This window comes from Beta vulgaris, chromosome 3 (genome assembly GCF_026745355.1).
Source record: "Beta vulgaris subsp. vulgaris cultivar EL10 chromosome 3, EL10.2, whole genome shotgun sequence".
In the NCBI taxonomy this organism is placed as follows: Eukaryota; Viridiplantae; Streptophyta; class Magnoliopsida; order Caryophyllales; family Amaranthaceae; genus Beta; species Beta vulgaris.
Genome location: NC_079204.1, coordinates 44,451,132 through 44,512,302, shown reverse-complemented (window position 1 = coordinate 44,512,302; position 61,171 = coordinate 44,451,132). Strand labels below are relative to the sequence as shown.

The 61,171-nt window shown below is 36.0% G+C and overlaps 4 protein-coding genes and 1 long non-coding RNA gene across 5 annotated transcripts; 4 read left to right on the top strand and 1 right to left on the bottom strand.

The window, feature by feature from the left end:
- The first annotated feature begins 13,577 nt into the window (after window positions 1-13,577).
- On the top strand, window positions 13,578-15,095 carry LOC104888912 (acetylajmalan esterase-like). Its single transcript, XM_010674026.3, has 2 exons — window positions 13,578-13,845; window positions 14,148-15,095. The coding sequence occupies exons 1-2, from the start codon at window positions 13,578-13,580 to the stop codon at window positions 15,002-15,004; spliced, it is 1,125 nt and encodes a 374-aa protein (XP_010672328.2). The 3' UTR covers window positions 15,005-15,095.
- Window positions 15,096-20,827: 5,732 nt separating this feature from the next.
- On the top strand, window positions 20,828-21,490 carry LOC104888913 (uncharacterized). Its single transcript, XM_010674027.1, has one exon. The coding sequence runs from the start codon at window positions 20,828-20,830 to the stop codon at window positions 21,488-21,490; it is 663 nt and encodes a 220-aa protein (XP_010672329.1).
- A 7,333-nt stretch (window positions 21,491-28,823) lies between these two features.
- LOC109134590 (uncharacterized) lies at window positions 28,824-32,799 on the top strand. The gene is made up of 3 exons (XR_008968587.1): window positions 28,824-29,266; window positions 30,387-30,474; window positions 32,541-32,799. It is a non-coding gene; the product is annotated as an uncharacterized LOC109134590 (long non-coding RNA).
- Window positions 32,800-48,056: 15,257 nt separating this feature from the next.
- Window positions 48,057-49,576, top strand: LOC104888914 (acetylajmalan esterase-like). Its single transcript, XM_010674028.3, has 2 exons — window positions 48,057-48,324; window positions 48,628-49,576. Exons 1-2 carry the CDS (start codon window positions 48,057-48,059, stop codon window positions 49,482-49,484), a joined length of 1,125 nt encoding a protein of 374 aa, XP_010672330.2. The 3' UTR covers window positions 49,485-49,576.
- A 6,463-nt stretch (window positions 49,577-56,039) lies between these two features.
- Window positions 56,040-59,121, bottom strand: LOC104888915 (protein MAIN-LIKE 1-like). Its single transcript, XM_057393391.1, has 5 exons — window positions 58,796-59,121; window positions 57,503-58,048; window positions 56,757-57,407; window positions 56,489-56,650; window positions 56,040-56,393 (listed from the first exon to the last, which is right to left on the bottom strand). Exons 2-5 carry the CDS (start codon window positions 58,046-58,048, stop codon window positions 56,040-56,042), a joined length of 1,713 nt encoding a protein of 570 aa, XP_057249374.1. The 5' UTR covers window positions 58,796-59,121.
- Window positions 59,122-61,171: the final 2,050 nt, after the last annotated feature.

Sequence of the window (61,171 nt, the reverse complement as noted above, 5' to 3'; positions counted from 1 at the left end):
TCAACTTTCTCCTATTCATTTCTTTGTTGTATTTGATGGACATGGTGGTACTGAAGTAATCACACTTTAGTTTCCTTTTTTTTCATTTTTGTTATTTTTTTCATTTTTAGATCTATAAATTTCGACTGTTCTTGTTGATTTTACCTGTTGTAAATTTCTTGATATATTTAAGAATAAAAAAATGTCAAAAAAAGTTTTTTTTTAAATGTTTTTATGGGTCGAAAGGGCTGCGATTTTGTGCCAAAACCGCAGCCCTTTGTACAAAGAACATCTTCGTTCTTGGGCCTCAACCACAGCCCTTCATTGTGAAGGGCTGTGGTTCAAAAACGCAGCCCTTCACTTTTAGTGAGAGCTGCTATAGAAAGGCTGCTGGCCAAAAACGCAGCCCTTAGGGATGTTTTAACCGCAACCCTTCCGTTTTTTCCACTAGTACAATGACTCTAAATTCTAATGAATCTCTTATTATAAGTTACTCCCTCCGTCTCAGAATACTCTTTACACTTTTCTTTTTTATCTGTCCCAGAATATTGTTAACATTTCTATTTTGGGATACCACCCACAATTATTTTAATAATTCTACCTTTTAACTATTGACCAACACTCTCTCTCATCCAAATAAAATAATACCACTCTTATTACCTACCAACTCTAGCCATGACTTTTATTCTCTCTCCTTAAAATAAAATAATACTACTTTTACTATTACTAACTCCTATCGCATCTACTTTTTAATAAACTAACAATTGATAACCAAACAACAATTTATCATCTAATACTATGTGCCTTGATAATTGTCATGAGTATTATGCGATAGAGCGAGTACGACTTTTAGGTAGAAAGTTAAATTTTTTCCAGGCCAGTATTTATGGTTTTCTGATGATTAGTTCTCGTTTACATGTAAATAGTTAAGCAACTGGGTAAATAGTTATATTTATAAGGTTAATAGTTATGGTTTTTAATTATTAATAATTGTTTCTAGGTTATTAGTCATAGCATTCATGTTATTAGTTATAGTTATGATTCTGGATAAATTGTTATATTTGTAAGGTTAATAGTTAGGAAAAATTGTCATAATTAAGTCAACCTTTAGTCGGTCCGCTAAAAATAAGTCAATTTTTCGATTATTCCTAAATAAGTCTAATTTTAATACCAATTTGTTTTAAACAAGTCATAACCGGTTATAACTTAAAGAACAGGTAAAATGGGACACATGTCCTATAATTATTGGTTCTCTACACAATTTTTTTGAAAAAAAATGCAAAAACAAAAAATTACAAAAATTGCACCATCATTTTGAGTGGTTTTCATCGCATCATCATCATCATCAGTAATTCACCATCACATCTCGTCCTCTACCTCCTCCCTCCACATCATCACCATCATACCATGCACCACCCTCCTCAATCATCACATCATCATCCCTTCCTCTGCCACGCACTCCATCCCCTTTCCGCTTACACAACTACCAACACCAAAACATCACCACAGCACCACCAACTGCCAAAACCTCCTCAAAAGATATATCACTATATTCTCTTCTCCACTTTCAATCAACTCTAAAATCAATTAACCAAACAAAATCCCAAAATCACAAAATTATATGGAACACAAAACAAAACAAATAAGAAAATAAAGAGAGCAGGAGAAGAGCAGGTGGTGATGTTTTGGTATTACTGGGTAAACTCCCTCCATGGTTGTTGGGTCAAGTGATAAGGAGAAAAGGATTTTAGTGGGTCCAGAAAACATGGGCTTGGATTTGGGTCGCGTTTGGGGGTTGGCTTATCAGATAAATTTCGAGTTTGTTGTGGTGAATTGCAGTGGTTGCGGTGGGGGCATTAGAGGAGGACCACCACTGCCCCTCCCACTCTGTCGTTGCCACTTTCCTGTTCTACTCCCGCCAGCACTGCCAGTACTCCTTCACATTTCTCTCTCTTTTGGTTTTGGGTGGGTTTGGGTTGCTGAATTTTGGCGGTTTTCGGATGAGTCTTGGGTTGCTTGTGGGCGGGATGTGGGTGGACTTGGGTTGGAGTTTTTGAGTTTGGTTTTGGATGGGGTTTGGTGGTGGTGAGGTCATCTCGGGTGTGGTTTGGTGGTCCTAAGGTGATTTCGGGTGGGGTTTGGTGGTTGGGTATAATTTTGGAGGGGAAGAGGGAGAGGTGGTAGAATGTTAGCAATGGAAGGGAAGGGAGGAGAGAGAAAAGAAAATGAATTTAAAAATACAAAAAGAAAAACAGATTATTTTACCAATGTAACCGGTCACAAGTCATTTAACTTGTTTAAAATTGATTGGTGTTAAAGTTAGACTTATTCAGGAATAATCAAAAGATTAGCTTATTTTTAGCGGACGGCCTAAAGGTTAACTTATTCATGACAATTTTTTCTAATAGTTATGGCTTTTAGTTATTAGTAATTGTTTACACGTTATTCGTTATGCTTTTCATATTATTAGTTATAGTTATGGTTCCAGACAAATAACTATATTTGTAAGGTTAATAATTATGGTTTTTATTTATTAGTAAAATGTGTTATAATCTGGTTTCTACGATATAACTAATATAATTTAACGCTTAACCAATATATTTCACAGCTTAATTAATTCATTCAGAAGCAATTTAAGATTATCATAACTAATATGTCCAACCTCTTAACTAATTTCGCTGCTGGTTTGATGCGCCCGGGTATATTAGCATGACAAGATGGTCTCACGTTAACACTAACGTCTTAACGTGAGACCGTCTCTTAAAATTGGACTCTTGAATCTATGATCTTGGTTATGTATTTTTTTTTTTTTGGCGTGATGTAATGTTTTTTTTTTTTTGAATCTATGATTTTAGCTTTGTTTATTTCACCTTATCTTTATTGATCTAAACTTATTTGATTTGAACTTATTTTTTATGATTTGATCTAATCTAGTCTGATATGAACTTATCTTTCATAAAACGTATTAATACTAATATTATTATTACTGTGTATTTCATTACTAGTATTACTATCACTATCTTTTATTACTATGTACAATTTTTATTATTAATAATAATAAATCTTATTAGATTTTTTTTTTTGATAATAAGACATTACTATATGAATGTATAATTAAAAATAAAAATAATACATATTTGGAAAAATTGTTTTAAATAAGTCAACCTTTGCGTGGTCTTCCAATTTCAAGTCTAACTTTTGATTATTCCTAGTCAACTTAGGCTTGTAGGGCTATTTTCTTATATTGAGTTTTAACCTGTTTGTAACCTATTTAGCAGGTTACATATGCCACGTGTCGCCAAATGATTGGTTTACTATTTTTTTTTTTGTTTTATTTTCTCACTAATCTCCTCCTCCTTTTCTCTTCCCTCTTCCTTAGACCATCCCCCACCCCTCCCATCCCCTGCAGGGGAGGGGGTGGCGCGGGATTCGAAGGGGGAAAGGGATGGGGTGGTTGGGTTGTTGTTATTGTGGGTGGGGTGGGGATGGTGTTGTTGTGGGTTAATGGGTGGTTTTCAGTTTTGGGTGGGTTAATGGGTGAGTTTTCAGTTTTTGGGTGGGTTAATGCGTGAGTTAATTGATAAACTTTTTTATTTACCAATTTATCAGGTTACCGGTCATTTATCCTAACTAAAGTTAATGGTGCTACAAAGTTGACTTGACTAGGAATAATCAAAAGTTAGACTTGAAATTGGAAGACCACGCAAAGGTTGACTTAATTAAAACAATTTTTCCTACATATTTTAGGCAAAAACATATATTGTTCATGGTAAAGAAATAAAATATATTGTTCATATCTAAGGTCCGTATATAATAAGAATTTAGGTAGTAATGAAAAGAACATATAACAATAATAAAAATAAGAAAATATATATTGAAAGACATCAAAATCTATTTAAAAACCAGATTATGTTCTTTGATATATCAATAAATTGTCCTTTTTTATTATAATAAACCTATACATATATAGAATCATATGATCTTAAACAAAATTTTTAATTATTCTTTTTATATCATTGTCATGTTCTTTATAAACTTTGTTTTTAAATATAAGTTTAAATCACTTAACTTATAGGAATTTTTTTTGAATGTGATATCAACACCATTAGGTTATCCATGCTAGTCATGTTTTATATAAACTAGTAACATATACTTTATATTATTCTGTCAAAACTGTTAAAAAAATAAACATCATATATTATTGTCATGTTCATTACATTGTACAACATCAAAAAGAATATCGCAGATAAAAATTGTTAATCAAAAAAAATATAAAAAAGAATATGTATAAATGCAAAATAACATTTTTCATATTGAACAAAAATAGTTTCAAATAGTGATATCAGTGACAATCATAATAATAGCAACACATTAATAATATTAATATTAATAATTAATAAGTACAACAACGACAATAATAGTAATAGTAATCCTTTTGAGCAAATGTACTAGTATATAATAATATTAATAATAATCGTATAAATTACTATAATAATATTAGAAATAATAATAATAACAAGAACAATAATAGTAATTACAATAATAACAATAATTATAATAATAATAATAATAATAATAATAATAATAATAATAATAATAATAATAATAATAATAATAATAATAATAATAATAATATTAGCATTAGTAATTCTAAGAATCATAATAATCATCATAATAATAAGTTTTTAAATATAAGGATAATTTAAACTTATCTGATCTGATTTGAATTTATCTGATATGATATGAAATAAATAAAAATAAGGTGAACTAAACATAGCCTTTATATTATTTTTACTTTAGTGATTTTTAATAGATTCATCCATTAGGTGAGGTTTTATGCACTAGTCCTTTTCCTTTTATTATAAAACAAGGAAATATGCACGACTTACTTTTATTATAAAATAAGGAAATATATGCAACAATTAGGGAAGTAATCTCTCGGCTCGTTTGGTAGTTGGTTATAAATGGTGGTAATGAGAATGAATTTGTGTGTAAATGTGTGAAGAATATCATTGTCCATTCCTATGGTAATGCTAATTTATCCTAAAGTTGTCCACTTTCCTTCTTGAAATTTCATTCCCATCCCAATACCACCTTGTAGGTGTTAATGAGTGGTAATGAAAATTGCTTCATCTTGGAGACAAAAACACAAGTTTACGAGTGAGATTGCTTGCCCATGGAGAAAAAAAAAGGCTCATCATGGAAATTTTAAGGGTGATTCCCTGATAAATTTATACTTAAAATTCATTCTCATTACCACAATTTATTAACGAATACCAAACAGTCCGTCAAAATAGTGCTCAAATGAGGATTGCCAATTGAGCCTCCTCAATGAATCAAGTTTTAATAATTCTCAAAGTTTCAGTCGTACTCGTACATTTGGACTTATATCCTTCTCGTTGAATGAACACAAGTTGATTGCTGCTGCATATGCTCTTCTTTGCAGGCGGATAAATTTGGACTTATATCCTTTATAGGGCGAAAAGAATTGCTTCTCGTTGTGTCCACATTCTCCAAAATTTGTTGCATTTGGTGTTGGTAAAGAATGCTTTTTTTTTTCATGGTTGCTAAATACAACTCCACTTTACTAATACAACCTTACAAAATATCTAAAATACTCTTAGCTTTCAAACCCATTTCTCTCTCTAACTGCTCCTCTCTTCACTCCCCCCTCTCTCTCTCCTTCCTTCTTCCTTTTCGTATAGTCTACACGAAACAGACTAATCATGCATTACGAATTTGCGAAAAAAAATTCACAACTTGAATCATAATTTGCGAGAAAAAATTCACAACTTGAATCATAATTACGAAAAAAATTTCACAACTTACATCAGATTGAAACTCGATTGGGTCAAAATTATATATGATCCATTGAATATCAAATTAAAATTTTTAGATCTTCAACGAAGTTTTTTATATCTAACAGTTAGAGGGAAGGAGAGAATATTTTTTAGAGAGAGAAAGGGTTTTTAGAAAGAATATGATAATAAGGGTTTTTTGGGGTTTTTTAAGGCTGCGTTAGTAAAGTGAGGCTGCGTTTAGCAACCCCTTTTTTTTTTTTTTGCTAAATGCTGGACTAGGGTGTATAATATATTTAGCTTTGTAATGAATGTTGAAAACTTGAAAAGTGGAATGAAATGAAATTTGTTGGGATTTCCTTTGTCCAATTTTGTTTTTATTTTATCTTTGTTTGTCTAATACTTCAATTCTGATTTTATTTATCTATTTTTGTCCCCTTTTTATTTTATTTATGTTGTCTAGACTCTAAGTAAGCAAGTGGAGTGTGGAGATTTGGATAGAATAAAAAAGAGTACATTTCCAATACTTATTAAGTATTTAAGTTAGGGAAATTCCCAATGGTAGACTCCTATTTTTAAGAATTCTCAATGGTAGATTTAACTTCTTTTTTTTCCCATTGCTAGGCCTCAACTTTTCTAATTTAACCAAATGTAGCATTAATGAGGCTTAAAGTTTAATTTCATGTTTAATTCTAATACTTATGTTAAACTTTAATTTCATGTTAAGCTGTCTAGATCATAAAAAGAATGAATTAATGAAATGTTTGGACTTGTTAATCTAGTAGTATATACGCATGAACAATCAATGTTTGGACTTGTTACTTAAGGAAAAAAAGCAAGCTTTTAATAATATTCCTCCTAATTTTACTACACCTAGGAGTAGTACAGTATTTAGCTATTGATTATAATAAAATTAAGGGAATTCAGTTCGGTGTAGTTATACCTTACTTCCTTGCGTTTAATTGAGAAAAAGAAATTTCTATTGCAATTGAATTCCAAAAAGAAACCCTGTTGCGATTGAATGATGAGTATTTCAATAGGGAAGATGAAGAGTTTTGAAGAGGAGGGTGAATGAAACGAGAGTGTGGCAACAGTAAAAAAGAAAGAAAAGAGGCTAATTTAGGTTTAACATAGTTAACTTAGGGAGGTTAACGCCTCATTAACGTTAAAATCCGATTGTTAACGGAAAATTATCAGTAATGTCACATTTAGTAAATAAATAATAGTTGAAGCCTAGCAATGGGAAAAAAAATAAGTTGAATCTACCATTGAGAATTTTAAAAAATAGGAGCCTACCATTGGAAATTTCCCTTTAAGTTATTACATATTAGATATTTTTTTAATATATGTTAAAATTTATTTTTTTTTGGCAAATTCTTTTAACTTTTTATGTCATATATACCAAAACAGCAAACCTTAATAATACCACTTAGTTTACCTTTAAAATACCGTACAATGGACAACTTAACAAAAAACAACCGTGTGGGGTTTGAACATTGGGGATTTAAAATTTAAATAAGGTGGTTAAAAATGATAGAGATCTTAATATTTGTCGATTACTTTGACAAAAAAAAGTGATGAAATATTTTATGTTCAAAATTTATCTAAATTGACCAAAAAAAAAAGTACTCAACTACTCATTGCCGGGTTGTATTGGGTCAGAATGGTGTTGGGTCAAAATTGGATTGGGTCATAACTGGGTTGGGTCACAACTGGGTTGGTGATAGTTGGGTTGGGTCACAACTGATTTGGCTGCTAACTGGATTGGGTCACAACTGAGTTGGGTGGTAACTGGGTTGGGTGATAACTAGGTGGGTTTAACTGGGTCATTGGCAGGTAAAGTTGGGTGCAGGTTATTTTGGGACGAAAATAGGTTTGGCCTGTGTCGTTGTTCACGGGTGCAACTGGGCACGGGTCAAACTGGGTGAGTCCAATTCAGGTTGGGTTACTAATTCCACGGGTTAAACTGGGCATAGGTGAACGCTGGGTCGGAATGGGTCGGCTTTCCAACCGACCACTCTCGGCTCGAAATAATTTGGGTCTAGGTAGCATGCGGATTCACCCATAAATCGACCCAGTTTTTGACACCTCTAGTCAAAATAGTGCTCAAATGAGGATTGTCAATTGAGCCTCCTGAATATGAATCAAGTTTTAATAATTCTCAAAGTTTCATTCGTACTCGTACATTGGACATCTATGACTATATAGCAAGTACACAAGATTGTATATATGCATGTGTCATGTGTGGTTTTAAAATTGAGGTGTTATATATTTTTTGGGACGGGCACTAATTTATTCTCAAGGTAGTGGCGTAGTGCTCAATTGAGGTAGTGCTCAATTGAGGGTTGTCAATTGAGAGTTTGAGACTCCTCAATACGAATCAAGTTACATAGTTCTCAAAGTTTCTATCGTATTCATACATTTTTTTTTGGCCTTTTTTGTGAACTCGTGGTAATTTCTTTTGGGCTGTTTTCGTACAAGGTCACTCGCTCACCCAAAGGTCCAACACACAACAAGCCCCAACCCCCTTCTCCCCAACTCCGACAATATTGAAATTTTTGCTTCCACCAAGATTTAAACCTTGGTCTTCCATATGTGAAATAGGAAGCAAAACCATTGGACGTACATTTAACGTCTATGACTATATAGCAAATACACATGATCGTATATATGCAAACGTGGTTTTAAAATTGAGGCGTTATGTTATTTCACTATTTTGATAATGACATATAATTATTGTTTATATTTTATTAGTTTAATTCGGTTTTTAGTTTCCTTGTTAGAAGTAACTTGTTTATGTCTTAGTTTTAGTTCTCTAGTTTGTTTTAGTTTTATTTGTTTTATTTGTCTAGTTTTAATACGGTTAAATGTCTTTAGGGTTCACAAATTAAATGGAAAATACTTTATGAAGGTTCGATTAATTGTTTAATCAAGTTTAAAATTATTTATTATTTATTTGTGTATTCCGATTTATATTATGGTTATAACAAATGAAATAGATGAAGATTCCATAATATTTTGTTTAGTGAGATGTATGCGCAGCATTGGTGTTTTCCTAGAAATAAGGAGCCGCCAAACATTAACCTAAACTATCGCGCCAACAAAGTGAACGTTGAGGTAGTTCCTAGAATTTAGGAACCACAACAACCTAGCTATATGTGAGGCGTGTGATCATGGAGAAGTGGCTGAGATCATGGAGAAGATCGTGGAAGCCCAACTAACTCAACTGTCAACGGAAAGATTACAACGGACAAAATGGAGAAGTGGCTAAGAGTACGTGTGTTCATGGAGAAGAACATGGAGAAGATCATGGAGAAGAATTCGAGTAAATAGGTCTCTACAAATAGATGTTTGTAACGGATCTCTTAGAATAACTTTCAGAATTTTTCTGTAATATTCTTAGTGAAAGTTTGCTCGGTTTTTCTTCTTCTTAGACATTGATCTATTATAGATTGGGTTGAGAGAATCAAAATCTATAATCATTCTTGAGAGAAAAAGAGAAGAGAGAAAGAGAAAAGACTTCGAGTGAAGTCAAGGGAGAAGCCAACTGTTCAGGGGGAACAGGCTGACTGGGAACAAGTTCCTAGAGCAACAGAGTTGGTCCGAGTTTAGGTTGTACAAAAGAGAGTCCTTTGGCGTAAAAGTGATTAAAGAGAATTGATTCAAAATCCCTAGTGGTCAAGGTTTTTCTTCCTATTGGGCCTAGGAACTTTTCCTTGTAAAAATCCCATGTTCCTAGTTCTTCCTTTATTCGTGCAATTAGTTCCTTCTTACTTATTCATTCTTTTATTTCCGCAAAAAGTTTGAAAATCTCTCCAACTACAATTCACCCCCCCTCTTGTAGTTGCTTAAGTGTTCGTCCAAGACTAACACGTTATATATATAATTTAGTACTATCACTAATTTACTAATTCCATATCTGACTGCATATTTATAATTGTTTTTAGTACAAATATGTCACTTATATATCTTCCCTATTTTAATTATTGGGATGTTATTTGTCGTTTACTAGTAGAAAAAGGTTAATTTGCGTCACCCGATTTGCGTCGCACAAACACGGAAACGACGCAAAAATACCATTTGCGTCGCATGCAACAATGAATCGACGCACAAGACGAACGATGTGCGTCGTATGTAACTAACGTGCGATGCAAATCATATATGTTGCATCGCATGAAGCCCATAGTGCGACGCACATAACAAAGTAATATGCGTCGCACTTTATTGAAGTGCGTTGCATAAAGTAATCTGCGTCGGACCCCTTGGCCCATCCGACGCAGATCAGCCCAAAACCCCAACCCCTTGCGCGACTCTTAAACACTCCTCGCACTAGTTCAGGGCCTCATTCTCTCAAACCCTAAAACTCCCTCTTCCTCTCGCGTACCTCTCCTCACACTAGAATGGGGCCTCATTCTCTCAAACCCTAAAACTCCCTCTTCCTATCGCATCTCTCTCCTCACAATAGAACGACGTCTCTCTCCTCACACTAGAACATCGTCTCTCTCCTCATCCTCAAACTATCTCTCCTCACCCTCAAACTCTCTCTCTCCGGCGACTTCTGAACAACGACGAACTCTGAACAACGACGAACTCAATCGACGAACTCTTTCTTTCTCCGGCGTACAATCGACGAACTCTTTCTCTCTCACTTTTACAGGTTCATTTTTTTTTCAATTTTTCAATCTATAATTTGGATTTTTCGTTTTTTCATTGTTTAGATCTACAATTTCGTTTTTTGATTTTTTCATGTTTTCAGATCTACAATCTTTTCCATCGTTTTTTCATTTTTACATTGTTTAGATCTAATTTTTTTCATTTTTTCATTGTCTTCGAGTTTTACACATCTGAAAATATTTTCTTCTGTTTTTTTTACTTTTTAGATCTGATTTTTTATTGACTTTTTTTTTCTTACTTTCATTTGCAGATCTGTTTTTTGGTTTCTCTGGAAGTTTTCTTCGTCGGAAATGGAAGGAAATTGAAGTTACGTTCTTTTTTAGATCTCTAATTTTTTATATTATTTTGTGTTCGAGTTGTAAATTATAGAATCTTGGTGGTTTAATGTTTTGTGTTGGAGTTGTAAATTATAAAATTATTGAATTTTGTTTGTATATTTTGTTGTGTTCTATTCTACTTCGATTTCAGTTGGTAATTTTTCTCTCAATCTTCTACTGTTTGAGAATTGTCTTTGCAGTATAACCTAGTTCCAAAAATAAAATTTTTTTTATTAAAATAGTAATTTGCGTCGCACATAGCCCGAGGTGCGACGCAAATCACTAATGTGCGTCGCACCCTAGGCAATGTGCGACGCACATTACCCTCTGCATTACTCTGAATTGGGCTGGGATAGCCATCTGTGTCGCACCGTATACGAGGTGCGACGCAAATAGGTGAAAATGTGCGTCAGATCTGCATTCGACGCAGACCATTGATAGGCGATTCGCGTCGAGGGCTGTGGCGTCGGACCCATGTCCGATGCAAATAGGCGCCTCACATCCGACGCAAATCGCCTATTCTGTACTAGTGGTTTATGCTTTAATAGAGAGTCGGAGTCGGATATAAATCCGACTTCTTGTAGGGTCGGAGTCGAATTTTGCATATTTCGGTCTGAATCCGATCAACTGCCATCCTTATTAAGTATTGAGGATAAGGAACAATTAGGGACAAGATATGCTTGGAACAATGAGGATCCGAAACCTCGTGAACTTGTAGCTACTTAAATTTAGGTTGATCTTTCTCAAAAAAATAAAATAATTAGACCCTCAAGTAAATGGCATGAAGGTAGGATTGAAAATCAGGTCGGATCAAGTCAAATTCAGGTGGACCTATTCTTATAAACCGGTCAGCACCCAACACCCCCAAACCCGACCGTTTACCTAAATAGGGCAGAAATTCCAATCCGAACCCCGCCTGTTTATAAACGGGTTGACCTGAACCTCACCCGTTGAACCTGATTTTTAAAAGTTTCTTCTGAGATTCAAGAATAGGTCGGCAAATTCTCTATGGTGATAATTCTAGAAGAATACACTACAAAAAAATTTGGCTATAGAGGCACATCATTTGGCCGACTTGCCTCTAAAACCCCCTTTTACCATCACATAAACATGGTTGCCTCTAATTATATTGTTTTAAGTGTCAAGTATATTCTGGTGCCTCTAAAGATACATTTCAGCATCAGATGAATGTTGATTGCCTCTAAAATCATGTTTTTAGCATCACATGAATATTGGTTGTCTCTAAATCCATATTTTTAGCATCACATGAATATAGTTGTCTCTAAAACAATTTTTTTTAGCATCAACTATAGTTAGTTGTCTCTAAAACCGTGTATTTAGCGTCACATGACTTTAGTTATCTCTAAAGCCATTTCTTTTCAGCATCAACTGTAGTTATTTGTCTCTAGAGCCATGTATTTGGCGTCACATGAATTCAGTTGTCTCTAAAGCCATTTTTTCAGCATCAACTGTAGTTTGTTTTTTCTAAAGCCATGTATTTAACGTCACATGAATTTAGTTGTTTCTAAAGTCATTTTTTTTAGCATCAAATGTAGTTAGTTGTCTCTTAAGCCATGTATTTAGTGTCATATAATATTTCATAGCGACACACTCACAAGTTCCATAAATAAACAATAGTGTATTCTAGATATTAAAATTCCAATAATAATCTATTAGTTTTTTTAGTAAAAGTTTCATAATGTAAGGTTAAAAAAAAATATGTTAAATTCACCCACTTACATTGACAGATCTTATTGTATAGACGATTGTTACGGGTTGATATTATTAATTATATTAATTAAGTTAATTGTATAGACGATTGTTACGGGTTGATATTATTAATTATTGTATAGACGATTGTTAATTGAACGCTAAATATATTAATTAAGTTAATTATGTTTCGGAAATTCTTATTTTATTTTTGAGTTGTGGATTATTAGTTTTATTTGTCGTTCTTGTAATATATTTGCTATATTAATTATATGAATTTATTAATATATTATTTTATATATCGCTTTTAATGAGCAATTTGTTGATTTGTACTTACCCGATTAGAAAATTAAAGTCAGTCTTGCACCCCCTTTTGTCGGTTTAATGAAACAAAAACCCGACCCAATTGTTTTCTCCCTCCCCGTGGTATAGAATATATAATTAATTAGGGGTGTTTTCATTTTCAATAACTTTTATCAATAATTTTTATCAATAATCTCTATTCTATATGGGAGGAGTGGTAGGACACCAAAATATTAGAAATCCCATTTTACCCTCATTACATCTTTATTCTAACTATTTACTTTAATTACAAAAAATAAAAATTTAAAAATAAAAAAGGAAACTACCTAATTAATTTAAAAATAAAAAAAGACATTACAAAAAAAAACCATCAACAATTCAAATATCCCTAATTTATTAGATATAATTAACATTTAATTAATTTTCTACATCTCCTAAAAAAAATTAATTTTTTTACGTATTTTCGCACGCATCGCGTGCATATAAAAACTAGTATGAAGTACATTAACCAAATAGGTTGTTACAATACATTCCTATATAGAATCCTAACATACCTAAATTTCGCTATATTTTTCGAATTCTTGCATTGCAAGTAAAGTAAAACTTAAACCAAATCGGTATCTTAAGTAATTTCCTAGGAGAGCTCGGATTAAGGCAATTAAACCAGACCAACAAGGCCTTTCGTCGAGTTAGACTAGGATTTTGATTTCTCTACCCTCAAAAACTATAAATACAACCTCCCCCTCCCAACTCTAGTACCATAAATTTAGTCATACGTTATCGATCACAAAAGAAAATGGCTAGCATGAAAGCATTCGTTGTCTTTCTTATCCTTGCTCTATGTTCTTCAATTCCTCGTCGTCTTAATGCAATTCCTCTGCAAACTCCCACTATCATTGAAGCAATCTATCAATTCGGGGACTCGATTTCTGATACCGGAAATTTGATACGTGAAAATCCAGTAGGCTCTCATACAGCTTTTGCGAGACTTCCTTATGGAGAAACCTATTTCCATAAACCAACTGGTCGATGCTCCAATGGTCTTCTTATGATTGATTATATTGGTACGTGATCACCTATTTTAATTTTATAGGTTTGACATCAATAATCGAAGACTATTATTAATCTTGCATACTAATGTATATGAATCTTCATATAATGTAATTTTCCAAACTTCGAACACATTGCACGTTTGCAGAAAATATTTCTTGTTAGCTAAAAATAAATGTCAGAATATTATCTTGCGAGTAAATGTCTGGTAGTAATAGTATAAGTATTTAGTATAGTTGACAGTGTAATCTTAAATCTTGTTGATTATATATCCACATATACTAACATTATCATCTTTTTTTTCCAATTGATGCAGCTGAAAACTTCAATTTGCCACTCCTAGACGCATATCTTAATAAAGGAGGCAACTTCAATCATGGAGTTAACTTTGCCGTAGCCGGATCAACCGCTCTGACAACTTCAACATTAGCTGCTAAAAACATATTATCTCCTGTCACAAACAGTTCATTATCTGTTCAACTCGGCTGGTTTAGGTCTTTCCTTCATTCAATTTGTTCACATCCTTTTGAGTACCAACCCAAACTCGCGAACGCCCTTTTCATCATCGAAACAGGTGGTAACGACTTCAACTACGCCTTCTTCCAGCAAAAGTCATTACAAGACGTACAACAAATGGTAGATGAAGTCATTCAAGCTATAACAACCACTGTGAAAGAATTGATCAGTTTAGGTGCTACTAAATTTGTTATTCCTGGTAACTTCCCAATTGGTTGTTTGCCTATTTATCTAAGTGCCTTCCAATCCAACGACACCAAGATGTATGATGAGCTTCATTGTCTTAAAGATTTGAACGAATTCGCCATGTTTCAAAACAATCACTTGGAACGAGCTATTAAGGAGCTTCAAATGCAGTACCCGAACGTCGCAATAGTTTATGCTGATTATTACAATGCATTGAGGGGACTCCTTACAAATGCAGCTTTACTTGGGTTCAACAAGAGTGAAGTGCAAAAGGCATGTTGTGGAATTGGTAATAATCAATACAACTTTAACATGACAAGTATGTGTGGATATAAAGGAGTTCCAGTATGTGAATATCCGGATAAGAGTGTGAGTTGGGATGGAGTTCATATGACTCAACATGCATATCAACTCATGGCAAGGTGGTTGATTAAGAAGAATATTCTACCTGGAATCTCTACTACACTTTAGATAGATGATCTTGTTGTTATTTTAATTTTGCAATTGCTAGTTCTTGAATAATAATAGTATAAGTTCTTTTTTTTAATCAAAGATTAGTATAGTAGGCAGTAGATGTATGTTTTTGGTTAATTTTTGTTTCGGTAATATAATTTGTTTGACCTTAATGAAGTAGTGATTTATTAAACTTTAATAATCTTCAATGATTTCATTGCGCAAATTAAACTTTCTGGGAATGTTCAATGATTTCATTCACGCAGTTTTAGCACAATCATTTTTTCACAGGTTAGTATTATTATGCTATCATAGAATTGATTAGGATATTCTATCATACTATTCAGAAACTAAGTTCTATATTCTTCTCGATCACCTTATTTTCACCTTATTTTCTAGAAAGATTTAGGTTTTTTAACTAGAATAATACAAACTTTCGCCCATTCTCTCGCAATAATACAAACTTTTGATTATTTTTATATAATACAAACTTTTGCCAAAAATTACTCTAATAGGGCAAGATGACTTGCAACTTGAATAACAGGTAAAAAAAAAAAAATCAACTTTATTCTTTCTCCTTCCTCCCCCCACCCCTTACCTGAACCACCCCAGAGCCCCTCACCCAACAAACGACCACCAGCGATCCACCCCCCCACCGCACGACCACCAGCGATCCACCCCCCCCCACCGCACGACCATCAGCGACCACCAGTACCCCCACCGGCTACTTTCTCACCAACAGTACCCCTCACTCCTCTTTCTGTCTCCTCCTAATTTTCTCCCCCAACCACCTGAAACCACAAAATATTGGGTTTCCCCTACCACATAACCATGAAACCACCACAAAAGAGCAATCCTCATTATCCATTACTGACATCGACGACCTCAATCTGAGGTCGAGACTTTGGCAAGATAAAAATCGCAATCGGAGGCGAAAATCGCCGACCACGAGAGCGAGATCGAGTCACTGAGGAGAAAGAAACACGCATCACCATCATACCTCAAGGCGTCGGAATACATTGCTAAGCGAGCTTTCGAGGTCAATGGCCATGTTGGGCGTCCTTTTCTTCGCGCTGAGCGAATGCGAGTTGATTCGCGAAAATCATAAGCTGAAGGTGGTTTTGTGGTGGGGGAGGGGCTGGGCGGGTGGTTTCTGGTGGGGGAGGGGCTGGGCGGGTGGTTTCTGGTGGGGGAGGGTGCGGAGTGGTTTCGGTGTGGCTGAAGTGGTTTTCGGGTGGGGGAGGAGGAAGAGAGAGAAACGGGTCAGTCATGGAGGCTCAGGCCATGGGTGGGGGTAGAGTGGGGGAGTGAGAAAGAGAATGGAGGGGGTAGCAGGAAAAGAAAGAAGAAAAAAAGGAAAATTGTGTTTTTTTTCAAAATTTAAATATAATTATCAAATCAGCCAATCAAATAAAGACATGTGTCCTAGTGAGTGCCACGTCAGCTTATTTACCTCCTACAATAAGTTAACAACCGGTATTGCCCTACTGGAGGAATTATAAGTAAAAGTTTGTATTATTTACAAATAATCAAAAGTTTGTATTATTGCGAGAGAACGGACAAAAGTTTGTATTATTCTAGTTAAAAAATCCAAAGATTTATTGTCTTATTCTACTAAACTATATATTGAAACAAGGTAAGGAAGGTTTGTATATGTTTATAATAATTAGGAGTGAAAGTTATTTCGATAAAATCCAAAATTCAATCCAATTCAATCCAATTCGAATTAGTAATTCGGATTGGATTTGAACTGTGTTCGGGTTGGATTCGGATTGATTTTTTTTGAAACATTGATCGATCGGATTGGATTGAGGATAATTGGATCCAAAAATCTAATATAACCAAATAGTAATATGCCTTGTATCATTTATCAGGATTGGGTTTAACTGTATTTTTTTTTTATAAAAAAAGCCTAGTCCATACATACCCTATTAGGCGTAACACTCCAAACCTTCCCCTAGATACGATCAACTCAGCCTGACCCGATTTTTGGGCAGAATTTTTTGGCCCGCGGTTGGGCCTAACCCAATTTTTTTTTTTTTGCTTTAGGTCAGGCTTTAGGTAAGCCAAAAATGACTTTTTAGTCCGGCCAAATTTTGGCCCAAAAAGCCTGCTCATTTTGTGTCGAAATAGCGAGCTTTGGACACAATTTTGGCCCGTCCCGATCAATGGGAATTTTTTTAGGCGCGGTCTAGCCCGATCCATGATTACCTCTAACTTCCCCTAAAACCCTAATATCACTTATTCCTCATTTTCTAAATCTACAAGGCTGCTGTCGTGCTTAATTTATTTCATCGAAAAACTAAGTTTTAAAAAATTGGATTTTCGGATTGGATCCAATCTAGAGTATGAGAATTCGGATTGGATTGGATCAGATTCAAACTCTAATTGGTTTTGATTCGGATTAGAAATTTAAAATCCAAATTTTATTCAGATCGGATTGGATTAGGCCCTAATCCAAACCTTACACCGAACTTTCACCCCTAATACTAACTATGACTATGAGAAATCTGATGGTTCAAATAATTTACAATTAGATAAGTGAGTATCATACTAAATAAAAAAACTAATATATGTACCCGGTGCACACTAACTTAGTTCGCACCCAACCCATCTCACGTGAGTTGTAATGATTACAACATTCAGTTTTTGCCGCGTTCAGTCTTCCACTCTTTCTATCTTCTGATAACTTCTCTATCCTAATAATGTATTTTTGAAATAATATAGTGTATTTAAAAATAATATATTGTATTTTAAAATGATATAGTGCATTTTGACATGATAGTGTTTTGCTGAGATTTTTGGCACAAGTGTTTTGCATGATATAGTGTATATATATTGACGTGATATAGTGTATTTTGAAATGATATAATGTGTTTTGACATGATAGTCTTTTGCTGAGTTTTTTTGGCATGATAGTGTTGCATGATAAAGTGTTATTGACATTATAGTGTATTTTGAAATGATATAGTATAGTTTATTTGTGTAGTAAACAAAATTATCTTAATCGATCATTATAGTGTTGACATGATATTGTACTTTGACATGATATAGTATGTTCTGATATGATATAGTGTATGTTTGTTCAGAACAACTGTTTTTGTTAAAATTTTAGAGCGAGAGAATCTTATTGAAGAGAGGGAAAATCGCGAATTTTGAAAAGTGGGAGTGACTAGTTTGTAGTTGGGGCACATGGCCGGGCCTGGGCCACAGTATTTTTAATATGAACTGGGTCCACGTAAGAGGGATTGCATAAGTAATCCAGATATATACTAGAAAAAAGAGAAGGTGAACAGAGAAATATATAAGGAACATTAATTATGTGAAATAGGAGAATAACACGTGTTAGAGAATCCATAGTAATATCAACTAATAAGATAATGCGTTTACTACATAATACTCTATTTTCTAGCTTTTAGAAAGGTACTTATTAAAAAAAAATGGTATCCTATATTCATTCATTTTTCGAGATATTTAACGTTGTTATTTTGTTAAATTTTCTTTTTCACTTTCTTTTTGTTTTTAATTTGTTAACTATATGTGTATGGGGGCTGACTAAGTTCCATATTGGTGTAACTAGACCAATACGTATTGATGTGGTTACACACGCTTACTACAGAACCGTTGACTTTGTTATACCGGTCTCGCCAGGATGCCTAGCCGGCATCCCTCTCCGGGCCTATTATCAAAGGTCTGGGACTGATCCAACTTCCATCTACCATTGTCTACGGGCCTAAAAGATAGAAGTTCAATATAAGATAAGAGAGTATCTCAAAGGGATATCCTCAGGAATATTCCAATAACAACAGAATCCTACTTGGATACGGGCTTCTACGGGCTCCTTATAAATACTCCTCTGATCTGAGTCATGAGGTACGTTGACTTACACCATCATACTCCACTTGAGAGCTACCGGTTTTACCCAATACTGACTTAGGCATTGGAGGGGCGTTCCTCGGATCAATCCCCGAGGCTAGTTTACGTGTTCTCTCTTGCAGGAATTGAAACCGGCTTAATTGACTGTAGACATACCGGTTCGTACCCTAAAACTTGTCCCATACCGGAACAATTGGCGCTAGAAGGAGGGACGAACAATACCTTGTAGTCTAAGCCATTTCTTGCAAACAAAACAACCCTCATGGATCCTAATCAGCACCTTGGGATGCCGGAGACTGATGAAAACAATGTTCCCCTTGAGAAAACTCCACCAGGATTCTCAACTCCGCTGCCGGCCGTAAGACAAACTCGGCTGCCAACTGACAAAGGGAGAGAAACTCTTGAAACTCCTCAGGAGAGTATTTTTCATACTCTCCAACATATGTTTAGCCTAGAACAGCTCAGGTAGGGGTGCTTATCGAGCGAGCCGAGCCCGAATAGCACTGGGCTCGGCTCGAGCTCGTTTATAATTTCCCAGGCTCGGCTCGGCTCGTGAGCTCGCCGAGCTTGGGAGAGCCGAGCTCGAGCTCGGCTCGTGATGGAAATTTAGGGCTCGAGCTCGGCTCGCGAGCTCGTTTAGGCTCGGCTCGCGAGCTCGTTTAGGCTCGGCTCGCGAGCTCGTTTAGGCTCGCCTCGCGAGCTCGCTTAGGCTCGGCTCGCGAGCTCGCTTAGGCTCGACTAATGAGCTCGGCTTGGCTCGAAGTAGGTGAGCTTGTTCACTCACCCATCATATGCTTTTATAACTTGATTTCCCTCTTAGCATTGCTAAGATTTCAATGTGGGACTTCATGGTTTGTTAAAGAAAAACAAACTCACTATCCCCATTTCAATGTGGAACTTTATGTTTTGTTTAAGATAAACAAACTCATTCTACATATGCTTATATAACTTGGAATCCCTCTTAGCATTGCTAAAATTTCAATGTGGGACTCCATGTTTTGTTAAGAAAACAAAGTCATTATACCCTTGTTTTGTTTACATATGCTTTTATAACTTGGAATCCCTCCTAGCATTGTTAAAATATCAATGTGGGACTCCATGTTTTGCTAAAGAAAAAATTATCAAATATTTTAAGGATTAAATAATCAACTATTTAAAATTATACTTCATTCCCTCTATGAAGAAAATAAAGAATAGTTTTTGTTTCCCAACCAAGGAGATACAAAATTAAACTTTAAGTTGAAGTAAGGAATAGTAGCTATTTATAAAGAAAATAAGGTTGATCCTTGTTTTCTTAACCAATGTGGGACTTTAGTGCCTAGTGGAGTAGAGGTGACTTTGGATCACAAATTAAAATATATAATTTGTAATCTAAATTAAAATATAAATTAGTATTAAATTTCTTTAATATAAAATATTTTTTTAATAAGAATATTTTTTTTAATATAAAATAATAAACGAGTTGCTCACGAGCTTTACGAGCCGAGCTTTGCCTAGCTCGGCTCGGCTCGTTTAAGTCTCGAGCCGAGCCCGAGCTCGAGCCGAGCTTCAACGAGCCGAGCTTTGACCGAGCTTTGACCGAGCCGAGCCCGAGCTGCTCGCGAGCTTGTCAGGCTCATTATCACCCCTAAGCTCAGGAGTGCAGAAGTCTTCCAGACCATGGCAAGCCACACCCCACCGACCGGTCCATCCGTCAAGCGACCTCTGAGCAGAGCCCACAACCCAGTGAGAAAACTTCGTTCACTAGGGACGGGCCGCCAGGGAGAGCGAGGTCAGGATGACCAGGATCAGGTGGCCAACTCCAAGACACCCACGGAGCAGGTAGGGGAGGAAGAAGAAGAAGAAGCTCAGGATACAGAAGTTTAGCAGCATTCTTCTCACCCCAGGAAGGGTAGTGAATACAGGCGACGAGCGCCGGTATCTCTGCGGAACTCACCATTCTCCACGGCTATTCTGCAAGAGCCCATGGAGAAGATCAAAATACCGACATGTAAGTATGACGGCAAAACTGACCCGGAAGATCATATATCGGCCTATGAGGGACACATGTTGCTGTACACCGACACTGACTCGGTATGGTGTAAGGTGTTCCCCTCTACACTAACTGGGCTAGGCCAGACCTGGTTCAAGAGCATACCACCGACAACAGTCTTTGATTTCCGCCAGCTCACATCAATGTTCGTTACACATTTTGTTAGAAACAAGCGTAGGGACAAAACTACCGGTGAGCTGATGTCGGTCAAGAAAGGGGAGACAGAGAGTCTAAGGGACTATGTAGGGAGTTTCAACGCAGAAGCTGTCACCATCCCCACTCTGCAGCAGGAGGTTGCCATCCTAGCTCTCATGACGGGTTTAAAGGAAGGAACCCCCTTCAGAAGCTATCTGGGCCGTAAAAAGCTAACAAGTCTTATAGAGGTCTTAGGCAAGACGAATGACTTCATCCGGGGGGAAGAATTTGACAAGGCATCAAATACTAAAAGGCCTGCAGCAGAGGAGAAAGATAAGGAAAAAGACCCCAAGGACGATAAATACCGGAAAGACAAGAAGTCGGACACCTCCAACAGAAGGGAGGAAAGTAACTCTGTGAAGAAGGGCCACGAAGGTCGACCTGACAAATACCACAATTAAACTCCTCTCACGACATCCCGTGCTCAGATATACGAACTGCATAAAGATGATGATAAGTGGCGGAGGCCTAGGAAAATGTACTACAAGGGCCGGGATAATTCGAAGTGGTGTGAGTTTCACATGGACTACGGTCATATAACAGAAGACTGTAAAGACCTCAAGGACAGGATCGAAGATCTCATCGGAAGAGGCTACTTCATCCAGTACCAAGCGAGGATCGACCGGAAGTCTCCATCCAAAGAGGATGAAAACGGTAACAGAAGATCGGTGAAAGACAAGATTACTGAAATCCATGTCATATCCGGAGGGCCGACACGAAGTGGAAGCATCCACGGTGCCAAAGCTAGCCTGAAAGAGGTGAGGCACCAAGTGAACTACCACAATACAGGGAAATGGCCGGCACCACCAACCATGTCGTCTGTAGCTTTCACGTCAGAGGACTCTAAGGGAATTGTCTACCCCCATGATGATCCCTTGGTAGTATCTCTGCAGATATCAACGTCAATGGTGAGGAAGCTCTGCCAATATTCTATACAAGGAGACATTTGAAAAGATTGGCTTCGACACTGCATGTCTGAAGCCGGTCGCATATCCTGTTATCGGTTTCACATGGGCATCTGTTGTCCTAGAAGGAACCATTAAGCTGGCTGTGAAACCGGGGGAAGGATCTCATTCTAGGGACCTGATAGTGGAATTCCTCGTTGTTGACGTCCCGGCAGCATACAACGCCATCATAGGACGGCCTTTGCTTCATGACGCCCAGGCTGTGGTGTCGACCTACCACCTTACAATTTTCTATACCTCCAACGACGGCAACCCCGAGAAGCTCAGGGGGAACCAAGAATCGGTAAGGGCTTGCTACCTGACCGCCCTCAGACACTCTGATCATAAACGTCCCGCTGATACACCGCCACCAGAGCGAAAGCGACGAACGTTGGAGAATAAGGCCAAGAAAGACCTATCAATGGAGAATTTCGACGGAAGGCCGCAGATCAGGCGAGACGTAGCCCGGAAGGAGAAATGGGGGAAGTCAGCCTAGAGCTCGACAGGCCGGAAAGAACTGTGAAGATTGGAGCAGACTTGGCGGAAGAAGTCAAGGTCAATCTAATTACCTTGCCGAGGGGTCACGCCGACATCTTCTCATTCTCTGCAGATGAGATGCCTGGCATTGACCCGGAGTTCATGGTGCACCGGATGAACGTCAATGAGGACGTCAGACCGGTCAAACAGAAGAAATGAAATTTCTCCAGTGAGAAAAACGCAGCCATTAAAGAGGAGGTGGACAAGCTGCTGGCAGCAAACTTCATTGAACCCTACTACTACCCTGAATGGCAGGCAAACGTAGTCATGGTAAAGAAGGCCAACGGGTCATGGCAGATGTGCGTCAACTTTAACGACCTCAACAAAGCCTGCCCCAGGGACTGCTACCCTTTGCCCAGAATAGACCAGCTGGTGGACTCTACTAGCGGCCACGCCTTATTAAGCTTCATGGACGCTTTCTCTGGTTACCATCAGATCAGCTTGCTAGAATTTGATAGAAAGAAGACAACCTTCATCACGGAGGCAGGAGTCTACGCATACAAAGCCATGCCTTTTGGGCTCAAAAATGCCGGTGCTACCTATCAAAAGCTGGTGGACAAGATTTTCGAGCACCAAAAGGGCCAGAATGTAGAGGTATACGTTGACGACAATATAGTGAAAAGCCTAACAGCGGAAGAGCACGTCGTCGACTTGAAAGAAACCTTCGCCACACTCCGGCAGCATCAGATGAAGCTAAATTCCAAAAAGTGCGTGTTCGGAGTAAGATCCGGCAAGTTCCTGGGATTCATGGTAAGTGAAAGAGGCATAGACGCCAACCCCGACAAAGTTAGGGCCATCAGCAACCTCCCGGAGTCGAAGAGCAACTGGGACATTCAAAAGCTGACAGGAAGGATGACGGCCCTCACCAGATATGTCTCTAAGTCAGCCGAAAAGGCCCTACCGTTCTTCAAAATTCTCAGAGGTAATAAGAAGTTTGAATGGGGGGAAGAGCAGAAACGGGCCTTCGAAGAGGTAAAAGCACACTTCAAAAAGCTACCAACAATAACCCGGCCAGAATTGGGAGACAAACTGCAACTCTATGTCTCGGTATTCAAGAAGACGGTAGCAGCGGTGTTACTGGTGAACAGGAAAGGACAGCAGAATCCTGTATACTTCGTCAGCCATGTATTAGCTGGAGCGGAGCAGAGATATGAGCTGCTGGAGAAAATGGCATATGTCGTCTTGATCGCGGCAAGAAAATTGAGGCCATATTTCGACTACCATACCGTCCAAGTGCTCACTAGCCAGCCTCTGGAAAAAGCTCTGCACAAGCTCGATACAACTGGCAGACTCCTAAAGTGGGAAATAGAACTCTCTGAGTTCGACATCGAATACCGGCCTCGTACGGCCATCAAAGCCCAAGCACTGGCCGATTTCATTGTTGAAACCACTTACACGGAATCGTCAAAATCCACCGGTATCTGAAAAATAGAGGTCGATGGCTCAGCGGCCCAGAGTGGAGCTGGGGAAGGAGTAGTGATGACGTCCCCCAGAGGGAGAAATCTTTGAATACGCCAGCAGGTTCGGTTTCAAGGCTTCAAATAATGAAGCGGAATACGAAGCAGCCTTGGCCGGACTAAGTCTGAGCATTGCGGCTGGCGCTAAAAAGATCCTAATGACCACAGACTTGCAGCTGATATCGAATCAGATTGAGGGAACGTATGAAGCCCGGGAACCGGTAATGCAGAACTATCTCAATAAGGTGAAGAGCATGACGACCGAATTATAGAGCTTTGAGGTCAAACTGGTACTGAGAACAGAAAACATGGCGGCCGACGCCCTGTCAAAGTTAGCAAGCTCGAGTGTCAGTAACAAGAAGCGAAGTGTCATGGTAGAAACTTTGGGGGAAAGGAGCATCGACACTCTATCACTCGCCGTCAATACCGTAAGCCAGAGTCCGGAGTGGTATGACGACATTTTGGCCTATAAACTGACAGGCAGCCTCCCAGAGGAAAAGATGGCGGCCAAAAAGCTTAAAAAGGACTCATCTTGGTACTATATCTTTCAGGGCCAGCTATAGAAAAAAGGATTCTCACTCCCTTTACTAAGGTGCGTAACGGCCTACGAGGCCACAAAGGTAATTGAGGAGATTCACGAGGGAATCTGCGGGAACCATATCGGCGGAAATGCGTTAAGGGCAGGCTTCTACTGGCCTAGTATGCTGACAGATGCCCAAGCCTCCGTCAAGAAATGCGACAAGTGTCAACGGTTCGCACCAGTGATAAACCAACCGGCAAATGATTTGCAGCCAATCCTAAACCCAATCCCTTTTGCTCAGTGGGGGATGGATATCATAGGACCCTTCACACCGGCATCCGGGCCAAGGAAGTTCTTAATTGTGGGGATAAACTACTTCACAAAATGGATTGAGGCGGAACCAACTGCTAAGATAACAGCCAATCAGGTGAAGAAGTTCATCTGGCAAAACATCATCACCAGGTTCGGGATTCCTATGGGAATTGTTATGGATCATGGCGTCCAGTTCGATTGTCGCCCCATAAGAGACTTCTTACGGCCATACAGCATAAAGTTTGTCTACTCGTCAGTTTGCCATCCTCAGATCACCGGGCAGGTAGAGGCCGCCAACAAACAGATCCTCAATGCACTGAAGAAGAGGTTGGATGAGTTGAAAGGAGCGTGGGAAGACATGGTTCTGGCTGTGCTGTGGTCCAACAGAACCACAGAGAAGGAAGCTACCGGCGAAACTCCGTTTAGACTAGCCTTTGGGGCAAAAGCGGTGTTGCCGGTGGAGGTAGGCTTACCCAATTGGCGGATCCTGAACTATGACCAAGAGTTGAATAAGCAACTGCACAAAAAAGACCTAGACCTTCTACCAGAAGTCAGGTTGGCAGCGGAGCTCAAGTCGGCAGCATATAAAGACCGGATAAGCAAGGCCTATAACAAACGTGTACGAATCCCGCCAATTTCCAAAGGCGACTTCGTCCTCAGACGCACAACGGCAACCGGGAAAGCCCATGTGGACGGAAAGCTCACGGCCAATTGGGAGGGTCCCTACTTGGTCAAGGAAGAGATCGTCCCCGGGTCCCACAAGGTCAAAGACATGTCGGGCAAATTACTGAAAAATAGCTGGAACGCTAGTGTCCTCAAAAGATACTATGTGTAGTTAATAAATAGACATTGTTGCTAGTAGGATTTACTCTTTTTTAGCATTCTTATCTTTATTGTTGTAGGCCACAAATCCGGCACAGCCAGGGAAGAGCCGTTTTATTTAGTAAAATGAGCATCTTCTACGATAAGTTCCCGAATTGTCTAAATATACCGGTCAATGACCTTCGTGGATCTGCCGAGTAATTGAAATTCGAACTATTAATTAATCAGTCAATGACCTTAGTGGATCTGCTGAATTAGTTAAAGTGCCTTTACCGGTCAATGACCTTCGTGGATCTGCCGGATAAAATAAAGGGGCATTATTATTTAATCAGTCAATGACCTTAGTGGATCTGTTGAATTAGTTAAAGTGCCTTACCGGTCAATGACCTTCGTGGATCTGCCGGATAAAATAAATGTGCATTATCAATTAATCAGTCAATTACCTCAGTGGATCTGCTGAATTAATTAAAGTGCTTTACTGGTCAATGACCTTCGCGGATCTGCCGGATAAATTAAATTACATCCGCATTATTATTTAGACAGTCAATGACCTCAATGGATCTGCTGAATTAGTTAAAGTGCCTTACCGGTTAATGACCTTCGTGGATCTGCCGGATAAAATAAAGCAGCATTATTAATTAATCAGTCAATGACCATAGTGGATCTCTTGAATTAGTTAAAGTGTCTTACCGGTCAATGACCTTCGTGGATCTGCCGGATGAAATAAAGGTGCATTATTAATTAATCAGTCAATGACCTCAGTGGATCTGCTGAATTAATTAAAGTGCTTTGTCGGTCAATGACCTTCGCGGATCTGCCGGATAAATTAAATTACATCCGCATTATTAATTAGCCAATCAATGACCTTAGTGGATCTACTGAGTTAATTAAAGTGCTTTACCGGTCAAAGACCTTAATGGATCTGCTGAACACACACGCACTAACTAATCAAAATTTCAAACCGGTCAATGACCTTCGCGGATTTACCGGATAGAGAGATGGATAATATAGCTAGTTAAGCAGTGAAAGCGTTGCAAGCATAATATAAAGACGACATCGAAGTTGGACAAAAATATTCTTCATTAATATCGAAAGATAAACGTTACAACCTTATAACTAAAGCGGCTCGCCACAGGCGGCAAAGCTGCTAAGAAGAACAAAAAAGAAAGCTAGATCCTACTCATCGGCCGCTTTGCCCTCTGGATTGTCCTCAACAACCAAAGGGATGGAAGGATTTTCAGCAACATTGACATTTTCCCCAGCATCCTCCCCTTGGTCGTCTTCAAAATCGGCACGGGGGTCGGCATTTGCAATGTTGGCCTCAGTGACCCCGTTGTCAAGGACCTCATCCTCGAAGGGGACTTCATAATCCCGACGTCCATGAGCCGCCTTGACCTTGGACTAGAGTCTGGAATGGCATGTCTAGCACACCTCATGGCGGCCGCCCAGCAGTTACCAAGATGGAATACAAAGTCCACGGACTTCCGGTACTCACTCACCGCCTGGTCTTGGAACCTCTTCACGTCATCAAGCTCCTCCCGGAGGATGCGAATCTTGTTATCCTTGTTAAACATGACCAGTGAGTGATCGAGCACCGTCTTAGTAAGGGCGTCGTCAGCTTTCATCTCGGCTTCCTTCGTCGCTTTCTGGTCAGCTAGAGCCGCCAAGAGCTCCTGCTCCTTCACGGCCATTTGGCACTTCAGTTTTTTGTGATCCTCCACCTCCTTATAGTAGGAAGTCTGAAAGTAGCGGTAGAGGTCACATAACTCCTTGTCGGATTGTGCTGTCTGCAAAAGGCACCGAGAAAAAGGGTCAGTATAATAGACAAATCGGTAGCTCACTTGCAAGAGAAATAAAATAGATAAAGAGCTTACCAGGGCCAAATTATGTGTGTGCATTGCAGTAAGCGGTTGGACCTCATCCACGGGCCTATCGTACTTTAACTGCGTGGCTTTCAGGAGACGATAGCCTAGGTTCCCGCCCTCCAGTGAACGATCTAGCAGCAGACTCATCGTCAAGGAAGTTGAGCTTGGGCTCAAATTTTTCACCGTCCTTCACTGGAGAACGAGACCAATGCTTTTTTAACAGCTCCGGCAGCTCAAGCCGGGAGTGCTCCAAGTAGCCCACCTTCCGCGGCTTGGCGAAGGACTCCAACCCTGGCACCATTTCGAGCAAGGTGAGTTGTTTGTAAATCTTGGGCAGCAGGGAGGAGCTGCCAACCTCAGCAACCCGGCCAAATATGAGGCTAACGGCCTCAGGGATCGCAGTAGTGGCGGGAGTGACCTTGACGACCTCCTTCTTGGCTGCCGGTTGCTCCTTAACCGGACCGGCCTTCCTCTTTTGAGGAGCCACGGCGGACTTAAGGTGGATTAAGGGCATGGAGTCCCTATCATCCTCCTCCTGGCTAGACCCTCGACCGGCCCCTCGACCACCCTTGCCTCCACGACCCCCTATGCTGGTCGGGATAGAGACATAACGGCGTGCTGGCTTAGGAGGCATATTGCTTAACGGTCGGTACTTGTGGTCTACGTGAAGTGCTTCGCAGATCAAAAGTCCCGACCTGGAAACAAACAACAAAGGAAGATATAACAGTTAGTAAAAATTAAAGGCGAGAGTAATCAAACAAAGACAGATATACATATATACCCACCGTAAGGATCGGTACGGCAAAAGCCTAGGGCTGATAGGGCAGGGTTGCTAAAGACGTAAGTGGCGTGGGGCAGCCAGTGTTTTGGCACTAGGATCTGTTTCTTGCCCTTCAATGCCGGTATGGAGGAGGAGTCGAAGAAATCATATGCCTCCCTTTCCCGCCGAGTCAATCCTCGATCAGGGATGTAATAGCCCTGTTTTTAAGTACCTTTAATTAAATGCTAATTATATTTATTAAGATAATTATATTCCGAAAATTTTATTTTATTTGAGTTGCGAAGTATAAAAATTACATTGTCGTGTTTTTTTAATATATTTATATGTTTAATTTTATAATGTTATTATTATTATTATTATATTTTGGGTTTGTGCATTTAGTTGAGCGGTATTTGGCCCAAATAGGAAATCGAAGTCGGGTTCCCATCCTTTGTTGTTGTCGGTTTGTTTTAGAAGATAAACTTCAAACTTTTCCCTTCATGGTCGGTCAGAAGAAACCAAAAAACCCTAACCATTTTCTTTCTCTCTCTCCGTGGTCCTCTGTTCTCTCTAAACCCCAAAAACTCAAAAAACACCAAATCCCAATTCTCTCGCTCTCACGAGTCCTGCCGGATACCTCACTGACGAATGACTGCCGGACTGATTGTCGTCGTCGTCGCGCTGCTGCTGTTGTTCTAGCGGTGCTGCCGCAGTTGTTGTTGTTGGTTGTCGGTGACGTTGTTGTTGCCGTTGTTCTGTTTTTTTTTTTCTTTCTCTCTCGCCAACTCCTTTGTTCTCGCTGGTTCTTGTTGCTGGTGCTCTTCACTACCATTATATCTCTTGCCTTGGTGGTGTTGTCATTGTTGTTGTTGGTTTCCGCTGCTGCTCGTCGGTGCTCTGCCGCGCCGAAGCCTCGAATTCCTTCATCCCTTTGTCTTCGCTGCTCCTAGTAGAGCAGAGGTAAATCATACCTCGTTATTTTATCTGATTTGTTTTGAAATCTACAAATTCAAGTTCAAGTTTATTTCTTTGTTTAGTGTTGATTAGTCTCTTAGTTATTTAAGTGGACTGATTTTATAAATTGATTTTGGTTTTGTTAATTTGGCCAAATCACTTATTTCAATTTGGATCTTCTCACCTTCTTCCTTGATTTGCAAAATGGAGGTAAGATTTCACTAAGGTAGTGTTTGGGAATGAGCATTTCATTTGAAATGGTTCATTTGAAATTTGTATTCTCAAATCATGGAATCTAAAATCAAATTCATTGTTTGGTAAACTTAAGAATTTTAAATTAAAGATTTCAAATCCATCTTCATTGTTTGGCTTACCATAGAATTTACAGAGAGGAGATTGAATAGTTAGAAGCTAAGAGATTCTTTAATGGAGGAGAGAAAGCTAGGGTTTATAATTTAGGAGAGAGAAAGTTAGGAACATGTTGAACACTTAAAGAGGAAAGTAGAAAATAGTTAGGGTTTAGAATTTGCAAATGACACCCTTGCACATGGAATTTGAGAATTCTTAAAATTGGGCTATTATTATAAAGGTTGGAATTTGGTTGGAATTGGGCCAATTCCAATTCCAAATTTCTGGATTTCCCAAACATGTCATTTTGCCCAATTTCACATTTAGAAATGAAATGTTCATTCCCAAACATAGCATAAGTTTACTTGTGAGATTATTTGCAGAATTAGTTAAGGTTAAGTTTAGAATAGTTATGATTATTATTGTTGGTCTTAGGATTTTTCGTAAGATTAGTTTGAGCATGATTATCAATATTGTTGTTGTTGGAATAATTGGAGCTAGTTATGGAATTCATGTTGGTCAGTAGATGCTCAAAGAATAGCAATGAATTCAGATTTGTGAAATGAAGTTTTAAATTGAGTAATTTTGAGATAATCTGGTTGGATTGTAGTGAAAGACTATTTGTTGAATTGATAATATGAGTTAGAATGTAATATGGGTGATGTTAGTTAAATTAGAAAAGTGATTTGCATATAAGGATTGTATTAGTTTATAAAAGAGTTTAGAAAGTTTGGATAATAAGTATGAATGATAATTGTGGTTGTTATTATGTTGTGAGGTGATTATTGGAGATTGATTTTGAATAAAGAGATATCGGACTCTTGAAGATTGTTATGGAGTCGAGTGCTATTCAAAGATGTGTAGAGGTACACATTGTCCATCCACTTTTGATTAGAAATTGGTATTTTTGTATGATCATGAGAGTTATCTGAAAAACATTGGTTTTCAGCATTAATTTATAATGTTCTTTCCGGAAGCTTTAAGCTACGATGATTGAGATGTTTCATAAGATTATTGTATTAATAAATAGAGTATTTGATAAGGAATTAGTGTATTGTTCAAAGCTGATATGGTTATATCAAACCTTCTACTGCAAAGTATGATAAGTTTATGAATTATGATTTTGAACGACCTGATCTAAACTTACACTATCTAAGTACTATCATTCGTTGTACTAAACTTAATTATTTATGAGACTTAAGAGTATTAAATGGGATGTTGGGTGATTGTGTACTAGGTTTCTATTTGCAAATTATGGTTGTATATAAATGAGTTCATAAGTGGGAGTGCTCAGACATAAGTATCAAGTATAATCGTTATATTCACTGAACAAGTTATGAAATTTTATTGTGGAAGTAACTTATAGATAGATGCTTGTGAGGTGAACCATTATGACTATAATATGGGTCTTCAAAAGGAAGGAGTTTTCCGATATAAATTTTGAGGATTTGTATCTTTCGGTTTCGGGGAATAAGAGTTTCTAAATTCATAAACTAATTATCGTGTTAAAAGGAGGGGGAAGAAATCCAGATGATGATTAAATTATATTCTTTAGAAGCACCTTTAGACATTCTCTGGAAGAAACTACTTTGGTTTTTGGTATACGTGGGGAATTTATGATACTATTGGAACCAGCAATAAATCATTGGGATATTAGATTTAGTATGCATCTGTAAAGTTATAAGTAAGCTTTATGAATGTGTTTTGGGAAGAAAGATAACCTCAGATTAAAAGATATATTACATTATTCAGAGGTAGTCTTTGGACAATTCCGAATCCTTGAAAATGAGTTTTGTACAATAGGAAATATATGTGTTGGAGATGTTTGTGAGCTTGATGGATTGTTAAAGAGGATTAAATGGAAAGTTATTCTTCGTAAAGAGCATTTGTGTCTTGATATAAAGTTTATAAAATAGAAACTCTAATTTGGAGTTATGATCTTTTGGTAAGCAATGTTTTGTTTTGGAATATCCTTTATAGGATTGAAGCATAGTTTCTTTAAAGTCGTATTTGAAAGGGATTTAGCCAAAGAATTTTATAAAAGGATGATTTATACCAAGTTACTAGAAACTCGATTATATTATGCAAGCAATTTAATTTGGGTATATCTAATACCCGAAAGTGATTCTATTATGACAGTTTGAGATTTATGAATCTGAATTTTTGAAAATATGAATTTGTGATTTGTTTTATGAGGGGAAGAAGCTGCTAAAGCAGTGACGAACAACATTTGTGGAGCAGGTTTGCTCATTATGTGTTAGAGCGGGTATTGCTCTGGAGCGGGTATTGCTCCGTTATGTGGGGTCATGACCTAAAAGTCTTGCAAGCAGTACAAAATGGAAGAGGGAGACGTCCCTTGTAAAAAGCTTAGAGAATTCGCCTGCAAAGCAACTCTATTCGTGTTCTCTTCCCCAGTATAATATGATTTCTGAAAGAAAATAGAATATGTAGTTGAGTATTTCGAGTGGTTTCGTGGAAAGTTATTTCAAACTTTAATTTCTGAAATAATGTTTTACTCACTCAAGTTATGGAACTCATGCGCCGATTATGGAAATGATCTACCAAGAGACTTGTTAGGAATTTATGCAGAAGTTAACTACGATATACATATGGATTAAACGTTTTTGTGTATGAACCATAGAAGGAGGAGAGATTTATTGAAGTGAAGTATGTTAGAGTTGACTTCGTAAGATCGTATTAGTTCTATAGAAGTAACATTACAAAATGTGTTCAAATATTGGTTATATAATTCTTAATTTATGGCTTCGCTGTATCTTGATTTTAATGTCTCGTAAGATCTTGATTACAATTGTTTCATAAGATAAATTTAAATCTGTAAATACGTTTTAAGCCACTGAAAAGATGTTCTGGTTGGACAGTGTGTACTCAGTTTTCCTGATTTTGTTCTTGGAACCTGTCCTGGTGGGGGCAGAGTTCATTGTTAGTGATCTTGCAGGTTCGTGTGCGGAAAGCTCGGAATGGAGTAAAAGGAAGAATCTAGGTATCAAGGTTATAATTAGATGTAATGGTTCAGAGGCTGTATTTAGGATTATATATCTTTGCGAAGAAATTATTATATTGCTTTAGAAGTCGAGCAAGGTATTATGTAATATGTTATTTGGTTATTGAGGATGATTTGTTGTGGGCCCTGACCCACAGGTCCAGGATCGTGTAAATAGGTTGTGTTTGCGCTGCGAGTAAATGTTAAATCAAGGTTATTAAGTGTTAATTGAGTTTTATGAATATTAAGTATGATTAGCTAGCAGCTCGAAAGTGCGAGCTGTTACAAGGGATGTGTTCCATCCGAGAACGCGGCTTAGTCCATTGGCGACGCAGGGGGAAGTCGTCAAGAACCCGCACCTAGAAAAACCTTTCTCCAATGCTTGAGAGAGGTAGGCTTGGGATACAGTATCAACTTGCCAGCCTTCATGTACAAGGACATCGAACCTCCCCGGCCCTCAGTCTCATCAACCCGGGATCTCCTCTTCCTCCCAGCTCCATTTCCCTTTGCTGAGCCGTCTTCCTTGATCCAGTGCAGTTTACGGAAAAGATTCAAGGTTTTCAGAAAGCCTTTGTAGCGGACCACCCAGGCATATGCCATCAAATTCCGCCATCCAAGGGGAGTCAGTTGGGCTAGGCAGATGTTCCAGGCCCAGAAGATCTTGACAAAAAAGAGGTCTAATGGAAATCGCAGCCCAAAATCCAACATGTGGGCATAAATAGCAACGTGACCGGCAGGACAATCGGTCACACGACTCCCTTTAACCGGAAGCACTAGCTTATACTTGTCAGGAAAAGCAAAATACTGGGGTCCTTTTACGAGAAATTTATTCCCCCGGCAAATATCGGCCCAGTCTTCGTCCACCTGCACGAATGCAGCGCTGCCGGCTTCACTAGGCGGCATGTACATTTCCACCAGACCATCCTCGTCTGATTCCTCAGGGATGACCTCCGGGGGGTCCTCCCGGTCCTCGTAATCCGAGGCTTCAATTTTGGTCGATTCATTATCGGTCTCGGCCAAAGCCCGTACCACACTATTGACCTCATCCGAGTCTATGGAAGAGACCGTCACCTCTTTCGGTGCCGATCTAACCGAGGTCTCATCCATCTCCAACTCTCTTCTCGGTCTAGACGAAGACGGCTCAATGGTAGGGAAACATTCAGGGGAATGCTCAGTGAGTCCTCGCATTGTCCCATATTGGCCATACACCGGCACTCCCAAGGATTGTCCAAGTCCTACTGGTGCTCCCAATGGGGAAACGCGCAAAGGTGATTTACCGTCTTTCCTACCGGACGTACTACAATCATTCTGGCTCTTGGTTCTAAGTTCCCTAGATTTGTCCACTACCGGTGAATTAATAAGCTCTATGGAACTAGACGAAAGGTTATCAGAATTTACGTCGCTCTCGGTCATAACAAAGGGACTTCTAGAGATGTTTTGAGAATCAGAGTCTGAAGACATGATAAATAAGACGGTATGAATGACAAGGGAAAGATTTTGAGGAAATACCTAGAATGAAGAGTATGAAGGAAGATTGAGCCGGTATAAGCGAATACGGGAAAGCCGGAAGAAGGATTAGATCAAAACCGTCAAGAATGCAAATGATGAGCTTAGAGAGAGAAAGTTCGTTATGAATATCAGAGCAAATGCGCAAATGCGAGATTGTGAGAAGTGAAGAATGTTGGTAGTTCAAAGCGTATTTATAGAAGAAATCACGGCTGGAATTAGGTGCCTCTTCGTCTTCCCGTCCTGATCGCGCCACATGTTATTGGATGGTACCCAGCTGTGAAGTAACTCCTCTTAATGAGCTCTGATAGTAGGCGCGGATATCGAGGCGACGATTGCAATTCCCTAGCAACGTTTCATCTTACCATTCCAGTTCAAGTCAGCTTTACCCATGTCGGTCTGAAACCTACTAAGTAGGTATGTCTGTGCTAGACATACCGGCTTGGGGGCTGACTAAGTTCCATACCGGTCTCACTAGACCAATACTTATTGCTGTAGTCACACACGCTTACTACAGAACCGTTGACTTTGTCATACCGGTCTCGCCAAGATGCCTAGCCGGCATCCCTCTCCCGGCCTATTATCAAAGGCCTGGGCCTGATCCAACTTCCATCTACCATTGCCTACGGGCCTAAAAGATAGAAGTTCATTATAAGATAAGAGGGTATCTCAAAGGGATATCGTTAGGAATATTCCAATAACAACAGAATCCTACTTGGATACGGGCCTCTACGGGCTCCTTATAAATACTCCCCTAATCCGAGTCATGAGGTACGTTGACTTACACCATCATACTCCACTTGAGAGCTACCGGTTTTACCCAATACTGACTTAGGCATCAGAGGGGCGTTCTCGGATCAACCCCCGAGGCTAGTTTACGTGTTCTCTCTTGCAGGAATTGACACCGGCTTAATTGACTGAAGACATACTGGTTCATACCCTAAAACTTGTCCCATACCGGAACAACATGATTAGTAGTTGGAAAACAGTGACTTTGAAGATGATATTATCTATATCGATTCTCTTATCTTATGGTGGGTGGGGGCTATAGATTGAGCACATAGTCGTCTCAGATAAATTTAGGACCTTGTGTAAGGCATTAAATATGGGCCTATGAGGACATATACAAAAGATCTACAATCCCATATTTTTTATAACTAAATTAATTTTTCATTAAAAATAGTTGAAAAATTATTAACTTTCTTGAATACTTCAATACAATTTCATTTTCAGGAACGAGACACCTAAGATATTACAAAATAATAAAGATATCCCAAATATAAAACTAAAATAAGCTATGCTATATGAAAATAAAAGTACATAATAGAGGGAAAATTTTGAAATAACAAACTAAATGTACAAACTTTTTTCTATCTAATAAACTCATAGGAATAAAATATATAGGTGTACCCCTTAAATTTGAGGACCCTAAACGGTCGCTCACTTTACTCATGTTTCCGAGATCCATTGCTCAAGTAAGATCGTGGAGTCTTCGACTCATGGACTCTATAATGCACTACAAGTTCAACGCAATATAGTGCATGCATGCTTTGTTTGTATTGTTTGAAAATTTGAACATAGTTATGATACTATTACCCTTGTATATAGGCCTCCTTGTGATATCGATTTTTTTGTTGTTAGCCTGAAGGACATTTTAGGTTGGTTCTCGCGATGAGGGTTCCTTTAGACCTAGTTTTTCCAGTACTTGGTAAAAAAAAATTGTCCAATCCGACTACAAGTTGACCACGACATTCTTATGCACCCATATTTTATAGTGTAGCTGATCTATTCGGTGACTCCCTATGTGCTATGCATGGTTCCTTGGTAAGATCTAGATGATCTAGAAAATCGCATAAAAAGAATCTACTAATGAAGGTTATAGGCTCGATCAAGAAGAAGAAACATATATAATACATGGTTTTGTTAATCAAAATATTCAGCCTCGAGATTATTGATTAGAATGCTCTTCAAGCTCAACTGCTTCTCTTCATTGCCGTCATTGGGCATCAGTCAGTTTAGCTTCTCACTGACTCTACTGCTATCATTCACTTTCTCCAATTCAAAGGACTTACCAATGTTTCTCTTTGATGGACTGCTCACACCTCCTCAGCTTAGCCTCTACATTATCTTCTTGTATTATATGCAAGGTTCCTCGCCAACAAATTCACAAAGCTCATGAGTTGGTTAACTTTTATCATTCTTTTCCTTAATCGTTTTTAGCTTAGATGTAGCTTTTGTCAAAAAAATAATAATAATAATTGGTTGTACATATACTTGAGCAGACAAATAGTGATTATAAGTTTATATTAGTCCTGTTTGAACCGAGTAAAAACAAGTTTGATCTAGTTTTGATTGGAATTTTTTAGTTCTAAATGATTTATCAAAACATATCCAAAACTGTTTTAGATTATATTGGTTATATGTCGATCCAATGAAGTTTCGCCCTCGTACACATTTCTAACTACTAGTCTACGATTTTATCTTTGTGCCACTAACCTTACTAAAGTACTACCCTAATGACACTTCAATGGAACACGTACAAGAGGGGGGGTGGATTGTACTTAAGAACCTTTAGCGAAGTTTCTCGCGTAATTTTAAAGCAATAAAGAAAAAGTGATACGAGAGGAAGACAAATATAAAATTGATGAAACTTCTTGAACCTTATCAAGAAGGGAAAACCTCAAAAACTATATTATTGCAATAACTCTATTACAACCATTCTCTACAACTTGAGTTCCTCTCGAACTGTAGTTCCTCACAGTAATCCCCTTTGAATACTGGAACTATTCTAATATTCTATCTCTTGCTTTTACTCTGAAGCCTACACTCATTGACTTAGCTCTAAGTCTTACAAGAGTCACTTAACCGTACCCTTGAACCCCAAACTACAACTCTATTTGTGAAACACACTAGTATATATATTGAACTTAGATATTAAGGAACTTAGGAACTCACTTAATAATGCAACTGACCTTTTAGAAAACGCTTAAGATTTAGCAATATAAATATGTTTTCAGTTGGTCGTTTATGATTAGAAAGACTTCTCCTTTTATAGTGAAGTCTTCCTAGGTTAGTTCCACTCATTTCTCAACTAAATGTGAAGCAGTAACCCATGTTGGATTATTTTTCCCACGTTCACACTACTTGAGGAACAAGCAAGGACTTTTTCAAACACACTAACAATAAGTGGTTTAGTGGTTGAGAAATATAAGAATATAAATTAGGAAATTAGTTTTTACTTGTTCAATAATTAAAAAAGATTTTTATTTAGAAAATAAAAACTATTTTATTTATTTACAATATTTTCTTAAAAACTCTCAATTAAATATTCTCAAAACCACTTGTTGAATTTATAAGTTTCTTCTAGTTCCCTAAAACAAGCAATATGAAATACTTACATAAATCCTAAGTACAAAGTCTTGAACTTAGTCTTCATGTCTTGTCTTGTGAAATCTTCGACTGAGGAACAACATACAGTTCCTTGAGGAACTGTTGAACAAGAGATATGATCATGAATCACAGCTTAGGAACTGTTGTTGAGGGTGTATTGATTTGCCTTGAACATTTGATTCATGCTATCCATTACTCCACCTCTGGAACTCATTTGGACAACTTGTATCCTATACCAGTTCCACTAACATAGTTCAATAGAAACAATTCCTTTATTCAAAGGAACAATTCCATAGTTCCAATTCAAAAACTACGTTATTCTCTTGGAGTTCCAACTCAGGAACTTCACTTATTATCTTTATAAAGCACCATTATTAATTCATGAATCTTGCACACATAAAACTTTTAAACCTTGTTAGTTATTACTTTAGTTTGTCATCATAAAAACCCATAGTGGCTCGACACCTAGAAAAATTACATTGAGTTGATTGAAATATCTCCTCGCATGCTTCCTCTCATCCAAACCCACCATTGTTAAGGTTGTTTTCTGTTTTTCAACTTTTAGATGATTGGGTGCCCAAGAAATTTGATGTTATTTGCGTTTTGCTGAAAGTTTTGACGAATTTGAAATTGGGTTTCTTTTTGGTTAAGTTGGAAGAGACGTTCTTATTTTCTTTGATTAATCTTTTTTGTTGATTGTTTGGTATTGTTGTGTAATTTAGGTGCATGAGTCAGGGGTTGGAAGAACAATTTGACGGTCTCAAGTTGTGAGATGTTTCGATCAATGCGTTTTGAAGATTAGGAAGGATGTCGATATATTTTGATGGTGTTTTTAGAACTAGTAAATACTTGGATTTCAATGTTTAGCAGTTGTAGTTTTGCAATTTGTTTACATGGTGATGGTATATTTTGGCGTGAATTGTCACATGAACATCTGTTATGTATTTTTTTTTTTGACGTGATGTAGTGTTGTTCTTGAATCTACACAATTTACTATAAAAGACCGTTTTACATAGTATTAACATGATAACAATTGATGTAATGTTATATTACGCGCGTGTATCATATCAGTAGTATTGATTAAGCGTTTGAACATATTACTTATGCTAACTTTAAATTATTTATGGATGATTTTGTTAAGCGTTGAAATATATTAGTTAAGCATTTTGACCTATTAGCTATGTTGGTAAAATCATCTCATTTTCCTTCAATTTATATTTTCTCTCTCCTACCAACTCACATTTCTCTTTCCTCTATCCCTTTCTCTCTCCTCTGCACTCCATTTCCCTCATCTCCACCCAACTAACTATACATCTTTTTCCACAATTTCTTCAATCTTGATGATGAGAATGTCTCAAAATTTTGTTTCTCCTATCAATGAGTCTAAACTCTAATAAATCTCTTATTAAAAATTACTAAAAGAGACGGTCTAATTTTAATATAAAAGTAAATGGATTAAACTAGTCACCGAAAAAATTTGAGCTAATCAATACTGGGGTAATTTCCTTTTTGATATTGAGTTATAATTGCCTAATTTTAATTTAAAAGTAGGCGGTCTCTTACAAGTTAAGACAAACTCATCTCTTATTATGAGTTATTCTATCCGTCTTACAATACTCTTTACACTTTCATTTTTATGTGTCCTAGAATATTTTTTATACTTCTATTTTGATATATGCCCCACTATTATTTTAATCACTCTACCTTTTGACTATTGGCTTACACTCTCTCTCCTCCAAATAAAATAATATCACTCTTATTCTCCACCAACTCTAACCATGACCGACATTTTTTCTCCTTAAAATAAAATAATACGACTTTTACTAACTACAAACTCATTTCACATCTACTTTTCAATAAAATAAGAATTGATAATCAAATAACAACTTATCATCTTAAACTACGTGTCTTGATGAGCATTATGAGGCAGATGGAGTACAATTTTTACGTAGAAAGTTGACATTTTTTCAGGTCAGTAGTTATGATTTTCTAGCAATTAGTTATCATTTCCAAGTAAATACTTAAGCAACTAGGTAAATAGTGATATTTGTAAGGTTAATAATTATGATTTTTGATTATTAGTAATTGTTTATATGTTATTAGTCATAACTTTCATGTTTTTAACTATAGTTATGATTCTGAATAAATTGTTATATATGTAAGGTTAATAGTTATGGTTTTTAGTTATTAGTAATTGCTTACACGTTATTAGTTATACTTGTCATATTATTAGTTATAGTTATGGTTCTGGACAAATGACAATATTTGTAAGGTTAATAGTTATGGATTTTATTAATTAGTAAAATGCGTTATAATATGGTTTCTATGATATAACTAATATAATTCAACGCTTAACCAATATATTTCACAGCTTAACTAATTCACCCAGAAGTAATTTAAGATCAACATAACTAATATGTCTAACCGCTTAACTAATTCCGCCACTGATTTGATGCACGCGCATATGTCAGCATGACAAGCATGTTAGTGAGACCGTCTCTTCAAAGCTCTTGAATATATGATTTTGGCTATGTATTTTATTTTTTTTGGCGTGATGTAATGTTGTTTTTGAATCTATGATTTTGGCTATGTTTAGTTCACCTTATCTTTATTGATCTAAACTGATATGATTTGAACTTATTTTTTTATTTGATGTAATTTAGTCTGATTTAAACTTATCTTTCATAAAACATATTATTACTAATATTATTACTTTCTATTTCATTACTAGTATTACTATTACTATTACTATCTTTTTATTACTATGTACAATTTTTAATAATAATAATAATAATAATAATAATAATAATAATAATAAATATTATTAGTGTTTTTTTTGAAAAAGAATACATTAGTATATGAATGTACAATTAAAAAAATAAAAAGAACACATATTTTAGGTAAAAAAAATATTGTTCATGACAAAAAGAACATATTGTTCATGTCTAAGGTCCGTGCATAATAAGAATTTAGGTAGTAATGAATGTGCTCCTTGGACCTGGTCCATTCCTTTTCAGTACATTCGTATAGTTTTTTAACTAGTTAGTTTTTTTATTTAAATTTGAAAAACAAACTTTTTCATAGAGAATATGGTTACCAATCAATGTGTTTAACTTATACGCGTTGACCTGGTCAATTCTTTATAACATATTGCAACTATAGTCTATAGTAACCCTTTAGCTTTCCTAATCGTATAATTTAATATAAAGTACATTAACCAAATAGGTGGTTACAATACATTCTTATATAGAATCCTAACATACCTAAATTTGGCTATATTTTTCCAATTCTTGCATTGCAAGTCAAATATAACTTAAACCAAATCGGCATCTTAAGTAATTTAATCGGCATCGAGTTAGACTAGGATTTTGATTTCTCTACCCTCAAAAACTATAAATACAACCTCCCCCTCCCAACTCTAGTACCATAAATTTAGTCTATAATAACCCTTCAGCTTTCCTAATCGTATAATTTAATATATCTCTATTACATAAGGGAAGGGGGGACCTATTGTAACATCCCGTCCAAAACCAAGAGGTATATAGCCTTAAGATAAGGAAAAGGTTATAGATAACGGCAGCAGAAATTTAAAGAGACGGAGATGCCACTCTCAGGAGTAGAACAAAAACTAAAATAGAATAACCATCATAGGTAAAAGTCAACTCCAGTACATATAATCAAAAGGGAAAATGAGGTCCCATACCCTCATTCTTCAACAAGTCTCAAAGAGTCATACAACCACCAAAGTAAACCTCAAAATCATAGAGTAAACAAAACTATGACAACTGAAATCCATAGTTCCAATACATAAGTCAAAACTAGAATTAGCTACTTAAACCAACTAAGTATCTAATCCTAAGTCCAGATTTGAAATACTCATCCACTATGACAAGCTCCCTTTCTTTGCTCACACGGGGAACACACACACCCCCGAACCAGACTAGAACCACTCTAAACAGCGTCACCATCTGCACAAAGATACAACAATTTCCACAATCAGTGGGGAGTAACTAGCAGTTCTCCCAGCTCAAATAGAAACAGATAAGAGCTTAAATAATTAGAAACAACATCAGAAACATAATACCAAACACCAACTGCTATAAGATACAAACGACAACCATGCAACATGCGGTCAACGTTGCAAACAAATGCAACAAATCGGTCCACAAGCTCAAACATAACAGACCATACCGCCTGTGAGTAGACTCATTGGACCAGCCGCCCAAGGCCTACGTTGCATATTCGAGGAACCATACCGCCCTTTTCGAATAGCTATAATCTACGGATCATACCACCCGTAGTAACCAATGGACCATACCACCCACGGTTTAGTAACCAAATCCTAGGACCATACCGCCCTTAGGTTATCGAGCATAAATTTCTAGGACCATACCGCCCTTAGAATAACCAACGCAAGCTCCTTGAACCATACCGTTCATAGGATTTCCTAATGAAGACCTCTAGAACCATACCGTTCCTAGAGTTACTCTATCAACAACGTGCAATCATACAAGACAAGCACACATCAATCAAATCCAACCATCAATAAGAACAAGTTATGAGCATAACTCAACCAATCATACCCAACAAGGTTCCCACATGAGTTTTCATAGCCAACACAAACAACCGGCACGTTTCAAGACTCAAAATCAAGGGTTACCCATCACATGAGGACACATACCCTTAACGTAATACTTAAACCACCCCAAAACTACTCAAACATCCTTAGCATACTTATCTAAGACCAACCAAGCCAAAACACACAAGCTGTAAACCAAAAACAGAAATAAAGACACCACATCACGACCCAGGGGCAGACCACCCGTCGCGAGGTGCGACGAGGCTCGCGGGTCGCGACTGGCAGCCGTCGCGAGTCGCGATGAGGCTCACGAGTCGCGAGCAGCCCTCTGCCGTGGCCTGCGAGCTTCGTTCGCTCGTCTACGCACGCTCCTCCGAGGCTTGCTCCAGCCTTCCTTTACACCCACACTTACACCAAACAATCTCGTAACGACCATGACCCACCAATCAACAACCCAACAACAACAACAACTCCATCAACCTCAACCACGACAATAACGACAACAACACTCTCCAACACCAACAACAACGACGATAATAACAACAACTCCAACCCAATGACAACGAAAATAACAACGACAATAACAACAACAACACTCTTCAACACCAACAACAACGACAATAATAACAACCACAACGACAATAATAACAACAACAACGACAATAACCAATCCATCAACAAAACAACCACAATAGCAACATGAAACTTTAACCATACAATCTTCTAAGTTCTTCCTAACATGATACTACGTTCTCTAATGCATTTCTAACAACCTAAGTTCAATATCTATACTCTACCGAACTGAAAAAAAATACTAGTTACCTTTTGCTTGGGAAGATTCACAAAAGAAAGGTTCCAAGTCCTCTAGAGATCTTGAAAAATATCACCACTTCCGCCTCCTATGAACACAATCGTAACGAACTCAATACGCGCTTGAAACCGGTGCAAATATGGCTCGAAAACAAGTAACAAAATCTGATTTTTGTGTGAGAAAATATGGATGAAGAACAAAAGCTTTTCCCCTCCCCTTTTCCTTTGAAACTGGCGTGTGAAATGAGGAGTAACAAGGAAGAGTTTTCTGATTTTTATTTTCAGAAAAGAAGGTGAATGGTTTGAGGTTTATGAGGTCTATTAAGGAGGAAAATGAAGAGATGACCTTTGGTTAACGTGACGTTACAAAAGGAACTTAAAAAGCTGTCCAAACTCTTCGTATAACATGGCTATATCAGAATTTTCGGACCTCCCTAAACAAATAACAAAATGTACGAAGGCTATTACTAGTACAATGTACATTTTCCGGCATCACGTAAAACGTTCAAAAATAATATGTATAAGTATATGTTTTCCAAACTAAAAATTATTATTAACAACGTAATATAAATATACACGTAATATACTATCACATTATACACTCGGCACACGCAAAAGTACTACATTGTCCGTTTCATAAGAACAATGCAGACAATTATATTATACGACTTACACAATGCCACATAAATAAGACGTACATTATAAACTTTGCACAAAGTCAATTAAAATAATGTAGGAGTAAATATATATATATATATATATACATAAATATATATACTTTCCGAAAATAATTTAATAGAAATATAATTTATCACATCAGATAATAATAATTAACACGCGAAAATTTCAGAGAAATTTCGGGGTGTTACAATCTCCCCTCCTTAAGAAAAAGTTCGTCCTCGAACTTTAAAATAACAAGGAAATACCTGAGACAAAAAGCTCGGGATACTTGAGCCTCATCGACTCTTCCTTCTCCCAAGTGGCTTCCTCGTACTTTTGGCTTCTCCAAAGCACCTTAACCAAGGGTATCACTTTTCTTCTTAGAGCACGATTCTGACGGTCCAAGATCTGAACAGGTCGCTCCTCAAAAGTCATGTTCAGCTCAATAGAGACCGACTCTATAGGAATGACATGAGACGGATCGCTGCGATACCTCCGCAACTGCGACACATGGAACACATCGTGCACCCTCGACAACTCAGGGGGCATAGCCAATCTGTAAGCCACCTCCCCAATCCTCTCGAGAATCTCATAAGGGCCAACATACTTCGGGCTTAACTTGCCTTTTTGCCCAAATCTCGCCACTCCCTTCATTGGAGATACTTTCAACAGCACTTTATCCCCAACGGTGAAAGAAATAGGCTTCCGACGCAAGTCTGCATAAGACCTCTGCCTATCTTGAGCGGCCTTCATTCTCGCCTGAATCACCTTTATTTGCTCGACAGTATCTTGCATCAAGTCTGGTCCCAACACCAACGAGTCACTTATGTCACTCCAACAAGTAGGACTGCGACACTTTCGACCATACAAGGCTTCATAAGGAGCCATCTGAATGCTAGCGTGGTAACTGTTGTTGTAAGAGAACTCCACCAAATTCAATGACTTCAACCAAGACTCTTGAAATTCCAAAGCACAAGCACGGAGCATATCCTCCAGAGTCTGAATAGTCCTCTCTGTCTGCCCATCCGTAGCAGCATGGAAAGCGGTACTCAATTTCAACTTAGTACCAAAAGCTTCTTGCAGAGCAATCCAGAAATGAGACAAGAATCTAGGGTCACGGTCAGATACTATATCCTTTGGAACACCGTGCAATCGAATAATTTCATTAGCGTAGGCTTCCGCTAACTCTTCCATAGACTAAGTATTCTTCATCGGAATAAACCGAGCTACCTTAGTCAATCGGTCCACAATCACCTACAATTTCAACATCACTCACAAATCACTTATATCAGGAAACTTTACATATCACTCAAAGAATTGCGAAAATCACGTTGAAGAAATCACGCAAATCACTCGCATGATCAAAAACTTTACAAAAAACTTAAAATTAACTTACAAACTAAAACTAATATAGTAGAACGTCAATACATACAAAACATTCACAAAATTCACTTACAAATCATTGTTCTCAAAACCCATTTACAATTACATACTCACAAAAATTACATACTCACACATTCGTCCCGAAGATTTTCGAACTTTCAAACAGGTACATAATTCTTTTAATCTTCAAAGTTATTTCACATTAGTCAATTGTTATGTAGTTGAAAAAATGGATAATAGCAATTACTTGAGAAGTGCTTTTATATAATTTGATTCATTTTCGTATAAAATCAGAAAACAAGATGTGTATGAAATTTGATTCATTTTCATATAAACTAACAAGTTTAGTTCTTTTTTTTATTAAAATTCCAATATAAATTTTTTGCCCAAATTTTTTGCAAAATATACATGTTCAGTTAAAGGGGGTATGTATTCTCAATTAAGAGAGGTGAATAATAACTTGGCTCTAAAAACTGCTTCCTCTCAAAAACGAGGATTAAGAATATTTTTGCAAAAAGTATAAAGTATGAATAAAAGGAAATGAAAGAAAAAGTAAAAATAAAAGAAGTAGAAAGTGGGAGAAAATAAAAAGGAAAAACAAAACAAAAATAGAAAACCGAAGAGTACCACAAATGCCAAAAGGAGTAAAAAGAAAAGGAAGGAAAAAAAGGAAAAAAAAAAAATAGAAATAGAGAAAGGAAATCAGAAACTGAAGCATCAGACCTCCTTTTTGCAAACAACTTTTCCAAAAACCATTTTCAGAAAAATAAAATTACATTAATTTGCGAAATCAGATTGTATATGAAAAAATTAAAATTTCATTTCAAATATAATTGAAACTGTTAAAATTTAAAAAGGAGAAAAATTAAAAATGACCATTTCATGCGAAAGAAGATTGTGTATAAAAAACTTAAAATTGCATTTCAAATATAATTCAAACTCAAAGTGTTAAAATTTAGAAAAGGAGAAAAATTAAAATGATGACAATTTCATGCAAAATCAGATTGTGTATGAAAAATTTAAAATTTCATTTCAAATATAATGGAAACTCAAAGTGTTAACATTTAGAAAACGAGAAGAATCAAATTGATGAAAATTTTAAATATCAGTTTGTGAAATCAGAATTTACAATTTAGACAAAAAAAAAAGTGAAATTATATTATACTTTTCGGTTACAAAATTACTGAAATCCATGATTTAAGAAATTACCTTTCTTTGTTACAAAATCGACCCAATTAGATCTATTGCTTCATGAGACTTGAATTGAAATGCTTGATTTTTTTATGTTGTTCTTTGACGTTGACTTCAAAGTCTACTGTTGCATGTATTTCTTTCGTGTTTTTCGAAAATTTCCTGATTTTGTTATTGTAAATTGCATACTTTGATGAATTGGGTGAACTATGTTCCTTCAAAATATAGGTTGTAGGTTTATAGTGAGAGGAGAGAGAGAATAAATAGTTAGAAATGTACTGAAAATTTTTAGGCCGAGAGGATAGAGAGAATGAATAGTTGGAGTATTGTTTTTTTTTATCTGATGGCTGGTCTTCGGTTCACTCTCACTCTTCACCAATTTAATCTCACTCTTTACCAATTTAAGGGCCTATTCTCTTCGGCATAAAACAGCTGAACTCAACTAATTGGAGCTGAACTGAACTGAACTGAATTGAATTAAATTAAATTAAATTAAGTTGAATTAAATTAAATTGAATGTAATAAATATATAAATAATATTTAAACAATAATAATATGAATATTAAATAATAATTATAATGATAAGTAATAATAATAAATAATAATAATAGTATTTTGGATATTTTTAAATGATAGTTATAAATAAATAATATTAATAATCATAGATTAATAATAATTAATGATAATAATGATAATTTATAATAATTATTTTATATTATTTGTATTAATATATTGATACTTGATGATGATATATTATAACAATGATATCTAAGAAGTAAATTAATATTACTATTTTAATAATTAGATTTAATAATATAATAATATTTAGTAATAAAAATTACATCATAAATCGTCTTGACGCGATTTGATTGGTTTATGGGCTAAAAAACGTGGGTTTATTTGTGCTTTGACTTAAACCATGTTCATCCTAATAATAATAGTAATAATAATGAGTAAAGCTATAATAAACAAAATAATATATAGAAACAACAACAATAACAACAACAACAACAACAACAATAACAACAATAATAATAATAATAATAATAATAATATAATAATAATAATAATAATAATAATAATAATAATAATAATAATAATAATAATAATAATAATAATAATAATAATAATAATAATAATAATACTTAATACTTAATACTTAATAGTAATGATATAAAAATAAATAATAATAATAATAATAATAATAATAATAATAATAATAATAAGAGTAATTAGTAAAATAAATTATACCAACATAACAGTAATATTTAACAAAATGGTTATAAAAGAATGAAGCTGAACTAAACTTTGATTGGAGCTGAACTGAACTGAACTGATTGGAACTGAACTGATTGGAGTTGAACTGAACTGAACTGAAAATAAGCTGGGGAGAACAGGCCCTAAGTACATTTTGGATTTTGGATTGTATGTGGAGGGTTTTTATTAAATAGTTGATCTTGGATTGCATGTGGAGGGTTTTTATTATATAAGAAAGAAAAAAAAATTGGGAGTGTAATAATTAATAATAGGCCTACTTAGTAAAAATTGGGATTGCATGTGGAGGGTTTTCTAGTTAGTAATAATTAGGTCAAAAAATGTCATCGCATTATCGCGTGCATAAAAAGCTAGTAGTACATTAACCAAATAGGTTGTTACAATACATTCCTAATTTAGAATCCTAATATACCTAAATTTGGCTATATTTTTCGAATTCTTGCATTGCAAGTCAAGTAAAACTTAAACCGAATCGGTATCTTAAGTAATTTCCTAGGAGAGCTCGGATTAAGGCAATTAAACCAGATCAACAAGGCCTTGATCGAGTTAGACTAGGATTTTGATTTCTCTACCCTCAAAAACTATAAATACAACCTCCCCCTCCCAACTCTAGTACCATAAATTTAGTCATACGTTATCGATCACAAAAGAAAATGGCTAGCATGAAAGCATTCGTTGTCTTTCTTATCCTTGCTCTATGTTCTTCAATTCCTCGTCGTCTTAATGCAATTCCTCTGCAAACTCCCACTATCATTGAAGCAATCTATCAATTCGGGGACTCGATTTCTGATACCGGAAATTTGATACGTGAAAATCCAGTAGGCTCTCATACAGCTTTTGCGAGACTTCCTTATGGAGAAACCTATTTCCATAAACCAACTGGTCGATGCTCCAATGGTCTTCTTATGATTGATTATATTGGTACGTGATCACCTATTTTAATTTTATAGGTTTGACATCAATAATCGAAGACTATTATTAATCTTGCATACTAATGTATATGAATCTTCATATAATGTAATCTTTCCAAACTTCGAACACATTGCACGTTTGCAGAAAATATTTCTTGTTAGCTAAAAATAAATGTCAGAATATTATCTTGCGAGTAAATGTCTGGTAGTAATAGTATAAGTATTTAGTATAGTTGACAGTGTAATCTTAAATCTTGTTGATTATATATCCACATATACTAACATTATCATCTTTTTTTTCCAATTGATGCAGCTGAAAACTTCAATTTGCCACTCCTAGACGCATATCTTAATAAAGGAGGCAACTTCAATCATGGAGTTAACTTTGCCGTAGCCGGATCAACCGCTCTGACAACTTCAACATTAGCTGCTAAAAACATATTATCTCCTGTCACAAACAGTTCATTATCTGTTCAACTCGGCTGGTTTAGGTCTTTCCTTCATTCAATTTGTTCACATCCTTTTGAGTACCAACACAAACTCGCGAACGCCCTTTTCATCATCGAAACAGGTGGTAACGACTTCAACTACGCCTTCTTCCAGCAAAAGTCATTACAAGACGTACAACAAATGGTAGATGAAGTCATTCAAGCTATAACAACCACTGTGAAAGAATTGATCAGTTTAGGTGCTACTAAATTTGTTATTCCTGGTAACTTCCCAATTGGTTGTTTGCCTATATATCTAAGTGCCTTCCAATCCAACGACACCAAGATGTATGATGAGCTTCATTGTCTTAAAGATTTGAACGAATTCGCCGTGCTTCAAAACAATCACTTGGAACGAGCTATTAAGGAGCTTCAAATGCACTACCCGAACGTCGCAATAGTTTATGCTGATTATTACAATGCATTGAGGGGACTCCTTACAAATGCAGCTTTACTTGGGTTCAACAAGAGTGAAGTGCAAAAGGCATGTTGTGGAATTGGTAATAATCAATACAACTTTAACATGACAAGTATGTGTGGATATAAAGGAGTTCCAGTATGTGAATATCCGGATAAGAGTGTGAGTTGGGATGGAGTTCATATGACTCAACATGCATATCAACTCATGGCAAGGTGGTTGATCAAGAAGAATATTCTCCCTGGAATTTCTACTATAGTTTAGATAGATGATCTTGTTTTTATTTTTATTTTGCAATTGCTAGTTCTTGAATAATAATAGTGTAAGTTCTTTTTTTTTAATTAAAGATTAGTATAGTACACAGTAGATGTATGTTTTTGGTTAATTTTTGTTTCGGTGATATAATTTGTTTGACCTTAATGAAGTAGAGATTTATTAAACTTTAATAATCTTCAATGATTTCATTACGCAAACTAGTTATTAGGCCCGGGCTATGCCCCGGGTAAGAAAAAATTTCATTTATTAATATAATACTTTATGATAATAACAATAAATACAACTTAGCCTAGTGGTTAAGACTTTAATATATGTAATTGAGGTCTCGGGATCAAACCCTATACTACGCAATTTCTAAATTTTTTAATTGTACATAGATTACATGAACTAAAACTCCCTAGGGGTAGTACTGTAGTGGTCAACACTGCTCTTCAAATGGTATCATGCATACATAATTAATTTTAATGAACATGTAAATTTAGTTATTTATAAAGATGCAATGGATATGTTTAATAGCATTAACTAATTACAACACATATTTTTAATTTTGTGGAAACATGGATCACTAAGAGATGTTAGATGAGATGGTGATTATTTAAAAACCCTTACATAAGGTCAGGGGTTCGAGCCCAGGCTTTAGCATATCATATATAATATTAAAGCAAGAAAAAATTGTCCTATGTGGCGAGCCATTATGGATTCTGCCCTCTCATTGCACCAAGGTTTACAAAGCAAGAATTTATATACATGCCATGTGTCAATGCTAAGAAATTCTATTGAGATCCGGTGATATTAGGCAATAAAAATAGACTGATTTTGCAAATCCAAAATGAATCCTGTGATTGAATTCAATTAAGTTCATACATCAATCAAGCCTATACATTTTGAAAAAAACGATTAATTTAATTAGAAAATTAAATCTATTATGTCTATAAGTGAATCCCTAATCTAAGCTCATCAAAGCAACCACGCAAAAGCTACTAACAAATCAAATGCAATCATGATATTATATCATAAGAAGATCAAATGCAATCACGTTATAATTGCCTCTTATGTTAGGAAGGTTTTTTTTTTGTTGGAGCAAAAAAAAAAAAGACATTTTTTTCGGGCAAATTTAACTACAAAACAAAATGCTAACGGTCCGTTCGTTATCGTTTTTTGTTTTCAGTTTTTAGTTTTTTTAAAAACTAAAACCCAAAAACAGAAAACTAGAAAATGTGATTTTCACGTTTTAGTTATCAGTTTTCAAAATCATCATATTCCCAATAAATTTGACTAAATTTTTATTCATTATAGGACATATATTATATGACTTTGAAAATAATAAAAAAATCAAAAAACAAAAAACTACAATAATACGGAATTGGCCCTAAATTAACGCCTAAAATAATGTTGTGGTTAGATAAACACACCTATAATCACTTTGTAATCCGGAGGAAGTCATAAAAATATACTCCCTCTGTTTTTTATCATTCTCACTTTTTGTGCACGTCTCCCAATGCATCTTTTTGAACTTAAATATCTTTCATTATATATTAGTAAAAATTATAATGATTGAAGATTAATAATGTACTAATTAAGACGAATAAAACAAGACCCCACATGACTATATTTTTTTTTATAAATTGAAAACAATTGAGAAGATTCTCTCTAAGTATGAATAGTGCCAAGATTTCAAGTGAGAAAAAAAAGAATAGAGGGAGTACAAATTTTAGTTTAGCAAACAGAGGAGAGAGAAATGGAATGGGGTTAGAATTTTCATGAAATTGTCCTTCTTGAGATAGTAAATCAACACTATATAATGTCGAACTCCTTGAAACTTTGCAGTTTGCATATATGCATGTAAGAGATGTAAAAGTCTAAAGGAGAAACAAAGAGGTAGAAAGTAAGAGATAAATTAGATTGGTAGTGTGGCAATGTTTAAAGAGCTTAAGAGCCTAAGTCATCAAGTAGTCACGAAAATGATAGATTATGAGTTTATGATATATTAAAAAAAATTAATTCTTTTTTATTGTTGAACTTCACATAATCACATAATTTCCTTTTGTTTATTGTTCTTACAAAATTAGTTTGCAATTTGGGGGACAAATAAGTGGTTTATACAGAGAGAAAATGGAATTGAATTAGAAAGGAATGATATTGTTACATAATAGGCATATGTCTAAGATATAATTTAATAGGTTCATAGAGTATGTTATTGCCTTTTGATTTTAAGGGCAAAATTAATGATCTCAATAATCGATTAATATTAAGGGCCTGTTCTCCCCAGCTTATTTTCAGTTCAGTTCAGCTCCAATAAGTTCAGTTCAGTTCAGCTCCAATAAGTTCAGTTCAGTTCAGTTCAGATCAGTTCAGTTCAGTTGAGTTCAGTTCAGCTCCATTCTTTTATAATTATTTTGTTAAATATTATTATTATGTTGGTATAATTTATTTTACTAATTACTCTTATTATTATTATTATTATTATTATTATTATATTATTATTATTATTATTATTATTATTATTATTATTATTATTATTATTATTGTTGTTGTTGTTGTTGTTGTTGTTATTTCTATATATTATTTTGTTTATTATAGCTTTACTCATTATTATTACTATTATTATTAGGAGGAACATGATTTAGGTCAAAGCACAAATAAACCCACTTTTTTTAGCCCATAAACCAATCAAATCGCGTCAAGACGGTTTATGATGTAATTTTTGCGGTCCAACCCAATCATTATTTTTATTACTAAATATTTTTATATTATTAAATCTAATTATTAAAATAGTAATATTAATTTACTTCTTAGATATTATTGTTATTATATATCATCATCAAGTATTTATATATATACAAATAATATAAATAATTATTATTAATTATCATTATTATCATTAATTATTATTATTATTAATTTATGATTATTAATATTATATATTTATAACTATCATTTAAAAATATCCAAAATACTATTATTATTATTATTCATTATTATTACTTATCTTTAAATTATTATTTAATATTCATATTATTCTTTTTTAAAATATTATTTATATATTTATTACATTCAGTTTATTTCAATTCAATTCAATTAAATTAAATTAAATTCAGTTCAGTTCAGTTCAGTTCAGTTCAGCTCTGATAGGTTCAGTTCAGTTCAGTTCAGTTCAGTTCAGCTCCAATAAGTTCAGTTCAGTTCAGTTCAGCTGTTTTATGCCGAAGAGAACAGGCCCTAATAGCATGATTGAAAACAATGGCTAAAGTTTCTATTGTAAGTTGTAACATTTAATCAACATAAAAATATCGGTCACTTCACCAAATACTCCCGACAAATCAACAAATTCACAATATACCCTCAATGTTTCAAAAATGCACCATATACCACTAAGTTTTCGAAAACGTTCACCAAATACCCTTTTCGTAACTGCCGTTATCTTACTGTTAGCATTATTTACAATTTTACCATCATTAAACCCTAACGCTAATTCTAATCTAACCCTAACCCTAACCCTAATTCTAATCTAACCCTACCCCTAAACCCTTTCCCTAACCCTAACCCTAACCCCTTGGCAGCCCCCACCCCTCCCCTCCACCCCACCCCAGCCCCCCACCCTTCACCCTCCCTCACCTCTCCCCCTCACCCCTCTTCGTTCACCGGTGCAGCACCCCCACCCCTCCCCCTCTTCGTTCACCGGTGCAGCAGCCCCACCCTTCCCCCTCCCCCATCCCCCTTCGCCGCAGCCCCCTCCCTCTGCCAACCCCTTCCCCTCTCCCCCGTGATTTCCCCAGCCCCGACCCCCGTGATAGTGAAGGAGGAGAGAAAAGCACGTTGCAGGAGCAGCATCGACGCGAGTAAGGTGGTACGCCTGGTGGTCGAGCGATGGAGCAGCAGCACAAACCAAAGAGGGAGGAAAGCGGGAGCAGTGGTGGTGCTGCATGGTAGGAGAAAACAGCACGTTGTCGGGAAGATGGACCGGAGGCAAGCTAATGGGAGGGTTGCAGCGGAGGGGAGGGGGAGCGGTGCTGCGGCGGTGGGGGAGGGGTAGGGGCTGGGGTGGGGTGGGGGGCTAGTGTAGGGGAGGGTGGGTTAGGGTTTAGATTTTAGGGATTAGGGTTTAAATTAGGGTTAGTGAATAATGATGACAAAATCGTAAATAAAGCAAACGGCAACCTAACGTCCGTTAGAAAAATGGTATATGGTGCACATTTTTGAAAACTCAGGGGTATATGGTGAATATCTGAAACATTGAAGGTATATGGTGAATTTTGCGATTTGTCGGGGGTATTTGGTGAAAAACCCGTAAAAATATTTACCAAACAATAAAAACAAATTAAATGTTTATAAACCCAAGTTTTAAAAAACAATCAACAACGACACTGTTCTGATCAGCTTATTTTTATTTCTTACTAGAAAATATAAGTTCAGATAATGAATAATATGGCTTAATAAGTTCAGATAAGTTGTATAATGCAAAAACAAGCAAAGACAAAGTTTGACATGCTCACAAAATAAATTCTAAAAGTTAAAATATGGTCTAATAAGGATTAATAAGGTGTAATAAGTTCAGATTAGTTCTTAGATAAGTTTATTTAAGTTCAAATACAATTACATAAGCAAAAATAAGTTGAAAAACATATATAAAACCAAGAATGACAATTTGGAAATTATATAACTTAAAAAAAATCTTATGTACATAAAAGATTTTATTACTTTTTCTATAGGGTGTTGGCATAAACGTTATTTTGCTTATTATGGGCAAAAGTTTTACACTTATATAATCAAGAAAATATTTTCTCTTAATGTTCTACAAAAAAAAGTATAGTTAAATGGGAATGTCACTATGCGTAATTATAAAATGGGAATGTAAATATGCATTACTTTTATGGGTAAAAATATAGTTAAACGTAATATAATACATGATAAAAACAGAACTTTGTTCTTTTTTAATCTTTAGGGCTTTGGTGGGAGTGAGTATTAACTATTGAAGAAAAACGGGGTCAAACTCTAATCCTATGATCTAAATGATATCTATGACTTTACAAAAGATATTATCAAACACGAAAAACAACCATTATATGTAACTAGATGTACCTTAAATAGTATTAAAGCTCTAGCATATTGAGAAAAGTAAAATTATTATAGCTAAGTGGGCAGTGGTCAATGGGTGGCTAAATATGGTGCAGCTGTGGTGCAAGAAGGCAAGAGAGTGGGTGAACGAAATTGCCATAAATGGGAGTGGAAGTTGGTGTATTGTCGAGTATAGTCGTGGTGCGAATTGTGATTTTATCAGGGTCTCTAAAGGAAGTACTTAGTAGACAGATTAAAGATTTTTTTCAATTAAGTCTTTTTTTAGGATGGGTTACGTGATCCACCATGACGTAAACTATTTCAACAATTGAACACATGGGTCATAAATCAGTTTTAAAATAATTTAAATACACGAGTATTAAATTTTGCATGAGTATTAAATTTTACATCACAAGTTGGAGGTTCATCACCACGATTCTTGAAGAACATCTTAGAATCATCAATTTATAAAATGAACAACTTCATTCCCTTGCAGTTTGCACGGGTCAAAAAACTAGTTTATTTTTTAAATAATGACCACTTAACTTTGTTGGTTAACAGACACGTGGCAAAATTCAGGTGGCAAGAGGAGGAGAGTGCCACGTGGCACATCGACGTTGTTACGCACGCCTTTTAATATCATAAGTGCTATATACAGCAAAAAAAAAGGCTAAATACAGCATCTAATATTATATCTAACTTAACTATGGTTAAGTATAATTTTGTTTTAATAATTAAAAACAAACGACAAACGCAGGCTTCTTGTTTTTTCGAAACAGAAGAGTTTTGTTTGCAGGGAATTCACGCCACTCTTCTAATTTTGTTTGCAGGTGAGAATTAAAGTAATAGCAACCTGCACTTGGAAATTAAACGTGAAGCTCACTGCTCACCCCCACTGACAAGCTCCATAGCTAAAAAAAAATAAAAGAATTGAATGGCCATCATCTGTTAATCTCTTTGGATCGCCAAACACCAAGAATCAGTAACAAATGATCAAGTAGTATACTAGTATTCTTGTATTAAGTCCATCGAGAGAATCCCAGCCCCACCATTATCATAAAAAAAATATGCAGCGGAAGTTAGAAAAAAAAATTTCATTTATCTTGTTTTTTCTTCTTATCTTTTTAGTTGAGATCAAAATGCACTATATAGATTTATAAAGAAACTTATCCATTATACTGGTTACTTATATGTTAAATTTCATAATTTAATTTCACAGCTATCAAGCAAATTTGAGAATTTTCAGTGACCACAAACACTTTTACTTTTACCACGTTAATACTCTCTACTCGCTGCAACTATGGAGGTCGCTTTAATAAATAATAATACCAACAGTTCGGTGAGTACTCATATTGCTTAAATGTTAAATTATTGTCATATTATTCAAAGTATTAGGTCATATTTTATATTTTTCAGACTGCAATTATATGTACTATAATGGGGAATGAGATCCCATATAAGGGGGTCATTTGTCATATTTTATATTTTTCAAACTTTAGCATGTGTGCGATCCTTAAACCAATTTATATAATTATCAGCAACCTCAGTGGTAAAACGAGCACGAAAAGACCCAAGCATACCAGGTTGCATCAAATGTTGTTGCCATGTTCTCCAATTTGTAATCATCGGATCATGTACACAATTATATTTATGTATATTGGATCCCCTATACACTTTATTAGGAACAAAAGGACATGGAGGTATCACTTGAACATATCCAAATTGCCTTAAAACTCGAATAGGCATGTATGGCTCAGTAATGGACCGACAATGAATGATTCCACAATATCGCAAAATTGGAACATCTTTGCTCGGATCTCTTGTAAAGGGGGTCCAAGTAACCTACTTACATAAAATAAAACATGTTGATACACAAGTAATTTCTAAATTTATGACAAAAACAATTAATAAAATGAAAGAGTAAGTATTTGATTAACCTCATCCACCGTCATGCAATCTAACGCAGCTCTGTAAATTAGTAAATCATCATTCGTCTTTTTCATCTTTCCAGGTACCCATCTTGCAGCATATGGGGGTTGTTTCGCCCAATTTCCATTTTCCGTTGGCCTAAATCTTGGAAAATATTCATATATCCATGCCTATTAACTCAAATAACAAATACACACATCATTAAAATTTAAATACTTTAAGATAATATATAGTTCAAATGTATTAAAATTCAATCAATAACCATATATTTCTTACCTGAAGTAATGTTAAACAACCACTTATTTGCTTAGTTTGAAATCGTGAAGCCTTTCCGAGCTGACGATACATATAAGCTAAAGTTGCAGCACCCCAGGCATAACTACTAACCCCTTCTAAATTCATTAGAAAAGGTAAAAAATGTCCATTCACTGCATTATGAGTCTTGTCTACAAACAATGTAGCACCAACCAACCATAACAAAAATCCTATTGCAGTATGTTTTGGATTTACATTTTGATTAGATACGTTAGATTTTACAACATTGAATTTTATGGTACCTTTCTTCCAATTTTTATTTATTTCATCCATAGACATATATAGGAGGGATGCCATGTGGGTTTTCATCAATGATACCGCAGGTCCAGTATTCTCAGTGATTAGAGGGTTACCCACTACAGGTACATTGAGTATATAAGATACATCATGAAGAGTGATGGTCATTTCTCCAAATGGCATGTGAAATGAATTTGTTTCAGGATGCCATCTCTCAACGAAAGCTGAAATCAGAGGCAGGTTTACGTGCTCAAACATACAAGCTGATAAATGTTTTAGTTGTGTTTTTGCAAGCAGAAGTTTAACATCATCTTGTTCTATAGTCCACGAAGATAACTGGTCACTTCGATTGTGGCATGTCAACAAACCTCGATCCTATTGAACGAAAAAACTATTATTAATATACACGAATTAATGAATACATGGATTAAATTAGAAAAAATAAAAGCATTAGAAGATGTGCATCTAACCTGACCAATCCATATGTAGTGTGCAACATGAGCGCGAAAACCGGTAAGTAACTCGGGATTTGAAGGTCCTCCATCTATCCCTCTAATCAACTGCCAATCATCAATTTTGTGTACGTTTTGTTCTTCCTCATCCTCCTCCCCTATGTCATCACCCTCTACATCATCAGTATCATCACCATTATCATCAACTAGATCCTCATCATCCTCACGTTCTCTCTGAAATAGAATATCACTAAACAACATATCTTCTTCTTCAGAAATATTATCATCTGAATCATTATCAACATAGTTGGGGATAGTAAAATCCTCCATATGAGTTTTCTCTCGATCATTTTTACTAGTAGGGGCTAAAACTTCTTCTCTAGCTTTCACAGCCCTAGCTCTCGCAGACATTGTAATACCTTTTCGAGTTCTATCATTTTTTTTTCCAAGTCGACCACTATAATTTTTCTCCGATGGTGCTTCACTGTCAAGTAATTGCCTCTTTCCTTTTCCTTTATTTCCATCTTTCTGGCTAATACAACCTCTTTCTCTAGTACTTGACATCTGATATATCATCATAATTATAATTAAAAAGAAGTAAATGTTTCTCAAGTCTTATTGCACATAATACTAACAACTAGGTAGTACATTCCAAAAATCTCCTAGAGGTATGGGTGGAGTACTGGAGTACTAATATATGGCCTACTTGTTACCAATTCAAGTCACCAACATGAGACATTCCAAAGATCTGTCTCTAAAGTTCTGATAGATTGGCTCATCATTAATTACCACTACTATACCTTGCAAAAAGGTTGTTGTGCATTTACTGTTGCTTTCATTAGCTTGGAGTAGCAAACCACAAATATCCTCATATACAGACAAACTTACTACATTTTTTTAATAAGTGGATGCACCAAATTCATTACAATCAGTGATCTCATGACTATCAAATCCATTAATCAATCAGTGATCTCATGACTATCAAATTTCGTAGTACATAATCATGATACTTCAGTTCTATAAATATGAGTTAGCATATCAATTAGGTGGAAGTTTTAGTTTTTTTCAATATGAGTTAGCATATCAATACATATCAGCTTATGGTATCATGATACTTCAGCTTATGGTATCATGATACTTCAGTTCTGTAAATTTCAATATGAGTTAGCATATGAATTCTGTGGAAGTTTTAATCATCTGCAATTCCAATAAAAATGTATTTTTTTTAAAAAAAATCTCAACACAATCAAAAGAAACAGAAGAACAATATCTCAATCAAAGAAACAAATTCAAGAATCAAAGAAAACAGACCGTGTACTACGCTCCCGGCGACGAGCAGGTGCCGACGACGATGCAGACAAGATGGCGCGTCGAATGAGAAGTAAGAAGAGGATTTAGGGTCGGCGAGTCGGACGAAGCGGAGGAGGATCGTCGGCGTCACCACCGTCGGCTCGCGAAACTGATGCAGACGACGATGACGATGCAGAAGACGATGATGATGCAGAATTCTCGTGTGTGGTGAGGGTGAGGGTAAGGGTGAGGGTGAGGGTGAGGGTGGGGTTAAATTTTAATAAGGGTAGGTTAGTCTTTTCCAATATTTTGCTGTATTTAGCCTTTTTCTTTGCTGTATATATCACAGCCCTTTAATATACATGTATAGATTTAACTTTCTGGGAATGTTCAATGATTTCATTCACGCAGTTTTAGCACAATCATTTTTTCACAGGTTAGTATTATTATACTATCTTAGAATTGATTAGGATATTCTATCATACTATTCAGAAACTAAGTTCTATATTCTTCTCACCTTTTTTTCACTTAATTATCTTGCCAAACAATAATAAGTCCTCATGTAATTTATGTTCGATGCTAATAAGCTGTGGTAGATTAATTTGAAGCAATTAATTGAGTTAAGATAAGTCATTTGATCGTTTAACTATTGTATCGACCAGTTGCCGTAGTTCACTTCATAACTAATCAAGTAAGTTCTAGTGAGTTCTACGCCCTCCAATCGGTATCGTTTCAGCTAGGAGCAATGATAAATATCTAACAGTTAATATAAATTTTCGTGTAACAAATGTTGTTTGTGTATATCACATATGCTGTTTCGTGTAACCAGTTAGATGTGTTAGATATGATGCGGCGGAATTTATTTATTTTTATTAATCTTTTTTTTGTTTTGAAATTTCTTTAGATCTTTTTCTTTTTTTTGTAAACCTTTTCTGATTCTCTTTTAAGCAATAATATCTTCAACTACTAAACTAACTACTTGGATTATAATTTATAACTTAGGCTCAATATCTAATTTGGGCTAGGATCTATTTGAAAAACCCATAATATATTATAAAAGCCTATTAGCATGTAATTCACATGTATACCAAAATTTTTGTATTAAAGTAAGTTGGCTCATTTAATAACTCATAAATAAGTCAAAATTAGGTCAAAATAGCGTTTTAAGTTCATAGCGCGAAACTCTATCGCATTCTACCCCCCTTAAAAGGAGTTACGCCCCTGTAACTCGTAGGCTTAAAACTTGACTTAAAATTATTTACCAATTTTGTAATGCAAACAATATTAGAATCGTTGCTGGAAATGTAATAATAAAATCACTAGAGAGATAATAACACTTTCAAAAATAACTTTTAAGCTTTTAAAAAATTAACCTCTATTTCAAGATATTAATAATAGAAATAATTGTCTTCAATAATAGATCAATATAATAAAGAAAGTATTTGAATAAGTACAAAAGGGTATAATTTATGACAAACTCGAAAAATTTCTAAAACTCAAGTAGGAAAATTTTCCAAATTCTAGAATTATAGAGAATTATAAATTGATACTAAAGGCAGGAGTAGCAGAATAAAAAGACATAAGGAAAATTCTAATATATTATGAAAATGCTATAATATAGTGAGAATAAAAGAATTTTATAAAACTTTCATAAGCTTTAATCGAAAATACAATACTCAAACAACTTTTTTCTTTTGTAAAATACGTTTGCTTTCTCCTCAAAATTTAATCAGCTTCACATAACTCATGAAGGTCTCACAATGAATATCATAAAAAATTATCCTTGATCCTACTTTATTACAAATCAAAATCAAATCAATTCATCATTATTCACAAGCAAAACTTGTTAGTGTATATACTAACACAACATATATACTTGAAGAAAAATATACTTCTTTACTTAGGTCCTCAAAACTAAAACTCCTCGAAATTCATCTTCAAATTTTTCTTAAAGTACCATAATTAATATTCTCTCAAAAATAGAGAGTAGTCAACTAGGACTTGAGATAGTAAATAAACAATCTTTTCCTGAAATTCATAAAATCTTCATTTTAATAAAATTAACTCCTTCACATAATATAAACTCAATGCTTAAATCTATAAAACAAGAATATGACTAATCTTTCCAAAATCAATTACCTTGATTGACTAATTTTGTAAGAATAGTGCCTTGAATGTGTTCGTCAAAATGCGTCAAAAAGGAGGTCCTGGGGTACCGCCCGATTGGGCCCGTGACGAATTTGAGAACAACGGGTTTTGGTGAAGTCGCCCGATGACGTCGGGCCATGTCGCCTGATCGGGCAAGCTCGCGAATTACGACTCGGGCGAGTCTCGCCCGACCGGGCGCGCAACGAACTTGGGGAAAATACCGCCGGATCGGGCGGGTTTCGCCCGACC

Coding starts and splice junctions, on each gene's coding strand:
- LOC104888912 (XM_010674026.3), top strand. CDS start 13,578: ATGGCTAGCATGAAAGCATTCGTTGTCTTTCTTATCCTTGCTCTATGT. Junction 13,846..14,147: donor TCTTATGATTGATTATATTG/GTACGTGATCAC, acceptor CAATTGATGCAG/CTGAAAACTTCAATTTGCCA.
- LOC104888915 (XM_057393391.1), bottom strand. CDS start 58,048: ATGTCAAGTACTAGAGAAAGAGGTTGTATTAGCCAGAAAGATGGAAAT. Junction 56,651..56,756: donor GTTGTTTAACATTACTTCAG/GTAAGAAATATA, acceptor TTGAGTTAATAG/GCATGGATATATGAATATTT. Junction 56,394..56,488: donor ATTGCATGACGGTGGATGAG/GTTAATCAAATA, acceptor TTATGTAAGTAG/GTTACTTGGACCCCCTTTAC.
- LOC104888913 (XM_010674027.1), top strand. CDS start 20,828: ATGGAGAAGATCAAAATACCGACATGTAAGTATGACGGCAAAACTGAC.
- LOC104888914 (XM_010674028.3), top strand. CDS start 48,057: ATGGCTAGCATGAAAGCATTCGTTGTCTTTCTTATCCTTGCTCTATGT. Junction 48,325..48,627: donor TCTTATGATTGATTATATTG/GTACGTGATCAC, acceptor CAATTGATGCAG/CTGAAAACTTCAATTTGCCA.